The sequence below is a fragment of the Prionailurus viverrinus genome, chromosome A1 (genome assembly GCF_022837055.1).
Source record: "Prionailurus viverrinus isolate Anna chromosome A1, UM_Priviv_1.0, whole genome shotgun sequence".
Classification (NCBI taxonomy): Eukaryota; Metazoa; Chordata; class Mammalia; order Carnivora; family Felidae; genus Prionailurus; species Prionailurus viverrinus.
The window spans coordinates 34,545,582-34,617,670 of record NC_062561.1 but is presented as its reverse complement, the minus strand read 5'-3'; positions in this window follow the sequence as shown (position 1 = coordinate 34,617,670).

Here is a 72,089-nt window from a genome sequence, read left to right as displayed (position 1 = left end):
GCAGGATAAAGATCAATGTACTGATAATATTAGAAATCATTGTGAAGCTTAACCTCGTCTATTTCCAAATAAACTAAAATGATTGATATATTTTCTTCAAGATGTATCATAGCGGTACATTGAAATATAATATTTAATTCTCTAGTCTTTGACATACATTTAAAGAATTTTTTTTTCAACGTTTATTTATTTTTGGGACAGAGAGAGACAGAGCATGAACGGGGGAGGGGCAGAGAGAGAGGGAGACACAGAATCGGAAACAGGCTCCAGGCTCTGAGCCATCAGCCCAGAGCCTGACGCGGGGCTTGAACTCACAGACTGCAAGATCGTGACCTGGCTGAAGTCGGACGCTTAACTGACTGTACCACCCAGGCGCCCCTTTGACATACATTTAAAAGAATCATCCAATGGGATAACTGGGTGTCTCAGTCAGTTAAGCATTGAATTCTTGCTTTTGGTTCAGGTCATGATCTCATTAGGCATGAGACTGAGCCCATATCAGGCTCTGCCCTGGGTGTGGAGCCTCCTTAGGTTTCTCTCTCTCTCTCTCTCTCTCTCTCTCTGCCTCTATCAAAAAAAAGAAAAAAGAAATCCGAGGAAAATTCACATTTTCTTTTTCTAGGAAAACATTTCTGAGACCAACAAACTATATCAAGAGTTATTCTAAATATTTATATTGTTTTCACATTATGCTATTTGCGTGAGGTCATCACACACATTCTAATTTTAGATATATAAAAATATATATCTTAACAGTTACATCTTGCTGAAATTTCCTTTATTTAGCCAGCATTTCCTTTATTTATTCCGTAATTTAGCATTTCATGGGCATTTCATTTTAGTTTTCTGTTGAGACATCTTGAACAAATCAGTTATCCCTGAATAAAAATTTTATGAAAAGGCTTTTCTGAATCCCCTGCTGCATTTTTTTTAATTTAGCATTCTTCCTCTTTGTCTTTCACACTAATACCATGATTCTAGTCATATGAATCAGAGTAAAATTTGGATTAGAATTTCAGATCTAAAGTGATGCATGTTCTACAAAGAAAGCAGAAATTACATGTAAAGTTAGCCTTGCTTGTTATGTGTGGGGTTTCAGAATCTCACCAGAGAATTCCAGGTCTGCATGCAGATGATGAGTGACAGTGGGAAGGAAGCAGACAGAAGATACTGCATTGGGAGGTATGGGACAGAGCTACTGTGAATCTGTCCCTGTCTACTTTTCAGCTTTGTGCAACTCACATTTTAGTGTAAAACTACAAGCTTATACATAATGATCATTATCATTGTAATATCCTATGTGTATTGTTGCTTGAAAATTCTATTTTGGCAAGTACCCCTTACATTCTTTATTGTCTTTGTACTTCTTATAATTTATTTTACTTAAGAAAGAAAAAAAAAAAAAAACTACAGTGTTGCTTTAGGTTTCCAGCACAATATAATCATTTCTCAAAGAAACTTCAATGATTTCTATTTTGCCGCTGCACAAAATTAGCTTTTTCTAAATTAGAGAGACAAATATTTTGGATGATTCTGAACTATTTGTAGAAATATTAGCACGCACTCACAAAAATGCAATCATAGATGTTACCAAGACTGTTGATTCTATGCGTGGTTGTCAGCTGTGTAATGGAATTACCATTGATTGGGTACAATTTCAACAGATTACATGATATTCTTCACTATAGACAAGTTTTCCAGTAAACAGGGCAATACAAAAACGTTTAAGATGAATTATTCACTTTTTAGTATCTCTTTGTACTCACTGTGAAGCAATGTGAGTTACACAGTAGGTAGCGCTTGCCAATAACACGTTCTGTCAGAGAGAGACACTAAGAATAAGACAAATAGGTATTTTGAGTAATTGGTTTAAATGTTAAAACCAGTTCTTTTAGTACCTAAAGAATATGTTGAAAATAACATAGGGGGGGCGCCTGGGTGGCTTGGTCGGTTAAGCGTCCGACTTCGGCTCAGGTCATGATCTCAGTCTGTGAGTTCGAGCCCCGCATCGGGCTCTGTGCTGACAGCTCAGAGCCTGGAGCCTGTTTCAGATTCTGTGTCTCCCTCTCTCTCTGCCCCTCCCCCATTCATGATCTGTCTATCTTTGTCTCAAAAATACATAAACGTTAAAAAAAAAAGAAAATAACATAGGAACTTTCTGGACAGAGCTGGGTATATTTAAACAATGTCAAAATAATCTAAGGGTTAAGTTGCTACTTTTCAATAAAATGGAGATGACTTCAGAGGCATAGTCTAGTAGTAAAATGAGGTGTTTGAGATAACATGTATTTACCTTTGTGGGAAATTTGCATCGTTTCCCACATTTCTCCCTCATTTTGGTTGCCTTTTTAATAAATCTCTTTTAGCAGTCCCTCCAGGAACAGGGAAGTCTACAGCAAAACAATTAAAGAATATGTAAGATATGGTTCACATTAGTGCAACTCTTTCCTGTAAACAGTTCAAAAGAAAATGTAATCTAGTGCCACTGGGGTAAGCTGGTGGATAACGTCCAGTGAGCCATTATTTGACCTTTCTGCAGAAAAGAAAGTTTATCACATAGAGCATCAGACTTGCTGGATAACACTGGTAACTTAAAGCAATAAAGTTGGAAATGAATGCATTCGAGAGATGAGTGTAAGTCAGGTATATTGATAATGCAGATAAATAGATGGCAATACATGTAAAATGGCCGGTTACCTTCAATGTATATTGGAGTGCTTTTTATATGATAAAAATAGTCCTGTCCTTGATACCATCTTGACCCTTTCCCGGATTAGAGTTCCTTGTTTGCAATAGCACTTCATCTTCTTTGTCAATTTCATTCACCTGAGCCATCTTGCATTCCTCAGGTAAGTGAAGGGGGTGAAAAAATAGAACCCAGACGTGTGTTTCCAGATGGAATACTTGTGAGAAGCTGTGATCGGTTTCAGTATACAATCTGTTTCTCTTCAGTGATAGACATTTGTGTGTATATGTTCTCTTTTCAAGTTCCTTGCCCTCAGAGACTGCCCACAGTCTCAGAAACACCTAACACCTAACAGGTGCTCAGAAGCACCCTAACAAAAACAGTGACTCCTCTTTTTTTCCTAAAAATATTTTGTGATTAATAAACTATACTTACTTTTTTTTTTAATCTTTTTTTTTTTCAACGTTTATTTATTTTTGGGACAGAGAGAGACAGAGCATGAACGGGGGAGGGGCAGAGAGAGAGGGAGACACAGAATCGGAAACAGGCTCCAGGCTCTGAGCCATCAGCCCAGAGCCCGACGCGGGGCTCAAACTCCCGGACCGCGAGATCGTGACCTGGCTGAAGTCGGACACTTAACTGACTGTGCCACCCAGACGCCCCAAACTATACTTACTTTTAAAATAATTATATTTTATAGTGTATGTTATAGGCATCTGATCTATATTATGCCTCAAATATAAGTAATGTATGTATCTCTCTCACCCACCTTCACTTATACACATTACATATTAGTTTTGTGCACAAGGATATTAAGTTGTTGAGATTAAGAAATGCCACTAGAAATATGAAATATATAAGATGCAAAATTATTAAAAATAAGTTTTAGAGTCTTATATAAATAAAATATTTTGTACTACAATTCACATACTAAAAATGTCTTTATATTAGATGTGTACAAAGGGTGTTTCAAATAAGAAAAGCTCAAATTAAGGGATGTCCAACATGATTTTGAGCAATTGTTTGAAAAGTTAATAGTGCAGTCAACATGTTGCTTGGTTTAGTTGATAAAAAAAAAATAGGTTGACACTTTTTGTTTGTTCAATTGACTGAATCAACTCATTGTTTACATCATATTGATGAAACAATGAGTCACATTGATGCCATTAATCATATTCAACCATGAAACAATGGATTCTCTATTCACAGTGACTCTGGGAATGGAGTGATCATCAACTCACTAGATCAATTTCATGTCAAATGAATATGACAAGACTGCTGAACGTATTAGATGGCTTATGCCATCCTCAATTATTCCAGCTTTATAGATAATGTTAGAAGGAAAAATCATGGCAGGAAAAAATGATGGGGCTAATTCTCATGTTAAAACACTAAAAACAATTGTAATAGTTTACTTCACACATATAATTAGTTACGTAAACTAGAAATGGTGACAGCTTAATATTGGGGTTTTTTTGTTTTTGTTTTTGTTTTTTTTTACAAATACACAGAAGTGAAGTGGATGGAATGAGATTTATTTAAGCAGGAAATCGTGTATGATGCTGAACCTAATGACTATGTGGATTTGGATAACTAATTTCACCTCTTTAGCCTTACTTTCTCTGTGTAAGAAAAAATGTAATAGAACAAGAAACTTGCCTCCCATAGCTATTTTGGCGATTCAGTGAATTAAAGTATAGGAAATCACGTTATTAATTGTAAAGCAGAGTATAAATGTGATGATTATGATTATGTCTGGTTAAAATGATACAGATGTAGCTCCACAGTCTTACTGAAAACAATGAGTACTTAATATTCTTAGAGATTTGTTAAAATTGCAGAAATCTACTGAGATGGATAAAATGAGAAAAGCTTGGCAACCTGTGTTAGAAGATTGTTGTGTATTTGAAACAATGTTGGAACAACTGCTCAACAATAAAAATGCTGTAGTCTATTCAGTAAATTAGCCCCGTGGAGGATTCAGATATTATTAAATTAGTGGGATTTAGGAAAATTAAGAATTCAGACTGCTGAAAAATCTTAGCATCCATAAACATGACTTCTTTATGGTTGCTACATGTGAAACAATGAAGAAATGAAAAGTTTCATTTGTTAATATATATATATATAATATATTATATATTATATATATATAGGCAGTCTTCTTTGTTTTAATGTTCATTTATTTGAGAGACAGAGAGAGAGTGAGAGAGAGTGAGAGAGAGAGAGTGGGGGAGGGGCGGGGGGGTGGATAGAGGATACTAAGCAGGCTCTGCACTGGCAGCAGTGAGCCAGATGCGGGACTTGAACTCATGAATCAAACTGTGAAATCATGACCTGAGCTGAAGTCAGATGCTCAGCTAACTGAGCCACCCAGGAGGCCCTGTGCAGTCTTCTTTTAATGTGGAGTATATTTGAATTTATCAATAGAAATGTGTAGTCTTGTTTCTTCTGGCCTTTATATATATTTTTTATAAATTCTTCTTTTACTTTTCTTTGGCTATCTATTCAGATAAATGCCAATTGCATTTCACCTCCTTCCAAATGAAAGGCATAATTTTGATATCAGAACATACTGTCCTTTTATTTTTATTATTTATTAATCATCTTCATCGCAAAATAGAACCATGTCTTTAGATATTTTATTTTATATGTAGTGCATCTGTCCATTGATATGTGTGAACCCTGTCACTTAAGACCTTTAGACAAAACAGGTGAATGAGACAAAAGAAAGCATTACTTAAAAAAAGCAGAGAAACCTGAAGGATGATAGAGTTGTCAAGGTCATGTCCTTTGAAAGCCATAGTTCTTTCTTTCATTGAATTTAAGCATAGAGTGGGAGATACACACATAATTTTATTCTTCATTTGAGTAAAAAACTTTAAGTGTATTTAGAGTCCGAGATTCTTTTCTATTTTTTAAAGGGTATTTATTTTGAGGGGGAGGGAGAGAGTGAGAGAGAGAGAGCTTGCTCAGGAGGGGAAGAGAGAGAAAGAAAGAAATTCTCAAGTAGGCTCCACACTGTCAGCACAGAGCCAGATACCCCCTGAACTGGGAAATTGTGACCTGAGCCGAAATCAAGAGATGGGACACTTAATGGACTGAGCCACCCAGGCACGCGAGTCAAGAGATTCTAAATATATGAAATTAACATCATATGATCCGTTAGCTGAAATATGAAAATCATATGTATCTTGGTGATGATAAGGAAAAGTGGGTTCTCTCACAGATTAAACATAGAAATTTAAAATCATTCAGGAAGCTAACATTTCAGGGGGGCAATTTGGCACTGTCTTCCAGAAATCTTTAAAAACATTTTCCTTTGATTCAGCTGTGTACTTTTAGGAATTTATCCTAAAGAAATTTTCAAGAAAACATATAAAAGAAAAAAAAAAGCATAAAGATTTTATAGATAAGTAGATAGATACACAGAGAGACAGGTGTTATTTGAAGCTGTATATCTGGGCAAAAATATTGGAAACAACAAAAATGTCCAATAATAGGGACTAGTTCAATAAATTATTGTATCCATTAGTGGAATGAAACCATGCAGCACTGCATCCTTATGTATATGTGGTGGGTGTGAGAGGTAGAGAGAGAGTAAGAGAGGGGCAAATATTCATGGCATTTTTCAAGTGAAGAAAACAAATTAAAAGTACATATTATAATTAATTTTTATTTTATAAATCATCATTCATAATGATCTGAGTTTCCTGTCTACAGTAAGCTTTTTAAAAGTTGGTGCTTGCTAATTTATTACATTAAAATATTTATTAGCTATTGAAAATTTAGTGTTTAAAAATCAGCCATAATTCTGTCATTGTGAGGTGTATGAAAATATATAGGTAATATCCAATCTATTCACATTTTTGCTGCTGCTACATTACATTAAAAGTGAATCTGTTTTCAGATACCAACATAATTCGATGTGAATATCAGACTTTAAATACAAACAGAAATGCAAATGTCAGGATCCCTGTACTTTAAAAGCAGGTGGTGTTTATTACCTCATGCTTTTTAAACGTCTTTCTATCTTTACTAACAACAAGGTGGGTGGAACTGCACGTTGCTATATATTTAACACTACTCTTTAACTTTAAAGAGCTTATAATATGTATTTTTTTTCATGACTAATCCCTAAGGTGATTCATTCTCGACTGCTTAGAAACATTCAGTCTTATTTTGAAGAGAAAAAAAAAGCTGCTAGTTTAATCAAGATTATATTGCTGGCAGAGAACCAAAAACAGATTTTTGTTTTATTTTCCAAAGAAGACACTGGCAGGATGACAATTTAACATGTATGCAGCTCTAGGTATAGTGACACCACCTTTAAAGCCATGTCTCCATAGAGCAATTGATTTAACTAGTTTGATTCAAACCACTTAGATTAGGGAAGCAGCTATATTCTATATGCAGATATTATTTAATTTATTATTACATATATATAATTATACATAATTATGTATAATACATGTATGTATGTATACATGTAATAATACATGCATTATACATAATTATGTATAGTAATTATATATTTATAAATAATTTATTATTTATATATAAATTATATAATTTATAATAAATATAACTATATATTAATTTATTTATACATAAATTATATATTTATTTATTATATATTATTATGTATAATTGTATATTTATTTATAATTATTATTTATTTATATTTATTTGTAATTATATATTTTCATACAGTAATTAAATAATTATATAAATAAATATTTATTATTTATAATAATTATACAATTATATATATTATAATTATTATTATAAATTATTAATATTATTTAAATTATTGTTTGTAGGTTTATATTAATAATAATAGCTGTTAGATGCTATGTAATTTACATAATCAGCTATATTTAGACATTTACCTTTCAACATATTTTCTCAACAGTAGCACTATGGGCATATTGGGCCAGATACTTTGCTTTTGGGAGAAGGGCCTGTCCTGTGCATTGTAAAATATTTATCAGCATTTTTGGCTTCTACCTTGATCACCCCAGTTATGATAATAAAAAATGTCTCCTAATATTGCCAAATCCCCCTTTAGGGGGCAAAATCAACCTTAGTTGAGAACCATTGCCTTAGAATATATCATGAAATTCTCTTTCTATCTTTCTATAGGGCTATCAAACAAGAAGGAATCAAGGTCTTTTCTATATTTATGAAAGAGATGTCATCTCCATATTATTTGGGAGGAAGATATGGTACTAGACCTTAGACCTGCCTATCTAGCAAAAAAAAAAAAAGAAAGAAAAATCTTTGCCAGGTCACAAAGACAAAGGTTCTCTGTTGATGTTTTGTCTAACCTCCAAGCTCTCTCCCAAATATGTCTCTCCTCTCTGCCTTGATAGTAGTTACCCTTGGGACAGTCGGTCTTTTGGATGTGACCTGGATATGTAGAATCCTCAGAACTGATAAGTAACAGCAACTCAAATTAACATGACTACTAATAACATATGATTTTACTAAATGTCCGCATAAAATTCAGGTGATTCATTAGCTTCTTTGTGAAAAATCGTTCTGTTTTTTTCCATTTGTAATCTCTTTTGTCTATATTTTCTCAAAATATCAACTTCACTTTTACCTGCATGTCACATTTAAAAAAAAATTTTTTTTAACATTCATTTTTGAGAGAGAGAGAGAGAGAGAGAGAGAGAGAGAGAGAGAGAGAGAGATACAGATTCCAAAGCAGGCTCCAGGCTCTGAGGGGTCATCACAGTGCCCGATTCAGGGTCAAACTCACGAACTGTGAGATCCTGACCTGAGCCAAAGTCAGACCCTTAACTGACTGAGCCACCCAGGCACCCCCTGCGTGTCACATTTTCTGCACTTTTGGTGTCTTCATGAAAAGCACCTTTAAGCCAGCTACTGAAAATAAATTGAAAATACATTTGTTGGAAATAAAAAATATCCAATAATTTATCCCACTGCACTAAATAAGTACTCTTTATACATTGGTTGTTTTGTGTAGGTAAGATGATTTTCATCACTCATTTGCTTGATAAATATGTTCACTGACACCTATTATTTGCCAACCACAGTCATAAGCACAAAATGCTGAACACTACCTTCTCTGTGCTTGAGAACCTGCGATGAGAAAGAGAAAATGAAAAAGAAAATAATTCATAAACAACCATAGGATGTTATATGTGAGCACTTGAAAGGCATAATTCATACAGTACTGAAAATTTCTTGTATGAATAAACTTTTCCTTTCTCTATAACACTGTATTCAAATTTGAATTCTCAGACATAAAAACAACAAATTAATTATTTCCTTGATTCTTGACTTCATATACATTATAAAAAAGACAACTCACAACTCTTTCTCAGAAAAGTTTTTCTTGCAGGTTAAATGCCCCGTTTCCTGTTTTTTTTTTTGTTTGTTTGTTTTTGTTCTTCATTTTTGTTTTTAAGTGGTTGATATTGTGAGTGTAATTTCCAAGGGATATTTTAGCAAATATATTTTCTTCCCAGGAAATAGTGCATCTCTATCGGAATAGTCAGTGTTGCATTATCATTAGCCTTTTATGATATCCATTTTAAGGTTCTTCTGTGAAAACTATTTCCTGGGCAATTTTAATAGTATTTTTCTATTCAGTCAGGTTTCTTGTCTGGGATTTTTCCAAAACCATGGTGCCTGGTCCAAGAACAGCACTAACTCTACACAAATTTGTTAGAATTGTAGACAATCAGATTGAAAAAAAGTATGTAGGAAAGACATGTATGTAATATGAATTCTCTAGATCAAAGAAGAAATCTTTTTCAATTTTTGCTACTGTATATCATCTAATTTTTAACTAATGAAGCTAAAGATTACAGTTGTTAAAGTGTGTCAGAAAAATTGAGTATCTGTACTGGGTGTCTCAAATCTGCCTCAAGAGTACGATACGAATTCTCTTTTCTATCTTAGAATGCATTGCAGTACATTTAGGGATGAGAGCATAACTCTCATTTTGTTGTATTGGATTCACGTGATCTTGGTTTTTTTGTTTGGTCGGTGTTCTTTTGTACATGATTGCTGAATATTACTGTGGATGATTTAGAGCTTTATTCTGGCACCAAGCTAGTAAGAATACCTAGTCCCAGGGAGAGATAACAAATTTGGATTGTTGGGTGCTACACATATTAGTATACACAAGATCTATAAAAATAAAAATAATATTATGAGATGAACCCTCAGAGGAAAAACATCAAAAGGGCCTTGAAACAACCTATAGAATGATGTCATTTGTTATACATATGCCTAGATAGTGAGAAGATGTGAATTCATTTCAATAAAAATGTATTTATAAAATCTTTGTAGAAAGCTTTTTCTTGGAAGCTAGACTTCAGGTTTTACTTTGGGGAATTAGAGCTTGAGTCTTAGGAGAAGTGGAATCTAACAGATTTTTCAAATCAGACTGGATTTTGTGTTGACTGTCTTACCCCTAAGACTCCTAGAAAGCCTTTACTTCTGGAAGCTGGAAGTCTTTTTATAGGTTTTTCTCAGCAAAGAAATTTCCTTATTATAAGTCTGATAAGACATTCTATTTGATTTGATGTTCTGATAATACACAGCCATATTTTTACTTTTTTCAAGTCTGCTAGTTTGGCTTCCACGTGATAACTCATCACTTGATAATGATTAGGAGACAAGAAATATTCTTACAAGTGGAAGAGTAAATTTAAGAGAGACTATGCAAAAACTGCGAAAAACATGCAAACACATAATACTTTAAAAATTAGACTCGGGGCGCCTGGGTGGCTTGGTCGGTTAAGCGTCCGACTTCGGCTCAGGTCATGATCTCACGGTCCGTGAGTTCGAGCCCCGCATCGGGCTCTGTGCTGACAGCTCAGAGCCTGGAGCCTGATTCTGATTCTGTGTCTCCCTCTCTCTCTGACCCTCCCCTGTTCATGCTCTGTCTCTCTCTGTCTCAAAAATAAATAAACGTTAAAAAAAATTAAAAAAAAAATTAGACTCATTGTCTTTGAATAGACCAATTCTCCTTCAGATGTTCTTTCAGTTTTTAAAGAGAATTGCAAAATAATCCATAACTAGCTTGAGGGTGTCTGAGGAGTCATGGAAAATGGGAGAGATGCCAGAAAGTTGCAACTGATCAGATATGAAGGTGCATTTCAGAATCAATTGCCATAAATGTGTTTATGACAAAACACAATGATTCATTTATTAAGGAAAAAGAGTCCACCCCCCTCCTTTTATGATCTTGCTGAACCAGAGCTGAGGGAAAATCTGGTGAACATATTCTTTGTAGATCTGAGCAATGCTTTAACAGAGTGCTACATGATATTCTTTTGAAGGTGAAGATAATGTGATTATGTGAGATAAGCTTGTAAATGATAGTGCATCTTGCACTATGAATTACTGTCATCTGGGAGGGCTGGTTTATTACCATGTCATAGTGTCATGCTTAGATTTGTCTCAAGAACTTCATTTATAGCTTGGATGAATATATACAATGTGCGATTATCAAATATGCAAGTAACATGATTTTGTTAAGGAAAGGGAATACATTCGGATGTAAGTCAAAAAAGGTCTCAATAACCTTGTAAAAATACATGTAAAAGAGTAATGAAGTACTTTAGGTGTATACAAAAAAGCAATTGTATCAATTCAGGATCATTGCTGTGGTGGGTTTAAAATTATCAGCACAAATTCTTTCATCAAAGTAGGGCTTAATCCTCCTCCTCTTGAGTGTTGGCTGGACTTGATGGCTTGCCTCAAATGAATACAATAGAGAATTTTAAAAGGATTGTAGCTTTTGTCTTGGGTGTTGGTTCTATCTTGAATCACGTGCTGGCAGCCCTGTGGAAAGGCCCACATAACAGGGAATTAAAGCCACTGGCCAATAGTCAGGGGGAAATCGTTGCTTCAGCCCAAAGCATACCACAGCCTCCTGAGAGGCCCTGACATAAAATCATTCAGATTAGCCACTACTGGATACCTGACCTTCAGAAACTGTACGATATAATAAATATTTTGTCATTTTGTAATGTCATTTATAGTGTATGCTGTTGGTTTTTCCTGCTTAGTTTTGAGGGTAATTCAATATGCAGTGATAGATAACTAATATAGTAGCTATGTTACTTAGCAGCAGAATGTATGGATTATAAAATAGGGCTGTAGGCACCTTAAAAGTAATATTTCCTTGGACTAATTTAGGAGACAAAGGATACATAGAATGACAGTCGTACCTTACTCAGTGTTCAGTCCTGAGGGCCAAACTGACAAAGGAAAAGGACTACCTGGGTAAGAGAAACTAGAAGGAGTTTGGGATGCTTAGCCTTGTGAAAAAAAGTCTGGTAGGCAGAACAGAACTGTTAATTGTGTTAAATATTTGCAAGACCAACTTGTGAAAAAGCAATATTTTTTTTTCCTAACTGCCATAGTTATTTAGAGAGTAGGCCGTATCAGAGTTGCTTGAGCATATGCTGAATGAGTCTGTGTTACAGAGTTATCTGGATTCCATAGCTCACAAAATCACTTTCAGAACTTAGATTCTATGATATCATCATGTATACCCAGGGATTTCTTAAACCAGGGTTGTATATTGGCAATATCTATGGAGGGAAAAAAATACAAGTGCCCAGGTTTGACTTACTGAGGCAAACTATCTGGTGATAGGGCCCGGTTGAATGTATTTTTTTTTTAATTCCCTTTTAACTCTACTTTGTAGTTGGGGTTAAAAACAATTAATATATTCATTTTTTGGTTTTGTAATTTACAGATGTAATATTTTATACATCTCATCATGGAAACAGCAGACTTTCCCTATCAAATGTAGCCATACATATTTGGCCAACAGAAGCTAATTGAAAAGCTGCCTAGTTTGAATAAAGTTGTCAGTGTAAGTGTTATATTAGGTAGCCATCAAATTCATTAAGAAATGACTATCCAGGCAAAGGAATGATTTTTAACAGTTTATTTGTTAGCCAGTTAGAAAATAAATTCAGGAACTAATCCAGGATAATAATAATAATAAAAATGATAGCAAATTTTTATTGAGCAGTTATCATGTGATCAACAATGTACTAAGGATTGAATGTATAATTACTTATCTACTTGTACAATAAGCCTATGAGTTAGATATTCTTGTAAGGTTCATTATACTAGTCATTATATGACATATATTGATATATACATATATGCATATATCACTATATTCACTATATTTATTGCATTTATGTTTTATTCACCCATTTTATTCAAATACTAAATTCATTTATAACATATAACCTATGTGTTTATATATACATATTCAAACAGATGTATCTATTTGTAAAGAAATCATATTACGACATTTGTGTGTTGGCATTCAAATAGTAATTGGGCAAGCGGCTGTTTGAATCCAGACATTCCAGGCCTCAGAGCTCTCACTCTTGGTGGCCATTATATTGGAGTTATTCATGAGTGACAGGGCAATATCATTCATGTAAAAATTGCCCGCCTTTTTCTTCATCCCATCTGCCAAAGACAAGTCTGTATTTGTCCAGTAATTTTCTCTACACTTTTATTTCCTTAAGGAGGTCTACTCATTTCTAAGAGAGCAGCTGGGTCAATTTAAAGAACAAAGAATGGAAAGCATGGGGGAACAAAGACAGAGGACAAGGAGTCCGTGTCTGGAAATTGAGTGCCCCTGAGTAGTTTCGGGTGTAAAGATCTCGAGAAGATAGGGAAGAGCTGTTACAGAGTGTTCCAGGAAGTTATACATGAGGTTCTCTTTGAGGGAAAGAATTCAAGTATACTGTGTTTCCAAGTGGTTTTACATTGCTCTCTCTCCCTCCTCACAGTAAGCTTCTTGACAATGTCTTGTTCATCTTTCACTCTGCCAAAGACTCAGAGAATGTATGGGAGATGAGGTCTTGACTCAGGTTGCCAATGTGTTTAGAACAATACAGTAATCACGGGATCACTGAATCTTTAAAAGGTTTTAGGACTACTGCCTAGACAAGATGCAGAGAAAAGTAAAGAATATCATATACATATACACGTGAGTTAGAGGAAACAAGGAAAGAAAGATTCTCATTTAGCATATCATTATCATATTAATGCCATTTTCAGCAGCAGTTAAGTCCGCAATTTCAAAGTGTGAAAATTCAATTTTTAATGGATTGCACTTCAGTATAGAAACTAATTTTTAGTTTTGCCCTTTCTTACATGAGGGAAAGTAAAAAAAGAAAAAAAAAACAACTCTACACCTAATTTTAAAACTTAGGTTTGAAGTCAGTTTTTTCATAGTAGCTCATTATTCATTAACTTGTGAACACAGCATTGTTACTTGATTATTGAACATTTATATACCAGACTTTATTCATAGACTAAATTAGCACATGTTTTACAAGTATTTATTAGCTATCCTGAGGATTGAATGAGTCACTTTAAGTTGCAAAGAATAAACCAGAAGTTATTATTGCTATTGTATCATTGGATGGTAGTGCTATTCTTATTATTATGAATAGTAATGATTCATAGAGCATTACACATACTTCTACCTCAAAATAAGAGCTTATAATCATGTGTAATTATCAAGACATAGTCAATGCCTCTTCATAAACAGTTTTAGAAATAGCAGGGTCTGGAAGATTCATTTGTGGCTTAGTGACTGGCAGAATTCTTGAAATACAAGCCACATTACTTGTAGGGATTTGTGACAGGCTCCCACGAACTGAATACACAGAATCTGATGGTCAATTCCAATTCTACTTAGGTTGTATAGATATGGATGTAAAGCGATGTTAGGTCATTGTGGCTGACATGAAGCATAAAAAGCAGAGTCTTCAAGGAGTTAGTCTCAATTGGAAGTGACATACAATAATAAAACAATTCTAGGCAAAACAAAGAGTAGCAACAAGAAACATGAAAGAGGAGAAAAGAGGAAAAGGAAAGAATAATGATTGAGAGACAGATAGTCTTATGCTGAGGGTCGGGGCAAGTTGGAAAAGTCTGCTAAAATTACCAACAAGATATGAATCTATCCAGTTCTAGATTATCCTGATAAGTATTTTAGCAATTACAACCTGAATGCATATAAATTATCAATATGTTTGTAAATTCATCATAGTCATTAGAAATACATGAAAATGAAAACAATACTTAAGACATACACATTTTGTAAGACACTAAGAATTAGTTAAGATGTGAATATAGAACTTATGCAGGCATGCAAATAGATGAACTTTTTCTCCAGAAAGTCTTAGGTTCATGAAACCATGCCCATACATTTAGCTTTAAAATTTAGGTCCTTTAGTTTCATCTGGATCTGAGAAAGGATATTTATGTTTCATCTGGATCTGAGAAGCAGTGTCTAGGAGATATTTACAAACTGGAGCACAAGGATTCCTAGGATATTTTATAGTTTTTCAGATATGGCACTATTATTAAAAACCAGAGCTATTTTGTTTTAATCTAGGATTTTAGGACACTTTAGTTAACAGGCACAGTGTCCCTACAGGTCAGACTCTGTTAAGTTGATGCCAAGTTGCTAATGCTCTACTGCCTCTAAGAGTTTCTCAAAAAGTCTTCTAGATCAGAAACATACCTAGATATGACAAATTGTCCTGAGAACTTGATAATGCTTGTCCTACTGTTCAGCTTCCCTCAGCATTTCTGAAGTTCAAACATGCACGTGATGTTGTGTCTTTGTTTTTCCAGACTGCTCTTTGCTTAAGATTTCTAGCAAGGGATGGTTAGGGGTGAGTCATAATTCCAGGCTTATAAAGCGTCTTTGTTTGAGAGAGTACACCATTGGTTTAATTGTAACACAGCTTTTCTAAGAGAAAAACAAAATTTTAGCAACACTGTTTTACTATTAAATACTGATTAACTAAAACTGGCCATAATGGCTTTTTACTCAGTTGAACCTACCAATGTAACATGTGAAAAATTTGTCTCATTATAATACCCCATCCAGTTTTGTTTGTGGTTGTTTAATCTACCAGGAAAGCACAATTTTTTGGCTCGTAGCCATTTTTTAAATGAAGTTGTTAATTTTCATTCCAGTATAGTTAACATACGGTGTGATGTTAGTTTCAGGTGTATACCATTTGTATTTATTTTATTTTCTTCTGATCCTGTTTCTGTGTGAGTAGTCTCTCACCTTTCCTCCAACCTGTATGACTCCTCTCAGGAAATCTCTGAACCCACAACTTCTCTCTGTGGCAGTATCCTCTTCAGCCTGTTTTAGCCACTATCCTATTTTTTTTAATACCTTCAGAGAAATAGCTAAAATAGTGTTTGACCAAATATCAGGGTGCCATGATCTAGGCAATCTGACACATAAAATTAACTGTCATGGCTTTATTTCCAGCCATTTTGATAATTATGTCCATTTGAGTAACTGTGAGTTGAAGAATATTATTGAGAGATGATGGGAAAACTAAACAAATGCCAAAAAAAATTGTCTGAAGCATCACCTAAAATTCATTTCTTCTTTTTTTTTAATGTTTATTCATTTTTGAGAGATGGAGAGAGACAGAGCACAAGTAGGGGAGAGGCAGAGAGAGGGAGACACAGAATCTGAAGCAGGTTCCAGGCTCCAAGCTGTCAGCACAGAGCCCAGCACAGGTCTCAAACTCATGAACCGTGAGATCATGATCTGAGCCTAAGTCAGATGCCCAACTGACTGAGCCACCCAGGTGCTCCCCTAAAATCCATCTCAATGCAGAATTTTTTCAGTGTTAAAATAAAGTAGGAATATTGTGTAGAGAAGTTAAAAAGCATGTTTCAAACCATGAGCATGAGATAAGCATGGTAATAAAAGGTGAAAACAAGAAAAACACTAACACTAAAGTTGACATTATTCTCAGCTTTAAAAAGAATGGGGTAAATTGAGACAGTCTCAAATTCTTCCCTTTACTCTCAAGTCTTTGTTCAAATATAGTTTAATCTTTCCTTCCCTGACTTCCTATTTAAAATGTGAACTCATCCTTCCTCCCCCATAGCATTCCTTATTCTCTCCTCCTTGCCATGCTTTTTCCTTCCTCCCTTGCACTTGTTATCCCTTGACATACTGTGTAATTCTTTATCTGCATATTTTTACTGCCTCTTCCCCCCATTATGAAGGAAATCCAAAGAGGACAGGTCTCATTGTACATTTTCTTCTCTGATATATCCCTTGAGTCTAGGACACTGTCCGGTACATCAAAGATGGCCGAGAAATATTTGTTGAATACAGGACTGTATACATTCCCCACACATCAGCCAACCAATCGTATCATGTCACTTTTTACATTCCCAGTTGCAAAAATGGAAATCAATTTCCCTTCATGACTTACAAAGACATACACGAGTCACTTCCACCTTCCTCAAGTGTTTCACTTCACACTGCTCTTTCCTCCCCAACGAGGCTGTCTTTCGTTCTGTTTTTCACATATGCCGAATTTGCTCATTAGCTGGCCCCACTGCCTGGATCCCTTTCCAACTGATCTTTGCCAACATGGCTGTGTTATTTAGATCTTGGCAGAAATGTCATCTTTTTAGCAAAACCTTCTCTGGCTACCCAATCTAAAAGAGCCACCCTGTTACTTGACATACCTACATCCTATTTTAATTATTGACAGAGTATTTATCAGTAAGTGATTTTTTTTCAGTTTGTCTTTGTTTTATTTGCCGTCTCTCTTGCATTAGCATACCAGCCTGTCAGGCACAAGGATCTAATCAGTTGGTTTTTTTTTGTTTTTTTTTTGTTTTTTTTTCCCCCTCTTTTGTGTCACCAGTGCTTTGAAGAGTGTCTGGCACATAATAGGTGCTCAATAAATATTTTTAAATACATTAATAGGTCTGACATTTAAGTCTTTAACACATTGACCCTGTCGATATATTTTCACTTTTTAATTAATGAGATTAATTAGGTAAATTTACACAGAATTTTAAGTGACAGCTCTTTCTAAGAATTATGGGAATATAAATAAATCTACCTGACATATGACTGGAAGCAGAAACTCCTAAATTCTGGCCACCCTGATCTGCTCAGAGATATTATTGTACAATCCAATAAACAAAAAAGATAAAATAATTTATCGGGGCCTGATTTTTAATGTGAAAGCAAAAGGAATATATAAACCATTTTAACATGACAACAGATTTCAGAAGTGGATATGCAGGTTTTATGTTTCCAGCTTCCCTCCCCACCCATTTTCCCTCCTTATCAGAATTTACCTCCTGATGTGAACCAGGGTTTTCACACTTGCCTATGTCTAGCTATCTAAAATTAAGTATCAGAATTTTCAATCCCCCTTTTTGTATTGTTCAGACTCCCTCCCAGTCCAGGACCCATTATTTTTCAGGTAGGAAGGTTTTAAAGAGCAGTTACACAATGCTCCAGTAATCTTACAGATCCAAAGGGCTAAACGGAGGCATGGAATGCTTTTCATACAGGGCAAGAGTTTGAGAGGACCAAGAAGCTAGCTGTACGACACGTGTGGATAGTTAAATAAATATCATAAATAAATACTTCAAATAGAAAAAGAAAATCATAGAACAGTGTGAAATAGCACCAACAAAATTGTTATAGTCTTTTTTTGCATGGGCAGAACACAGGTCATGGTGTTTAGTAAGTTATTCTTAAAACAGGTACAATCTCAATTAGTTTTAGAAAATGGGTAAAATTTGTAACAATTCCTGTGGTGCCGTCAATAATAAATATTTTCTGAGTGCAGTGAAATTAGAAAGAAACTATATTAAGTTGATTTTGCATGACAGTTTAAGGAATTTGAATATTTGACATATTCAACGAATGACAACGGAATACTTTTGGAAAAAGGAAGTAACACGACATTGAATTCACCAGAGTTGTGAAAGTTATTTGCTGTATAACAGCTGAAATTTGAAAATGCATTCATTAATTATACATTGAATATAAACTTGCTTGGGATAAACTATGTCCCTAAAGAGATGCTGGCTTTTATAGAACAACAAAAAAAGAAGAAAAAAAATAAAAAGATATTGCGGAAGATAAAAGACTGAAAAGAGCACTCCATACAATTCTAACTGACTAGAGACAAGTCTTAGATAGCTAGGTATCTAGGCAAATGAAGCAAACACCCATAACAGTAAACAAACCTCATGATCTTCAACAAATGTGATCTTTTTCTCAATGTTTTTTTTTTTTCCAAACAATACAACTGATAATATTAATGCTCATTTTCCTAAACTGGACTGTGCTTTCCATCTCTTGTACTAGAAAATTAACTTCTAATAATTAGAGCTACTAACCCATCCTGACTCTTACTGGAGCAAACAAGCAATCAAAATACCTGTTTTAGTGTTACCACCAAGAATTTCATTCTCTCATAATTTTAAAAAAAACTTTACCATACAACCTTGAGTATGTTTTAATAAAGGATGGCCTAACAACTTATCAAAGATTATACCAAAGTTAGAGACTGTGATTAACATAAGTAATTGATCTCTGGAATTACAGGCACAGTTCATTTTGCTACTTTGCATCCAAACATGTTTCTTTGTTTTCTTTACTCAACAAAAGTAAGTGTGAACATCTTAAATTTAACTGCTATGAATGAATATAGAAACATGCCAGATCCACAGAAATGTAAAAATAAATGGTAGAAATGTGCATAGCGTTCATAAGAGTTATTTAAAAGATGAACAACCCTTCACTGCTTCTTGATTAAGAGGCTACCCAGAAAAGCAGGCACAAAGGGATTTCATGGCTCTACTTTATTTGGAATTCTAAGAAATAAGACTGGGTCTGAGAATAAGGCTGAGTGTGGCAAAGCTGTAGAGAATGAGGAAGATCTACTTGGGAATTAAAGATGATTGAAACACTTGTTTTATAAGAGGCAAGGACCCCTAACTAGATTGAAACGTCTCGAAGTGAGCTGGCTGACCACACAATGCTGGTATCATATTCAAGAGAGATTTCTGATACAATTTTTGAAGGACAAAGACTTGTTTAGATTGCCTGTCAATTCATCTATCAGAGGAAAGAGACAGCTAGATGACTCAGCTGTTCATTTTTATACCCATCTTTGTCCATTCATTCATTCAATAAATATTTATTCAAAGCCTTTGAATTTGCTTAACAAAATATAAAGCATTAACACCCTTATGAGTGGGATAGAAAGTGAACATGATAAGTAGAATATGGTAGATTACCTTGTCATAAGCATTAAAAAATTAAAGCAGGAAGGGAAATATAAAATGTAAAGGGTATAAGGAAATTTGAAATTTTAAGTCGGTGACCAGGGAAGCCTCAACTGAAGGGGAAATTTCTGTTTTCACTTGAAGAAGTGAAGGGACAGCTAGCCATGATCTTTCAAAAAACATAAGAACCATCTGCCTCCCTGGACATGTCTACTGACTATATGTATACACAAGCTGAATCCACTGTTCACAAACTACACTTGATTCTTTAATTCATTTGTGTGTGTTGACATGCTATTACCTGGAATAACTTCCTGGCATTTCACACGTACATCTTTCAAAATCTACCAGTTTTTGATTGTCATAAGGTAACTATATAGGTGTCCCTTTTGGATTTTACACTTCTTGAGGTCATAGTTTATTGACTTCACCAATGACAGCATGTTGGCCCGAGATTTATACACAAGTATTTGCATATAAACTATTTAAACATTCATGTAGTGTCAACCCTAGACTTCATGCGATATAGAAAATCAGCTAATAACCTTGAAGGTAATTGGAAAAAAATCTGAGAAGGAAGGAAAACAGAAAACAAAACAAAAACAGATTGTTATGGTTTGCCTGGAGCCTGTAAGATCAAATACACATCAGTATGGTATACGTATTAATAATATTGCTCGAGCACCTGCTAGACACTAAGTACTGTGAGTTCTAGACATCGAAGTGGAAAAGATAAAGTTCTTACACGTGCTAAACTCATGGTATGATATAAATAAAAGACACACACAACCAGAATAGATCAAGCAATACAAGGTTAAATGCTGAAATTATGTGCTGAGTAAGGAAAGTTGTGGATTCCTTTGGCCATATGTGGCTCTCCAGAGCTATTTCCTTTTCAAGGCAGGTAAGAGTTCTTTCTTTGGCTATATAATTTCTTAGCCTAGATATTACATTATATCCCTCTCCTCTGTTATGATTTATTAATAACTAAAACCTATCCTTCAGGAAACTTTGACACCTGCAAAAACAACTAGACTCTGCTTCATATTTATAGAAGCAAGCTTGAAAGTTTAGGTATAGCACTACGTGAACTGGTTATTTTATCTTTTCAGTTAAGTTAATTATATGTATCCTTACCTTTCAAAATATTATTTATTGGCTTCCTCAGGTACAATAGTGTTCCAGAAGTCAATATATCAAATAGTTGTGTATCCTCTAACTATTCTTCTCTGATTTAGTTAGAGGTTGCCACATATTGTAATGCTACTTCAGGGTAACAGGATGCAGTTCTCCTCCGTTAGAAACAAAAGCAATTACTCAAAGAGAGGCACAGTGTCTCCATTCTGCCTCTGTTCCCTTATCCAAATTAGAGTTACACCTTTATGAGAAACTGCTGGTCTCAAAATTGCTGGCTTATTGCAGTTGCCCAGTGATTCACCTCATTTCTGAAGTTAAACCTATTTGATTATGCCATAATTGTAATTTATGTACTTTTATGAATTTCAATTATTTCAAGACTGTAAGAATATGGTTCATATGTTTTGAAGGAGGAATCAAGCTGTTTATTCTCTGGTGAACTCTAAGAGTTAGAAAAATCCCCTACTCTTTGCCTCCAGCGCTACTTCTCCCACTTAATCTTGGTTGTCAAATATTATATTTTTAGACCTTTGTTTTCAACCACGCATCCCTGTTCTTAGAGTGCTGCCATATTGAAGATTCAGCCTTTCGTTCAGAACCTGAATAACATTGTACTTCCCTGATCCCCTGAGCAGTGCTGTGCCCTTGTTATATGTACTTTGCCACTGGAGACTTATAAAATGCAACTGATCACTTTTGAAATTATTTCTTTCATGTCTTTCTCTGACAATGACTCCTTGAAGGAAGTGACCATTCCTTTGCCCTTACTCTGTACAATGGGGTGAATGAATGAAGCTTTTTGGTCATATTTCAGCACTACTTTATTGCTTTTCACTGTCACTGTCTTGACAATTCCTTTTGCTTCTTCCAACTGATGCCACTAGTCCCTCTATTCCACAGCTCTTCCAAAGCCATCAGTCTCACAAAAGCATGGTCAGAACAGGAGTTGGCTTTGCTCATACTTTCTTTTTTCCTTTGCACGAATAAAAGCAAAATCTACTCTTTGATAAAAAATAAAAATAATGAAGAATATGAAGATTGTCTTTGGAATGTCATATATCACATTTATCCATCCTTCTACCCTTTTCATATGTTGAAGATGTTGAAAATCTTTTAACATGACTCTGTTTTACCCTGCCATTCCTGCTTTTTTCCCCATCTAATTTTCCATTTTTCTCTATTCTGTTTCTTTTACTTTCACTTTCTTTCTCTATTAATATGCTGACCTGAACCTGCATGTTTATAGGCTCTTAGAGCTTGTACATATGGATAAATGTAACCATGTGAAGATAGCTCAGCCCTCTGATACTTATGTATGAACTATGGGGCAGGCTATTCTACAGTCCCTCATGTTGGCTAAATCAAGTAATTAAAATACTCTCTTGCTTTCAGAATATATTTCAGGTCCATTGTTGGGATTTTTGCCTGGGACATAGAACTTCCATATTATATCACAGGCATTGGCATCAGTCATGCTCTAAAACGGAAGGATCAGCAAGAACCATTGCAGTGATACTCAAATAACTGTTGACATAACCTTCAAATTCTTGCTATAGTATCCTATCTGCCAGCTGTTATGGCCTTGAATATCAACACCAGTCTGGGTTCTGGAGATTTAGGCAAACTGGTGACACGCCTTGGAAGCAATCTGTGAAGTACAATAGAAGCCCATTTTCAGCTCCCTCCACTTACCTGTAGACTCTGCTGAGTCCTGTTACCATATCCCAGGGGCCCTCTCACATGGTAATAACATATAGTAATTGCAGATAGTTTTAAGTTTTATGTTAATTTCAATAACAATAATCTACTTGATCAAAGTAGGAATGAAAAGGAGCAATGAGTCTCTTGCTTTTACAGGAGCTAAATGGAGGGAGAGAGGAATGAGGGAGTTAGTAGAGTCAGATTCACAACACAGAATTAGGAAATGTCCTTATTAGGATGTACTATATCCTGGCCAAGAGAAACAGAGAAGTCTATTAATTCAAAGTTTCTGTCATTTACTGTATGCAGTGATGGTAAAAACTTCTTTTCCAATAGTGATGCATATTCTTCATGTTAGAGGTGTAAATGAGAAGAGAGAAAAAAACAAAAAGTCAGTTTGATATTGTAAATCAATTTTTTTTGCAAACTGTTTACTCATATGAGACATGACAATGGAGTAAAATGATGCAGTAAATAGTATAAATTAATTTTATTGTAAATTTTATTGAAGAGCAATGGTAAACACCATAACTGCATGCTCGGGCTTCTAGTTTATACAGTAACATGGATATATGCTCGTATTAATATATTAGAAATATCACTGCTTCTGGATCATTTATCAGGCTGTGTATTATAACTATAATGTCATCTCTACATCACCTTTCCAAATGTTTTTCTTACTTCGCTCTTCTTACCTTTTAAAAAGTAACAGGTAAAATTATAAAAGATCTAGTCAATAACTGGGCCCACATCTGGTTTATTCATCCTGCTACTACATGAAGAGGTAATTGCATTACCGTATTCTAAAAATTGTATTAAAGTGACATGGTGAGCTTGAATAAAGCACCACTGAAGTGAGGGGGTAATTGCTTCTTCATATCTACTTTATTCACAGACATTTAAGGAGAACAAGTAACAAATATGGAGAAAAGGATGTTTGATAGAATTCACATAGAAATTTCCTCACTGAGGTTTTAAAACCTCCCCAAACTTATGATAAAAGTACTGGCACCATTCAGCTCTTTGTTAACTAATCCTAACGAGACATTCTCTGAATGTTGCCATTTAAAGCTGTTGACTTTTAGAATTTGCTGTCACATAGGAAAAATGTTATATGTTGTAGCTGGAGATTGGAGTAAGAAATTCCTACAAGAGGTAATACTTGGATGAATTTTCAAAAAAGAAAAAAAGGATGTATCGAGGAGAATAAAAGGTCCTAATATTCCCTGCTAAATGCTCAGAGGCAGAGATGTGCAGGTATTTCAGTTAAGCACTAGAGTTAAAATGAGAAATGAGACTAAGCAAGTAGCCAGGGCTAGATTATAAAAACTTTAGAACGCTAGTCAAGGAGATTAGACTTGATATTATCTTAAAGATTACCCCGTAGTGGTTTAGCCTAAAATTTATTGAAGTACTTTAAGGGGGGGGGGGGGAGACATGCATTTATTTATTTATTTATTTATTTATTTAGAGGGGGGAGAGAGAGAGAGAGAGAGAGAGAGAAGGGGAGGGAGAGAGGGAGAGAGAGAGCACGCGCGCCTTAGGTAGTCTCCATGCATAGTGTGGAGCCCGACGTGGGGCTCGATCCCATGACCCTGGCTGGGATCAAGACCTGAGCCGAAATCAAGACACTCAATCGACTGAGCCTCCCAGGCACTCCGATGAGCTTATATTTTGTTTTAGGCAGGACATCTGTCAGGATGATGGAGGATGGCATAGACCGAGAGGATAATTAGGTGTCTACTACCTCAGTGTTGTATGTGGAAGGGGACTGGTGTGGTTCCAAACCTGAGCGGTGGCAATGGAAATGGTGAGAGATATCTAAAGTATGGGATGGGGGGACCCTGGATGAAAACAAAGGACTTGTGGAGGATATTTCTGAGAAGATGAAGGCGATAGCCAGTTTTCTAGTTGTCATGCACTGAGCCAGAGAAAACAGGAATACATGGGTTTGGAGAGAAAAAGAGGTATTCTGAATTCAGCTCTGGAGAATTCAGGTTTCCTAACTATAATTCTGTAACTGCAATTTAATTCTCCCCTTAAACATTAATTATACAAATACCATATGTTTACAAAATGCTTCCTGCAGCTGCCTCTTAATGTTTGGGGAATACTGTATTTCTCTGCTGGTCTGCTGAAAGGCTGCCTTTTTAGTCTTTAGCAGAAAGAGAACAGCATCTAGACAAACTACTCCCCCAGAGGATCTCCATTACTGCTCACAAAAGCTTGCTTATGTTGTCATATTCTGTTTTGCTACAACATAGTAGGTAAAAGCACAGGTCCCGTATCGAGTTTGACTCGGTTCGTAATCCCAATTTTCAGAACTAGAAGCTTTGTGGCGTACGCCAAATCTCCCATATTCTTTACTTCAGTGTGCTCATTCACTAAAATAAATAAAATGAAAAAAAAATAGTAATAGTTCCTACCACATAGAATTGGCTTAATGTGTATAGTGAGTTCTCAACAAATGTTAGTTATTGTAAATGTCAATACCTGTGGTTAAAAGCGTGCACTCCTTCTCTTCCTTAGATTTTGAAATTTATCTTTTTAGTGTAGCTTTACACTCATAGTGTAACTTTACACTTATGGATAAATTAAGAGCTTCTCACTGGCTTGCTAAATTGTAAGATCATGTGAAATCAATTGTAAATTTTTTAGCATGAAACCTCAGGCATGATTCCGGAGTAAATATGAGGAGACTCAAACAATAATGGATGAATGTTGAATAAGTGAATCTCTGTTACCCATGGGGATGTTGACAAGTTTAAGATTTTAAACTTCTAGAAATTCTGCTTAGGTGAATATAGGGAATAAATTAGTAGATGAAGATCTGTCTACAAATTTCACAGATGGTTGTTTGCTGCTGGGAAACTACTGTACATCAACCCCAGAGGTAAGATCATTGTTTCCAAATCAATAATTCTCAACCATGCCCCCACATCAGAATCTGACTCTGATTTCACTGGTCTGAGGTATGACCTGGACATTGTGATTTTTAAATATCCTTGGGGTGCCTGGGTGGCGCAGTCGGTTAAGCGTCCGACTTCAGCCAGGTCATGATCTCGCGGTCCGTGAGTTCGAGCCCCGCGTCAGGCTCTGGGCTGATGGCTCAGAGCCTGGAGCCTGTTTACGATTCTGTGTCTCCCTCTCTCTCTGCCCCTCCCCCATTCATGCTCTGTCTCTCTCTATCCCAAAAATAAATAAACGTTGAAAAAAAAATTAAAAAAAAATATCCTCAGGGATTCTAATGCAGCCATCTTTGAGAACAATTGCTTTAGAGTGATTATTTCACATTCTCCCCTTCTGAATTCCTGTTAGAGAGTTTTACAGCCAATTACAAAGAGAATATAGGACTTCACTCATTTATTTGTATTGTTTATATTATACTTTTTCCAAATAACAGCAGCTAATGTGTATCCTGAGTCATGGGATAAGTTTATTGTGCTTTACTCAGATTGGTACTGAGTTGGAAAGCAACAGAAAAGATCCAAGGTATTCTAATCCTGCTATTTTAATTAAAACAATTTTTTAAATCATTGACATAAATTCCAAATACTAAATAAAATTAGCACTTTTATTATATGCTACACACTAATGTTAAGTTTATGTTTTACGCATTCTTCCTGGAGAATTAATTTTCCTTGAACAGCTGTCTTAGCTCTCTTGTTTGCGCAGAGATTCTAGGGTTGTGGTTTTTGTATAGGTATGAATCTTTAAATGATGATTGTTAGAACAGATTAACACCACATAAAGTGTTTACCCTGAGTGGCTCTGAAAATTATATTAAACATAAAAAGAAAAAAAAGTCTTAAACATAGAAGAATATTATATGGCATATTGTTGAAGCATTTTATTATTTATTTATTTATTTGTTAATGTTTATTTATTTTTGAGAGACAGACACACAGTGTGAGCAAGGGAGGGCCAGAGACAGAGAGAGATACAGAACCCGAAGCAAGCTCCAGGCTCTGAGCTGTCAGCACAGAGCCTGACATGGGGCTTGAACTCACGAACGGTGAGATCATGACTTGAGCAGTAGTCAAACGCTTAACTAACTAAGCCACCCAGGCGCCCCTGTTGAAGCATCTTAAATGACTGGAGTTGATAATATGTAATGTAGTTTGTGAGTATGCACCTGTGGAATCATGGAGATATAATAATGTAGGTTTGGATTATTTAACAAGGGTTTTTTTTAGGGCTTATTTATTTATTTGTTTTTAAAGTTTTATTTATTTATTTATTTTGAGAGAGAGTGCAAGTGGGGGAAGGGCAGAGAGAGAGGTGGGCAAAGGATCCCAAGCAGGCTCTGCAATGCCAGCGGCCAGCCCAATGTGGGGTTCACACTCACGAACCTGAGATCATGACCTGAGCCAAAGTCAGATGTTCAACCAACTGAGTCACCCAGGCCCCCTATTTAACATGTTTTTACTGAGTATCAACTGTACGTAAGAATCTCTTTCAGGCACTGAGGAACACAGAATAAGTTAGGATATCCTGCTTATTCACTTATAATCTATAAACAAGATTAATTATGTGCCCCAAAGACATTGCAGTTACTTTTCTTGTTTTGTACATTTTTATGTCATACCTTAGTCCAAAACAGTTTACGATATCTGTTGTAGGCAGATAAATGCCACCCCTGCCCCCTGCCCCAAGATGTCCACATTCTTAACCCCAGGATCTGAATATGTTGTGTTATGAGGAAAGGGCACTTAAACTGCATATGGAATTAAGGTCAGTAATCAGTTGACCTTGAAATGGGGAGTATGTAGAATTGGATTATCCAATAGATCTAATGTAATCACAGGTGTACTTATAAAGTGAATGAGGGAGGCAGGAGAGTCAGAATCAGAGTGAGAAGTGCTATTGCTGGCCATTGCTGGTTCTGAAAATGGAAGGGACGAAAGCTTGCCCAGGAATGAGGGTAGGGGCAGCCTTTTGAAGCCGCCAGAGCCTTCAGAAAGGAATGCTACATGGCTGGCACCTTGTGATTAGTCCAGTGAGACCCTTTTCAGGCTGCTGACCTCTGGAACGGTAAGATAATAAATTTGTGTTGTTTGAAGCCACCAAGTTTGTGCTAATGAGTTACAGCAGCAATAGGAAATTAATACAGATGCTTACAGTAATTTAAGAAATGTACCTAGCTAAAAAACAAACCAAACAAACAAACAAACAAACAAAAAAACATTGGAAATATGGAGCAAATAAGATGTAGAGGGAAATAAAAGTAGAACAGTAATATGGTGCCAGGAATATGGTACACAGCAACAGTAACTTCAAAATCCTAGAAATCAATGCAAACGAGAGCTACAAAATTTAAATGCCTATGTGGGAAAAACAAAAGCACAATTCAGACCATAAATATATGTTGTAAAATTGTCATAGACAAGTGTTTTCCTGCAACATATTTGGTGGAATGCTGGTTCCATCAGATACTTTGTCCAATGTGCGTTTCATGATCAATGCTCCATTGTATCTAACACTGCTTGAAGGATTTTTGATAAGAACTGATAAGAACTTTTTTCAATATATTTCTACCAGGGTTTCTAAAAGTTATTAGATATTTGTTATTAACACTTATTATCTCATATAATTAGTGTTGTATCATGAACTATATTGTAGCAGTATGGGAATAATATATTTTAGGCATATAGGAATCACACAGGAAATGTGGTAGAGATAATTAGTGCTATGTTACTCGGAAGAAGGAAAGACTATTTCCTGGTGCCATCAAGAGAAGTGTTCATTTCAGATACATCTGTGCTGAGGCCTGATTAGATGTGGGGCAAGGATGGAGCACACAGGATGGCATTTTTAAAAATGCATCAGCGTGAGCAGGAACATCAACATGGAAAAAGGCAAAGTGTGTTTTAGGGCTACTAAGTCAACTTGATTCATAGAATCAAGAGAGATATAGAAGTACATGAGTTGGAAAGAAAGTGTGAAACCTTATCTCGAGGAAATCTGAATACAAAGATAAGGAGTCTGAAAATAATTCTATTGATACAGGGGTTGAGAAATTGACAATGTTCAAGCAGAGAAGTAAATTGCCCAAAGCCTTGCCTTAGAAGGACTAGCCGGCATCTTTATGCAGGTTAATGGGCCTAGAATTGAGAGAACCTGGAGGTGGGAAAACTTCTAAACAATCTTTTCAAGGTATGAAATAATAATAACTGGGGTAGAGGCAGAGGACATAAGTAGCAAATTTGAAAGATATTATAAAAGAAGAAAAATAATCCAGACATTTTTAATTAATTGGAGGAAAAGCAACTATTAGGATTTGACACAAAACTGTATGTGCAAAGATACCCTACTACTGGGAAATACATTTATGCAACACTTCTCAGGTCCACAAAATGCTCCATATTTTTTCATTATTTCATCCAATCAGTATACTTATTCACTAATTTATTCATGTAACAAGAATCTCTTGAATTGACTGTGTCCCACATACTATGACGAGCCTGGAGATACAATAAGGGACATGATTAAATATGTATTTATTTTCTTGAGAAAAGGAACTTGCCAGTTATTCATCTCACAATATATTTCAGTCTAAAAAGGCAGTAATTTTGTAGGGGGCAGGGCAAAGGTTGCAATAGCTACAACTGTCTGTAGCTTTCTTTGCCTCAACATTTTTGGCTTTAATCAGTTCATTTCTCTTTTACAAATTTTTTTTTACATTTATTTATTTTTGAGAGACAGAGAGAGATAGAGCACAAGCAGGGGAGGGGCAGAGAGAGAAGGGGAGACACAGAATCCGAAGCAGGCTCCAGGCTCCAAGCTGTCAGGACAGAGCCCTATGTGGGGCTTGAACTCACAAACCGTGAGATCATGACCTGAGCCAAAGTCAGACACTCAATGACTGAGCCATCCAGGCGCCCCTAATCAGTTCATTTCTTTAGGTAATAACTCTTGAGTACTTGCTACTTGCCATGAATGTGTGGATTAGCCTAGTGCATCATGTGCACGTATGCATGTGTGTGTGTGTGTGTGTGTGTTGTGCATGTGCATGTTGCACGTGCTTCTGTGATGCATGCATACAGTTTGTGAGAGGAGTATGTGTGAGAATGAGTGTGGACTTGTGTGTGCATGACCTGGAGATGGAGGTCTGTATTGTTCAGCTGATATGCTTGTTTTGAGCCCCCAAGACTCCGCTAATGCCGTGGATCAGTGAAGCAGATCCTTTTTGTTTGTTTGTTTGCAAATTACTAGTTGTCATATGGTTCCTCTTCCTCTACAAAGATTGTTTTCCCAAGTAAATGCATAGTAATGAAAAGGAGAATATTCAGCACTTAATAAATCATCTGTATAGCAGAAATTTTGTGGCCTTTGTGTTCTCCACTCCTGAGGAATAGAAATACGATTAACATTTCCAGCTGAACCGGCATGCAGTGTAAGGACTGTTTTGATTACTAGCCTCTGAAAGATCTTGTAGAGAACACACTGAGAGACATTAAAATACCTATTTTCCATGATTTTTTAAAAAAAGTGTTTAAAGTTTCTTTATTTTTGAGAGACAGAGACAGAATGTGAGCAGGGGAGGGGCAGAGAGAGAGGGAGACACAGAAACCAAAACATGCTCCAGGCTCTGAGGTGTCAGCACAGAGCCCCATGTGGGGCTTGAACCCACAAGCTGTGATATCATGACCTGAGCTGAAGTCGGATGCTTAACCAACTGAGCCACCCAGGCACTCCTTTTCCATGATATTTTTTGCATCACTAATAAAATATACAATAATTTAAATGTCACTGATGAAAAATTATAATGTTCATTGTAATATATTTTCTAAGCACTCATAATTATTTTTTTTTATTTTTTATTTTAAATACTATTTTTATCACAGTTTTGGATTCAGAGCAAAATTGTGAAGATTCAGAGATTTCCTGTATACTCTCTGACTCCACACATGCTTAGCCTCCCTGCTATCAACGTCTACCAGAGTACTACATTTTTTAGAACTGATGACCTTACATTGACACATCATGATCACCCAAAGTCCACAGTTCATATTAGGGTTTGCTCTTGGTGTTACACATCAATTTTATGAGTTTGGACAAATGTATAATGATATACATCCACCATTATCGTATCATACAGGGTATTTTCACTACCCCAAAAATCCTCTGTGCTTGGCCTACTGATTCCTCCCTCTGACCTCAGTTCTTGGCAACCACTGATCTTCTTTCTGTCTCCATGGTTTTACCTTTCAGGGAATGTCATATAGTTGGAATCATACAATATGTAACCTTTTCAGATTAGCTAATTTTACTTGGTAATATGCATTTAAGTTTCTACCATGTCTTTACCTGGCTGGATAGCTCCTTTCTTTTTAGTACTGAATAGTATTCTATTGTCTGAATGGTAGCATACTTACATTGTTCCTTCATTTGTTTGCGTGCTTTTAACCCATTCACCTACTGAAGGACTTCGTGGATGCTTCCAAGTTGTGGCAATTATGAATAATGCTACTATAAATATCCAAATGCAGATTTTTTGAGTGAACATAAGTTTCAACTCTTTTGGGTAGACACCAAGGTGCGAGATTACTGAATCATATGGTAAGCGTATGTTTAGTTTTATAAGAATTGTCTTCTGAACTGTCGTCCGAAGTTCCTGTATCATTTTGCATTCGTACCAGCAATGTATGAGAGTTCCTGTGGCTCCATATCTTCTCCAACATTTGTGGATGAGAGTGTTCCAAATATGAGCCATTCTGATAGATGTATGAGGTATCTGTTAAGCACTTTGGCTCATTTTTAAATCCCATTGTTTTCCGATTGTTGAGTTTTAACTGTTTTGTCTATTTTGGATAACAACACTGTATGAAATGTGTCTTTCACAAATATTTTCTCTCAGTCTGTGGCTTGTCTTTTCATTATCTTAACATTGACTTTTGCAGTGCAGAAGTTTCTAATTTTAGTGAAGTCCAGGTGATCATTTTTTTCTTTAATGGATCTTGCCTTTGGTGTTGAAGCTATGCCACAACCATACCCGAGGCCGTACAGGTTTTTTCCTCTGTTATCTTCTAGGAGATTTATAGTTTAGCATTTTACAGCTACATGTGCAATGAACAATCGACTTTAACTTAATTTTCGTGAAAAGTATAAAGTCTGTGTCCAGATTCATTTTTTTGCATGTCCATGTTCAGTTGTTCCAGCACCATTTGTTGAAAAGACTGTCTTTTCTCAATTGTCTTGCCTTTGTCCCTTTGTCAAAGATCAAGTGACTATATTTAAGTATGGTTCTATTTCTGCTCTCTTTTCTGTACCTTTAATCTGTCTATTGTTTCACTGATACCCCTCTTTCTTGAATGCTGTGGGCTTATTAATTTTTAAATATTATTTTCACCCCAAGATTAGCACATGGCCTCCTATCAAATGTTTCCTACAGGCTGGTAAAGGAGGAATAACACATAACGTCACCGAGAGAGTAGTGAAAATACTACAAATAGTAATGCAATGAACCACCTCTTTAACTTCAAGATCTCGGTTACCCACTGTATATAAAGAGATTTCTCAGGTGCTGTCTGGGAAGTCATGGTTAGTGGATATATGTGTTCATGTGTGTGAGTAGAGTACAATATATCATTTCAGTTTACTGAAGTATTCTGTTCATTTTTGTCAAGGATACATACATCCACACTACTTGATCAAATTTAGCATGCCTTACCTTTGTGATGGAGTGCTTCAATTTTGGATCATTAAAATTAAGAGAGGCATTGTTTCTCTGTTTAAAATTAGATTGAGTGCTCTATGTGTATATAACATGTTAAAATAGAGGTCATTTGTGGAAATTTATTTTGAGTGTTTCTCCACCTAAAGTATGGATGAATATTACACCATCTACAAATCTGTTTTAATTACTATTGACTACTTATTCAAATTCAAGATTATTATGACTTTTTTCTTTACCATTTAATATTTCTTCACTCATTATATCAATATTCTTGTTAGTAGTGAAAAACTATTTTACAAGGGTTATGGATTGATTTTCCATGCCTGTCGTGGCTGGTTCACTTTCTACTTTCCACATGACCATCCCTTCAATCTAGGAAATATTCACCTTGTCTCAGACCCGGGATAGAGCTATGGCAACAGTGTTTTGAGAAGAACTTCCAAAGAAACACCATCGATTCTTCCTTTTGCTAAGTTGGGAAGCTAATGTGAATTGTTACTTTTTATCCATAATCAACTCCAGAATGCAAAGGAAAAGTTAAATGTTTAAGAATAAATTTATTGTGGTTGTTCCATATTGCAGTACCCCCATTGCTTCACACCCTCCCCGAGACTTGGTGTTGTCAGTCTTAATTTCTTTACTTTAGCCATTATAATGGGTGCGAAATATTATCTCATTTTTATTGTCAAATCTTGATGACTAAAGATATTGATTGTCTTCATGTGCATATTAGCCATTTGTACATCTTCTTTTGTGAATATCAATTCAAGGTTTTACCTGGATTCTTTTTCCCTCGAGTTGATTTATGTCTGTCCTTAGGCCAGTACCACACTGTTTTGATTAGTGAAGCTTTGTAATCATTCATGAAAGCAGGTGTAAATCTTTAGCTATTCCATTGCAAACAAGTTTTAAAGAGAGTATTCCCCATGTTTTTGTTGTCCTATCATTAGAAGTTCTCAATGTTAATATGTGCATAAATTTTCTACTTTTAGCATCTGTGATCACTTCTGATACTGAATTGTAGAGAATAATATCCATAGTGATTGCTAATAATAGTAAAAATAATTATTATTTCAAATATATATATCAAGCACTTAGCATTTTAAACATACTAAACAGGGGTGCCTGGCTAGCTCAGTCGGTTAAGCCTCTGACTTCTGCTCAGGTCATGATCTCGCAGTTTGTGGGTTAGAGTGCCGGGTTGGGCTCTGTGCTGACAGCTCAGAGCCTGGAGCCTGCTTCTGATTCTGTGTCTCCCTCTCCCTCTGTTCCTCTCCCGCTCTGTCTCCACTCTGTCCCTCTTTCTCTCTCAAAAATAAATAAAGATTAAAAAAATTTAAAAAGAAATAAACACACTAAACAATTTCATCCTTACACAAGCCTTACCGGCTGGGTGCTATTAATATTCCCATACCACAGGTGAGATAATTGAGGCAGAAAAAGATTAAGTAACTTATTCAAGGTTATAGATCAAATAAGTGGTGACGACAGGAATGAAAGCCTAAGCACTGTGATTACAACATCCAACTCTTGCAGCAACTAATAACTAAAGTTATAGCTTTAAAATTCTGGTTGGCTGCATCAGTCCAATTTGTTAGAGAGAAACATAAGAGTTAGAATAATTGAACACATTACATGTGTAATGAGGTCAGTCTTTAATGTGTATACTTTTTATAGTGTCCTTCAGAGTCATTTAAGAAGCTCCAGTTTTTGACTGAAGCTCCATTCACAGCCTGGTTAATGAGAACCATTTATTTATCTACATACACAACCACCAAATTTATGAAGACATTTATGAGTTAGGTGAAAAAGAAACAGGTATGTTCCCTCTGCTGCAATTAAATGGTTAAAATGCAGACTGTAACTATGAATGATTTGAGAATAAAGTTTACTGAAAGTTTAGGGTAAATAGTTACCTACTGTGATTTGTAACTTTTGAATATATTTATACACTGTGATTTTAAGGAATGCAAAATATAAAACAGGATTTCAAATCGTAAGTGGAGGAAACGCTTCATTCCAAAGAGGATCTTAAGACTAGCAAAACCCAATTCTCAAGTTGCATTGACTAGTGTCTGCAAGTTCTCCATGCTGCCAACGCCGCTTTTCTCGTCCACGAAAGGACACATCCCACTTACTGAAGTCAAGCCTTCTAGACTTCATGAACATAACAATATCATGTTTTAAAATATGTCCATGGCATTCGCATCTGCATGCAGACCATACTAAATCTCATAAATTATTTACTTAAGTGTGAACAGATGACAAACTTGTTCAAATATTTGTTCAAGGATATTGTTTAACTTCCTTAAAAATGCCATATTGGCAGCTTCTTCACAGTTATGCTATGTTAATATTCAACAATGTGGTCTTATCTAATGCCCTGAATAAGAATGGAAAGAAATGAAAATAAGAATTAATAATATAAGAAATAAATGTCAGTGAGTTGATGTGAAAATCACAAGAAGTTTTCAGTGTGTTTGCATAACTGCTGACTGCATTATATAAACAAATGTATATACGTATGTATATCTGGATATATATGCATATAGGTACATACATTTAAATATCTGTATATATGTTGTTTATGTGTGTGTATTGGTAGATATATGATGGGAAATTCATACTTGCATATGGTTATATGATTCGAAACATTTGATCAAAGTTCAACAAATCCCTCTACTGAAGAAATTCTTTTCGCTTGTTGTATGCCAGTTGAGTTGTGAAATTTAGATTTTAAGATCTCCAACTTGTTTTAAGGTTGTATTTTCCCCAGTATTTATCTTTATATGTGGTTCATAACCTAAGCAAAACTGAAAATTCAGTATAATTAAATAAAACAGCTACTTTCTTGCGGTGCACTGGAAAGGATTTCATAAACTGTAAACTTTGAAAGGAAGGCATCTCAGGGAACAATCAAATCCCCTTATTTAACTGCTGAGGTCACTGAGCATCAAGATACAATAAGAATTGCCCAACTCACACAGTGACAGAAGAACCAAAGCTGCAAGTAATTTTATAACCTGAGTCATTTTATAACATGAACTGGTAAGTTCTATATTCAATGTGTTAGTGCTGTTCTGTTAATCATCTTTTACAGTTTTGCTTCCTAATCATGTATATTAATCATCTGCCTATAACTTGACCAAATGTTCCCAGATGCAGAAATGGAGCCTTCCACTTCCTGTGTGTTCCTCTGGGATGGAGTTAATCCCGGGCCCGGAAAAAGCACTCAATAAAAACTCGCACATTGATTGTTGGACGCATGTCAGAACAAGCTGAGCAGAGAGCATCTGAGCAACAACTTTCAGTGTCCAGTTTAGTGGCAGCAGGTGAGGCAGCAGGACCCAGAGCAGAGGACTCTCGCCGGAAGTCCCACTACCAGCCTGTCTGATTCCCTGGCGGAGGCGGCTTCACTGGGGTCACGATTGTGTCATGTGCTCCATTCTCTCATGCTCTTGTTTAGCCACAACTTTACTTCCATTCTAAGAGTGGAATTCCTTCTGCCAATATTTGAAATCCGTTCTCAGCCATTCCTCCTTCAAAGTGCACTCAGCTATTGACTCAGGGATTTCCAGTAGCTTGGTGGGACCGTGCCTTCTTCTGGTTACCCAAAGAAAACCTCATCAAGAGAAGAGTAAATGAATGCAAAGTTGTATCTATTGTAATATCCTCCGATGATCTATTGGACTGTGAACTGCAGGTAGAAACGCTGTAAGACTTATTTGAAGAGGAAACACCCTGCATTCCAATTATTTGTGTTTGCCTTCGGTGTAATATTTAATTTTCTCCCTTGCATTTGCCATTGTCTTTGACGTCTTCATCACCTTTATCATTCCCAGCCCAGATTCTGACAGTAGACGTTGGTAAGGTACCTAAAAGAGGAGCTTATTTTTATTTTACTCACATTTTTTATTATGTGTGCATTTATGGCTTATATTTATTTTAAATTATTATTTCAATTGCTGAAAGTCTCCAAGCTTCACCAGCCTGTGGGTACAAATGAGGTCAATTTAATAAGATGTCACTTTCCATAAACCCCCACCTGTGGAAGGACAGTATCTCGGATTCATATTCAAGGTTCCTTTTCTGCCTGAAATGTGTGTGTGTGTGTCCCAGCATATGGCCAATCCACTTTCTCCCAACACTTCTGGTCACTGATGCTACCGACTCCTGTTGATTACTCTAGGCTTTCTCTTGCTTCTTGCTCTGCCTGGGCTGCACTGCCACACTGATGCCACGCTGCCAAGCTCTCCTCCAAACTTCACAGGAGCTGTCTCTGTAGCTATGTCTAGCACTGTCACTGAAGCCCTGGGTAGGATGGCTGCCGAAGCCTCCTCTGCCACCAGTGCTCAGCACACACCATCGTTTGTATGCATGCCACTTCTGTAATCCCTGTAGCGCATGATGGAATCATCTTTTCCCCTCCACCACGAGGTGAAGACAAAGACTCTCTCCTTCAGTGAGGCTGCCCTGAGCCCTTGTCTCAACTAGGCTTCATCCTTGGATGTTGGTGTCTGACCTTGCAGTCTGGATTTAGAAAGAATCCAACCAAATCAGTTTAGGGAGAACACTCCCACCCCCATAGTTACCTGGTCAAATTCCTCCCCTCTTTTCCCCTCCCCATTGTCCTGTTGATACCGGTCACTCTAGCCTGCCTTCAGCAAGAATCCCGTTTGGTCAGTTTAGCAAGAATCTCCCTACCCGTGATGTCTCCCCTTAGTAATTTTCTATCCATTTATAAATCCTCATTTTTCCTTTTTTGTATTCAAAGCTGAGCTCAATTTCTGTCTTGTTGTGATAGACTTGACACCTATCACAGTAGTCCTGAATAAAGTCTTCCTTACCATTTTAACATGTGTCAGAATTTTTTCTTTAACAGCAGCACTTTCTGGTAGGTTTACTATGGTGATGGGGTGGTAGCTTTTTTAAGCACAGACCTTTCCTGAACAGGGCATCCCAGTTAAATTCCATGGTCTAAAAAGGAACCAGAAAGTGACCCAGAAAACTCACCAGATCATGAGTATACTCTGAATAAATCGTGTAGCAATGGTAGTTCTCCTGATACGGATTTCTTAACAGCCTTATAATAGGTTATATTTATCAATACAGATCTCTGCTTCTGGCACTAGGCATCTACAAATTTCCAGAAATAATTTCCTTCCAGATTAGATTCCAATCTCAAAGATGAATCTCTAAAATTCTCAGAGAGAATAGTGACAAGTATATTACACCTGCAGTATTGAAGCAAACTTCTTCCTTACCAATAAATGTATACACACACACACACACACACACGAATATAGATAATAGATGATAGATAACTAGATAGATAAATTGATAGATGATAGATAGATCTGATTCTATACAACTAAAGTTCTATTGCATGAACACACATTTAAATATATGTGTGCATAAATTTATGTATGATTTATGCATGTTTGCATGTACAGGCAATAGCCTGCAGTCTTTCTTGTACATGTATGTGGTACTTGCTTCCTTTACTGTATTCAATTTCATTTCAGGAAGGGTCTTCCAGATAAACATTATTCAAAGCAGTAAAGCATTTAAAATTACATTAAGGCAGAATCAGGTATTTTTGCAGTCATAATAGAGCAGGAAAGCAGCATGAAGTGAACAAAGGGCTGCACAGCAGGAAATTTATGCTAGTGAGGAAGCAATTCACACCTGTTAACTACTGTGAATAGACTGAGACACAACACTAGGCTCTCCATCCAAACACAATGTTAGTTGTCTGGATTTTCTTTCTTTTTCTTTTCCTTTTTTTTTTTTTAAATTTTTGACATCTTAAACTTTTTTTTGCAAAAATTATTCACAAATTAAATGATGCAGTCTGTAGAATAATAAAAAATTATGCCTAAAGAAGAAAAATGTGGCAAGAAGAAATGCAAAGTCATGGAATAGTGCACAAAATATACCATTAAATTCCAACAAGAAAGGAAAGAAAAAAAATAATGTGTGAAATGGTCTAGGAAAAAACAAACAAATGTGTAGAACCATATATTCTGTTGCCTTATTGTAATGAGATTTGGTAATACTGAGCTAAGGGTGAGATAAGATAGACCCAGTCCTCAGAATCCAGAAAAGCGCATAGCTAAAAATAAGACTCTCTGTGCTTATTTAACCAGTGACAAAAGTCTTGGAACTCAATGAGGAAAATGTTTGTCCTAATGATATTTTCTCTGCAGTGTTGAACCAGAGCTCCTTCTGAATGGATGCACCATGAAGCTGTAAGAGAGAGAACTGAAAGCTTTGAACTCTGAGCATTATCCATCTTATGTGCCTCTTTTTACTTTCACTCGGCTGTTTCATGTGCTTTGAAGTATTACTCAGTCCAGCTCTTTGCATGAATGTTTAAAACTGAGAATAGTCATTGTTCAGACTAAAGAATGAAGAGTTACAAGAGAATGGAAGTATATAAACATGAGGTGAGACCAAGAGCTCAGGAACACACTTAACCAGGTTCAGAGTTTTCTTTAAAACACAGTATATAGTTAGCACTATTCTCCCTGTAATTATTTATGAAACACTGTATTGTGCAATGTATTTCCTAATTAGGTATTCATAGCCCCTTGCTCAGGAGGTGTCAACATAAGAAAAACACCTATCACGGGGAAGACATAGAGGTGAGAAGTTTCTCCTCTTCTGACAAACTTTTTCAAGCTCCAAGGACAAGTGATTCCTTCTCTCTTTGTTTCAAAGCAAGCCAGGACTATAGGAGCCAAATTTCTGTATAAGAGTTTTCTATATGATTCTCCTCTCTTTGGGAAATCCATACATACTAGGGTAATTTGCTCTTTGGAAAAGTCCATTTTCATCACCTTATAAACCTCCCTTCTTTCTTGCATCTGAGAAAATCTGAATCCTCAACTGAGCATTCAAGGCTGCCATCAGCAAAGAACACTACTATTCTACTGTACCTACATAATTCCCTTCTCAGAGTTTCCCTCCCACGTTCCTCTTCACACTGTGCCAGCATGTCCTTCTTTCTTTCCCCACCCTGTGCAGTGACTTTGCACATTTCCACCCTGAAAAAACTCCTTTCCCAGAGGAAATATGTTTTATTTTCCTAATCAGATGCCTACTTTTGCTAAGAGACCTTAAGTGTAACCACTATGTAACTCTAGGTATTGATAAGCCTCATTACTATGACAGGAATGAAGGAAAACAAAGTCACGGTGAAGATATGTCTCTTGAGCAATATGTGTTTTCAGCGTTAAAGTATTGTGTGATTTTGAATCTCTACGGGGAATTTCCTTGCTTCTCTTCTAGCCTCTAGGTTTCTGAATGTTCAGAATATATAATAAAGACAAAGGGCAGCTGAGCAACCTGGTTTGCCTGGGACTTAGGACTTTTCCAGAATGAGAGACTCAGAGCCAAAACCGGGAAAGACAGAGGCAAATTGGAACAAGTTGTTCACCATACAGAGATGTTATGTATAAAATAGCGATATGTAATATATAGTTTATAAAAGAGGATTGCAATATAAAATCAGCCCATATTTCGTATCTGTAAACATACATTTAGGCATTCTGCGAAACCTTTCTAGAACAGAAGGTAATTATTACTCCCATATTTCAATGGCTTTAAAGTATGAATGTATAGCATTTTAATTTTAAGATTAAATTATTTGATTAATGCTAGTAACTTTGGGATAAGTTTTTAGGGGGTTGATAGAAGGGATTTAATAAAACCCTTACAAACCATGTGTAAGACTCAATTATGAGGTGAAATGGAAGTAATATTGACATTTACTGGTATATCAAAAATGTTATTAGGGTTTAATTAATAACACTTTTGTGGTGTCGGTGACAGCATAATGGTAAGGAGCAGACACTTGTTAGAGAGCTTATAACTATTGACCTTGCCATTCAAAATCTCTGCTTTCATTTTTTTTGAATTTTTTCCAGCTTTATTGAGGTATAATTGACAAATAAAAATTGTATATATTTAAGATGTACATTATTCTGATTTGATATATGTATACAGTGTGAAATGATTACCATAACCAAGCAAATTAACATATCCATCACCTCACATAGTTGACTATTTGTGTGTTTGTATGGTGATAACACTTAAGATCTACTCCCTTAGCAAATTTCAAGTATACGATACAGTATAATTAACCACAATCATCATGCTGTACAGTAGATCTCCAGAATATATTCATCTCATAACTGAAAGTTTGTATCCTTTGACCAACATGTCCCCATTTCCCCCACCCCCAGCCCCTGGCAAGTACTATTTCTGCTTTGATGAGTTCAACTTTCTGATTCCACATATAAGTGAGACCATGCAGTATTGCCTTTCTGTGTCTGGCTTATTTCACAAAACGTTACATCCTCTAGGCTCTTCCATGTTGTCACGAATGGCAGGATTTCCTTTTTCCTGGCTGAATAATATTCTGTATTTCCATATCTTGGTTTTGTGAATAATGCTGCGATTCACACAGGAGTGCAGCTACCTCTTCAAGATACTGATTTCATTTCCTGTGGATAGTGTATCCAGAAGTGGGATTGTTGGATCAGATGGTACATATATGTTCACTTTTTGAGGAAAGTCCGTATTGTTTTGTATTATCACTGTATCAATTTACATTCCCACCAACAAAGTACAAGTGTTCCCTTTTCTCTATACCCTCTCCAGCACTTGTTATCTCTTGTCTTTTTTTTTTATTATTTATTTATTTTTGAGAGAGAGAGAGAAACAGAGAACAAGTGGGCGAAGGGCAGAGAGAGAGGGAGACACTGAATCCGAAGCAGGCTCGGGGCTCCAAGCTGTCAACACAGAGCCCGACGCGAGGCTGAAACTTAGAAAAGGTGAGATAATGACCTGAGCTGAAGTTGGACACTTAACTGACAGAGCCACCCAGGCGCCCCTCTTGTCTTTTTAAATGACAGCCATTCTGACAGGAGTGTGATGATATCTCATTGTGGTTTTGGTTTGCATTTTTCTGATGATTAACGATGTTCTCTGTACCTTCTAGTATATCTCTCGTCTTTGGAAAAGTATCTATTCAAGTCCTTCATCTCCTTTTTTTTTTTTTTTTAGTTGGTTTTTGTTTGTGTGTTTGTTGGTTTGTGTTTTGTTTGTTTGCTATTGAATTGTATGAGTTCCTTATATATTTGGGGTATAAACTCCTTATCAGAGATTTGTTTTGTAAATATGTAGGGCTAATGAGTGTTCTAGTTTTAAGTGAAAAATATCTGTAAATGGATAGGAAAGAGGGTAGGAAAGTGTCTGACACATAGGAAACTGACACAGATGTTCATGACTGTCATGGTGGTGCCCACAAACATTGTTAACTGGCTGATTTGGACTATTGCTTTAATTAAGAGCCGAAGAATGCTTATAAGCCAACTAACTCATCATGAATACGTTGAAATATGGATTAGAGACTAAATGATGCTTATTTGGATACAGTAAAGGAGAATATTAAAATAAAGATCACCAAATAATAGTCTGAATGTAGACAATCGATAATTGCAACAAGTTATGTCTGGCTAAATTTGGTAGCTTTATACACACATGTGTGTACTTTGTGTCACACCTCCCATAATATGAAGTAAAATAGCAGAAAAGGAATAGAAAAGTATAAACCTGGAAAGACAACTGGAATAGGAAGGCAGACAAGAGTGGATAAGAGATATCAACAAAATCATGAAAAGTAAACTAGCTATATAAGAAGTTATGTTTGAGGGGAAAAAATAAAAAGCAAGAGAAAGCTATAGGAAGTTACAGGTGTTGTAACCTTTACCCTGTTACCCAATCAACTGATGAATCTGAGACATTTCCTCCTGAAGGTGGAATTGAAAAGTAGAACTCAAGACAGAAAACTATTTTTAAAATTCTTTTTTAACATTTACTTATTTTTGAAAGACAGAAAGAGACAGAGTGCCAGCAGGGAAGGGGAAGAGACAGAAGGAGACACAGAATCTGAAGCAGACTCCAGGCTCTAAGCTGTTAGCACAGAGCCCGATATGGGGATTGAACTCATGAACCGTGAGATCATGACCTGAGCTGAAGTCGAATACTTAACCGACGGAGCCACCCACGTGCCCCAAGACAGAAAACTATTTTAACTATCTTTCTAGCGAACCTGGATCATCCACCCTGTCACCTTTATAGCTGAAGTACTGGGTTTATCCTGGGAAGGTAAATGAAGCACTGATCATCTTTTTTTTTTTTTTTTAAATTTTTTTTTTTTTCAACGTTTATTTATTTTTGGGACAGAGAGAGACAGAGCATGAACGGGGGAGGGGCAGAGAGAGAGGGAGACACAGAATCGGAAACAGTCTCCAGGCCCCGAGCCATCAGCCCAGAGCCCGACGCGGGGCTCAAACTCACGGACCGCGAGATCGTGACCTGGCTGAAGTCGGACGCTTAACCGACTGCGCCACCCAGGCGCCCCAGAAGCACTGATCATCTTAAGAAGACTGAGAGTGATGTGAAAAGGCTCTAGATTGGGGAATACATAAGAGCAAAGTAATTAAACAAGGACACTCCACTTCTTTAACTCCTTGACTTGCAGAACACTTCTGGTCACAAATGTATAACCTGTGGAAAAGAGATATTTCTGTTTATGGTAACTGATTTAGACATTAGTGCTGGGGAGGTGGGGAGAATGGGTGTCCCTCAATGAAACATTTTACTGTGGACCCACTAGTGAATGTGCCCTAACATGACCATGCAGATTCCAAGAGATTGGGGAGGGGGGAGACCCTATAGAGAAAACATATACTGAAGCAAACAAAAAGAAAAGGAAAAGAATTTAAAATGAAGGAAACAGATAATGTCAAGGGAAGCAACCTTTAGAAAGAAAAGTAATCAAAATACTGACAGAAGACCCACTTCTGAGTGAAATATAGAGAAGTATGAGAAAACATTGTCTCCACTCTACAAACAAACAGATGAACAATTCAGGAAGTTCACAACATCACATCTTTTCTCAGGCCCAACTGAGAGCTGAGGTTGGTTGCAAGATAACTGAGTGCAATACATTTTAAAGAGTGACAAATCCTTCAGAAAGAGATGGGAAACATTTCGCCTTTGTCAGAGTATGGGTGAAAGTGGTGATTTCCATTAAAAGAGGGTAAGGAGAAGTCAGCTATAATTTTGACAGTTTTCTAATGACTGGGGCTCATGTGACAGATAAACTGGGAACCTCAGATACAAGAGGGTGTTGCACTCACTTGCAAGCTTTTATCCAAGAGCTAGGGGTTCACCAGACAGAGTGGGAGCTAGGCTACAGAGAGAGCTATACCACAATGAGGGCTTTTAGAAATGGTCAGCTGCTATTGGGTCAGGGCATAAAATGCATTTCCCCAGACCTTTCCTCCTAAGTAGCAAGACCCTGCAAGTGCTGGGGTCCTGGCAGGAATTCTTCCCATCTGAAGGCAGGCAACACAGGCAAAATTCCACTGCTTCTGGACGAGGAGGAGGAAGAGGTGGGGGCAAAGGGCCTCCACCCTGAGGAAGAGATAAAAGATCTTCTTGTTCAAGGATAGCACAGTAGAACAAACAAGTAAACTGCAGCTGTGTGTAAAGGGGGGAGGAGAGTTTGGGCCGAGTTTGGCCCCCACGGTGGAGGGAACAGGTTGCTGGTAAGACCATACCTTTGTTGGCCAAACTCACTGGGTTTCATGATGACTGTAATCCTGCAATCGGTAATTAAAAGACCCCCAGCACTTCCAAGTAACAAGAATAGCAATGCTGAACAACAGGCAGGACCTGGAGAGAGACCCCTTAAACTTGGGGAGACTGCTAAACTGTGATCAGTCTCCCTCTTCCTGAGCTTTGGAGACTACAGAAACTCAATTACCTCATTCGTTTCCTTTCCTCAGGGATCTCTGCCCTGTACTACCTGTTGTTGAATATTTGAAAACATCTTTCCTTATATTTTGTCTACTTATTGTTTATGGTGAGGGGTAAATACATCCCAGTAATTTCATTATGACCAGAAGTGGAAATCACATTAATGTTGTTTTTCCGTGTAATTGCTTTTTTGGAGGTGGGGTGCGGGGAGGCACTCAACTTGGTACCGAACTGCGATGGGAAACATCTTTAGATAGTACATCATTTTGCTTCAGTGTTGGAGCGCTGATTCCCATGACTGACTCGCTGTCAAAAATGGTCGGTTAAACAAATATTCTAACTGAACTGAGTGCAATATTTCCCAGGACTGGTCATGCTAAAATTTGGTGGTAAACTTTGTCGAACTTCACTGGAATACAACCGCCCGTACTACAAAACAGATGTTGTTAATTTATGTTTTAAAGTCAGGCTTTTCCATTTGCACAGACTAAAAAAAAAAAAAAAATGTTAATTGCACAATTTATGTGGAAACTTTTATTGCCACTGTCCATTAGATGCAGGGATGTTGACAGTAGACAAGTATCAATCTGGGGCTTGTTATAGGATGAATACAAACAGAGACTAAATGTAATTTAATCACACCATGAAGATTCTCCACTAAAGCTAAAGAAGATAGATGGCTAAGTATAAATATCTGGAATGGTAGCCAATTGAGATGAATGGAAAACTGTTTTTCTCTAGTAGCAGAAATTAAATTCTATTTTGTGTGTACACATTCTTTTCAAGTAATTTTTTTTCTCTTCCTCATTCTCTTTGTTTCATGATTTTCAATTTTCTCCCCTGACATAGGTCTCTTTTCTTCTATCTCAAGATGAATTTTCTTTTCAATAGAATTACACAAGAGTAATTAAGTATATTTCATAATTGAAGATGATTTTTTAGGAACCTGTACCAAATCTATGTATGTCTTTCTCTAATGGGAGGGTAAGGGAGACATTTACAATGCAGTATCCAGATCATCTTCACATTTTAAAAATATTATTTAATCATTCCAAGAACCCAATCCTAAACAATGTTCTATATAATTCAACTAAATATTTGTGTTGTTTGGAAAGTTGAATACTGTACTTTCGTATACCACCACTATGCCTATTGAAACACATGTCTGAAGATGTATCTGATGCTTTTTTTTTTTCTGGCATCAACTGATAATTTGCTTATTTTGTTTATTAGCTGCTATCTACTGAGTGCTCAGTATATCACTATATAGATTATATATACATGGTTCATTGTGATGTAGGTATTATCAACAATTTAGAAATGAATAAATTAAACCTTGGGGAGATGGCCTTACATTTACATACAGGAGAACTTTAAGCAACTCTTTAACTTTGCAGAGTTAGCAATGGCAAAATAAAGACTAGAACTGAGGTCTGCCTAACTTCAAGCCCTGCCTTTTCTACTGTATTATGAAAGAAGTAAAGATTGTTGATCCACAGTGAGATAATTGGAAGGCTACTGAACTGAAGCCTCAAAGTTAATCAGATATAATATTTGAAGTCAATGGAAGAGAGTCATGAGTATGCATCATAGAAAGTTCATGCAAAGTACTTCTAAATATAATATCTCTTTCTATGAAAGTATTTACAATTGAATATACGTGGTATTTAAGAAATATTTGTTGGGAAATCTATCATCTGTCTATATCTATCATCTGTCTATCTATTTTCTATCTATCAATCATCTAGATATAATTGCCATAGATGTATATCCTCATATTAATGATATAGTTTAAACAGCGTAGCACAATCTGATCTTCTCTGATAGCCATGATTAACTAATTTGGGTATTTCTCAAACAATTCTAGGAATTCTAGATAAAATCTGAGGTCATACTGTAACATAGTTGTTAAAATACCATCCTCTTGGACTGGACAGTCTATTCAAACTCTCTCATCATTTTCAAGTTATTTGAGCAAGTAACTTTATCTCTCTAAGGCCAGGTTTTCTTATCTGAAAAATGTGTTTTCTAATCATGACTACCTCTTAGGATTTTTGTAAGAATAAAAGTGATCTAATACATGTAAAAAGCATTGTCTTGGACATAAGATACGGTCAACATATGTTAGATATTATAATCAAAACAGGCTTCAAATCCCTAAAATTTCTAGTCATATTCTGTAAAGCTTAAGACAGTTTAACCAAAAAGGAGTTGGAATATATTCCAATATATTACTCAGTGTTTCTAATCACCTGAAACAGTCATAATATATATAATTGAGTCACAAAAGTACATATATAGAAATTAAATGGAAAAGTGGAATGTCTAGATATTCTTTATAGTTAAATCATTCAGCTTGAGTAAGAGTAGATTGTGAAAGTAAGAGAATATGGAAGATGAATTTATCTTTTTTGTAGTAGTGAAAAGCCTGATTATATGTAGGTCTCCTAGGACTAATGTAATTTATGTGCATTTTTCTATATGTCCTCTTCTCTGCCAAGGACATTCTCAGATTCCATGTATTGGTGTAGAAGTTAGACTTCCATATCAGTTAAGCATAACATTCTTAAGTTATATGGCTTATTTATATGATATTCTGAATATCTTCTGCAAAGCTACTAAAATATAGCATTTTAATAGAGTCTCTGTTTGGTTCCTTGTTCATTTTAAAGTCCCTAACAATTCTTTGATATCAGCTTCCTTTCTTAAAAAAAAAAAAAGAAGAAAGAAAGAAAAAAAAAGATTTTTTAAAAGAAAAAATGAATTATTCATAGAATAATTGTTTTTTTTTACTTTAATTACTTGTAATACTGAAAGTGTATTATAATGTGTAATTATATTTTTCCAACATAATTACTAAGTATAATGACAATGTATAATTCTTTATGAGACTACATGAAGAAAATTGCATTGCTCATGCATAATATTATAATAGTTAAACTTAGTTATTCCAAAGAATTATTACAATTTGTTGTTTTAAATAGATCATCTGATCATTTCACAGACCAAAAAATGAAATAAAATGCTTTTCTGTTTAGAGTGAGTGAGATAGCACTTTGAAAAGGAAAAACTTCAGAAATTCCAAGATCATTATGTACTTCATGCTCATGGGTTTTATTGACACCACAGTGTGATTTATACCCAGCAAAATTTTGTTTGCTTTGAAAGATATGATATGAAATGCTTTGCTGAAGTAAAACTTTCCTATACAAATAAACTATGCTAAATGGAAATAAAATAACATATCAAGTTATATTTTTTCAAGACCAAACTACATGTTGATGTTATGTAAGGACTTTGAAGAAGCAGTATCTCCTATTTTGGGTCACCAAATCTCCTTCACTAAATGATTGTTCTTGTGATTCAACTATATCAAATTAAGTAGCACCCTCCAGTCCTATCTTACGGGTAGTTAACAAAACTAGGAAATCTGAGTCATTCTAATATTGATGAGGTTCGTAATTAAGAAACAGTTATTCTCCCTCTAAATTTCAAAAGACCATTGTATCAGTAGCTCTTTTGAGCTATTCTAAATTCAAATTTTCCATATAACAGTTCCAAAACTAAACAAAAAATTGGGGGGGAAGAAATGTTCCAATTATATTTATTCAACAGCAAAACTTTCATATTCATGGTTCAACTATTTCTAAAGATAAATTGTATTAAACTGTTTCGTGTCACTTTTTTCTATGTAATAAAAGTAAAAATTCAAATTTACTTCAGAAAATAACTTTGACTTAGTAAACATCTTAAGAATGTCAATTTTTGGGGGCGCCTGGATGGCTCAGTCGGTTAAGCGTCCAGCTTCGGCTCAGGGCATGATCTCGCAGTCCATGGGTTCGAGCCCCGCATCGGGCTCTGTGCTGACAGCTCAGAGCCTGCAGTCTGTTTCAGATTCTGTGTCTCCCTCTCTCTCTGACCCTCCCCTGTTCATGCTCTCTCTCTGTCTCAAAAATAAATAAATGTTAAAAAAAAAATTTAAAAAAAGAATGTCAATTTTTGGGGGTGCCTGGGTGGCTCAGTCGGTTAAGTGTCTGACTTCAGCTCAGGTCATGATCTCATAGTTCATGAGTTCCAGCCCTGCGTCAGGCTCTGTGCTGACAGCACAGAGCCTGGAGCCTGCCTTGGATTCTGTGTCTCCCTCTCTCTCTGCCCCTCCCACCACTCATGCTGTTTCTATCTCTCATAAATAAATAAATTTAAAAAATAAAATAAAATAACAGTACACAGAAGTATGTTTGTGTAAATGGCTTGGAAGGAATCTAAGTCACATCATGCATGGAAAGCACAGAACACAGAAATAATGTCCAAACATTCATTTTCTTCGGTTTTAGGCAGATGTATCCCTAGATTTATCTGAATTGCAAAGCTGAATATGTATGGCTATTAGCATAGTTGTATTTGGAGCCTTTGATTTTGGGTTCAGTCCTTTTTGTTAGCATTTGATGACAAAATGCCTCAATGTGATGGATATTGTTTTGTGAAGAACACAGTAACAGTACAACTGAAATTTCTCTTCAGACTTGGCTTTTACTTGTGCTTTTGCTTTATTTGAAATAATATACAAACACCGTTGCAAAACTGAAAGAGAAAATCCATGAAGGACTGGTTGGAGATTGTACCATAGAATTCAGTAATGGGCACTGAGTTAATTCAGAAAGTGGTTAAATTTTCATATAAAAAATCAAAAGCTGCCATTAGAGCAAAGTATTTTCATAGGTAAATGAATAAAATAACTGTTCTAAATTTGAGGTGAAATTAACGTCAATTACTGAAAAAAAAAATACTGTGATTACATTGATCAGCACTGAAAAAGAAGTAAGAAAACTCTGACACAGTCAATCTTTTTCTGGAAAAAGTAGATACGCAGACAGTTTGTTAAACAAAGAAAATAACATTTCATCGGGTTTATACCTCAAGAATATTTTTTTGTTTTAAAATATGATCATTTGAAAATTTAAAGCTGAATATAACATCACAAAATATTATAATTTGATAATGCTGTGGCTGACATGTATAGATAACTAAACAAGTTAATTTGCATTAAATATATGTCCATAAACTTGAATTACGCAGGTGCACTGGCTACCCTGATGAAAATAATCGAGTAAATACAAAGTCGAGATTTTGTTTAGCCTGTAAAATGTGATTAAGTGTCACATTAGACATTTAAGAAGTGTGCCAGTGAAAGAACTCCCTGGAAGTATGCCTGGTGACAGATTAGAAGGGATCAAGGTTAATGGAGTAGTTGGAAATGATACTTACATATGATGCAGGCTGCAAATGAAAGGTGTTATATAAGAGAAAGATTATGTTAAGAAGTAGATGGGGGAAAAAGGCCTCACACAGGCACCAGAGGCTAAAATTTCTATGTAAGAAGCAGGGAATAGCATATCGAATAATATACCTATAGAATTAAAGGGATTGTTTCCTCTTGGTACACTGAGATGTCGTTAGTGCTTTCCAAAGTAGGAACGTAAAGCTAAGTGTTTGGGAATTAATAGAATTGGTTTTTAAAATCACGTTTCATAATAAGTTGTATTTCAAAAATTCGATTTGCTCTGCCCTGAATAAATTTCAGTTTGCCTCTGCTCATACACATTACTTCTGACTCCTCCTTGTATACCTTCTATCACTCCACATGTTATAACATAGCAGAGGATTTTTCAGTGGGCTATTTGCGATCTAACATATTTGGGGATGCGTTGATAATCGTTTGCCTGAATATCCGTTAAGTTTATAAAGACTTTTTAATTAAAATACAATTGAAAAAATGCGATACATTATTTGAAGCAGAACTATGAATTTCAGGTACTGAGAATTGAGAATATGGCAAAAATTAGGAATAAAATTGTATTCGCAATAAGTACTGCAATAGGTATTTTGAAATTGCTTATCTCTGTTAACTCCACAGCATACGGATTAAAGTTTGAAAGCGAGTGACATTTTAGAACGGTCTTTAATGAATTTTTCATCCAAATGACATTGGTGAGCCTTGAGGAATATCTGACTCTATTATAATTAAAGTTTAGTAAGAGTAAGAAAAGGGACCATTGAAAATGATAAAATTATGTGTTCCTATGTCTTCAAGATATTTGGCTCTTTTAAGATACTATACTCTGTTGCTAGAGTTTTATTCAATATGATTTTTTACTACCAACAAATTTTTTTCTGAAAATATAAAACAACATAGACATGAGTAATGGACTTCTAGTTGGTGGAAAAATATACTTTAATCATTTCATATCCCAAATTGAATTTCATTACGGACAACTAATACAGACGTTGACTAATCGAGAGGCAAAAGCCTTTGAAGCAGAATTAAGAAGAAACACCCTCTTGGGGCACCTGGGTGGCTCGGTTGGTTAAATGTCCAACTTCACCTCAGGTCATGATCTCACAGTTTATGAGTTCAAGCCCTGCATCAGGCTCTGTGCTGACAGCTTGGAGCCTGGAGCCTGCTTCAGAATTCTTTCTCCTTCTCTCTCTGCCCCTCCCCCACTCACATTCTGCCTCTCCCTCAAATAAACATTAAAAAAAGAAAAGAAAAGAAAAAAGAAAGAAAAAGAAGAAACACTCTCAATCTTTATAGAAATTTTCTTATTATTTTCAAAATATAACTTGGTATACATGTGGAGTACATATACATGCTATTGACATTGATATCCACAAGGGAATATTATTGAATTACAAACAGAGATTCTTAGTGAACAAAATAACAACAAAAAATGGATAGAAAATTGAAGTTTCTTAGAACTGCAAGTTGATTAATGGTGGCCTTTTTTAATACAGTTTTTTTTAAATGTTTATTTGTTTTTGAGAGAGAGAGAGAGACAGAGAGACAAAGCACAAGTGGGGGGAGAGGCAGAGAGAGAGGGAGACACAGAATCTGAAGCAGGCTCCAGGCTCTGAGCTGTGAGCACAGAGCCCGATGCAGGGCTCAAACCCATGGACTGGACTGAGAGATCATGACCTGAGCCAAAGTTGAAGGCTCAACCAACTGAACCACCCAGCTGCCCTGATTAATGGTGGCCTTTTTAAAGTGAGGTTATCCAAGGAATGCACCACTATTTCTGAGTATGACTTGGATGGCTGAGAGATTATTTTTCACTTTAAAACTGGAAGTTAATGATTTAATAAAACTAAAGAAAACAAAACCTTATTGTAGTTCTAGAACATGGAGAAAATGATATGTTCTTTTTCTTTTTGGTTTTAATTACAATTGAATCACTTCATGCTTGCTTTTGAATCTTCCTTTGTTTCTGGGAAGAACTATTTTATACATTACAATAAAGTTTGCAATGGAAAGCTTGTCCTGTACACCCACATGTTCGCAGAGCCCCTGAAACACTAGGGCAGTACCCACTTCCATGCTTCCTGCTTCTCCTGTTCCTAAAGATCTTCCAAAAATGTCACACTTTAACTCAATTCTTGAGCCAAGCTGATGTAGCAAAGTAAAAGCTCTCACAGATCAGAAACCCGGACATAATGATTTTATAGCGAGGGTGGCTCCAGGAAGGATTTACTCCCTGGTGCCCGTGAGTACTAAGTTGGAGCTTCTTTACTCAATATACATCCTGTCTCCTGACTGATTCTTGGTCAGGTCTGCTATTCAACCGAAACACTGCCTTCCTACGAAGGCAGCCTGACCAGCTTTACTCTGACTGGTTGAGCATTTAATTTCTTGATTACCAGACCTGCAGAGTCTGCCTGGATTTCTAGTGTTTCTGATTTTTATTCTATTTCCCCACTGTTAGGATAGCCAAGAACTAAACTTCAGACCATTTGAGTGAAGACATGTTTTCATTGCCATGTTTCTTCCAAGTCCTTTTCCTCAAAGCCAGGATTAATTTCTAAATAATATTAATGACCTTAGGTACTTTTTACCTAGAAGGTAGACATACCCATAAAGAATAAAATGAAAACTACATAAACTTTGTGGTCTTCATAATGGTGGTGATGCATTTTTGTGAATCTCACAGAAATGAATGGATTATATTTTTCCAGGAAGAGAAGACAAGACCATTATAATACAGTAGCACACGCGTTACTGCATATGGGCCAGTTACAAGAAAAAGAACAACTTTAATTGCATGTTGCACTGTTGAGATTTTTTGATGCAAGAGCAGTGTTTATAAACTAAAAACATTATGAAATGATATTCCTAGTTTTCATTTTTTTAGCTCTATATTTAGGAAGAGAATAAAAGAAGTTCCATGATTGTTCATATCTTCTTAATACCTTTAAGAGCCTGTAATTAACATCGTTTTTGTTCGGAAAGAAGTCAGGGATTTTACTGTTAGTTTCTGTCTGAGTTTTAAATTAAAATACGCTAAGTATTTCATTAAGTAGAATAATGCTGGAAAAGTAATAAGTGTGAGGGAGCAAACATTTCTTTTGAGAGTTTCTGGACGTTTTATGTCACTGACTGCTGAGGCTCTTTCCTTCACCTGTTCTGTCGGCCCCCCTGCCTCTCCACCATTTACCATAACAGATCTCTCCAGACTGCTGTTACATTGAGGAAATCAACAACAGTAGAGTAGGTAGGGGAGGAAATGGGAAAACATAGAATAAATAAAGCCTTTTGGGCTACAATTAGGTGAAATGTATTGGGAAACAAGTTTTTAAGAAAGAGATATGAAAGAAAAAGGTGTGGCAAGTGCATTAGGCAGTTTTACTCTGAACCATATGTCCCCTCCACAATCTATGCTGTTAAAATAGTGCAAAGGAATTTTAACATTTCTCATATTGTTGAAGTATGTTTTGACAAAACACCACTCTGAGGTTGGATTATATGAATTACAGCTTTAAAATGTTTAAATGGTCCTTCGGTACGCAAAGGTTATATTAACGTGCACATGTATTTCTTCTGTCTCTCAAAATCTCATTTAATGGCATTAAGTGAATTTCTAAAATGTTATTAATCTATAGGGATGACGTGAATGGAAGAGGAGAAACAGACAACAGAGCATACTGCAGGACAAAAAGATTCTGGGAACCAATTTATGGAGGATTATGGTGAGTTGGGTTTTGTTACATTCTCTATTAATTATTAATGTATTTCTTAATACCCAGCTGTGTCCAAAGAAAATTTTCAGAGTGAGTAAAGTGAGGTAATTTATGTTTTAAAATTAGACAGAAGGCGCCCGGGTGGCTCAGTCGGTTAAGCATCCGACTTCGGCCCAGGTCGTGATCTCATGGTTCGTAAGTTCGAGCCCCACATCAGGCTCTGTGCTGAAAGCTTGGAGCCTGGAGCCTGCTTCAGATTCTGTGTCTCCTTCTCTCTCTGCCCCTCCCCAGCTCATGCTTGCACTCTGTCTCTGTCAAAAATAAATAAACCTTAAAAAAAGTAAAAAATAAATAAAATTAGACAGTAATAGTTTAATGGTGAGCTCAAAGTGATGTAAATTTTTAAAAATCAGCATAAAAAATTTAAAAAATTAGTATGTAGAGTTTCGTACACTAAGTATACAAAAATATGTTTTTCAGAATTCCAGCATTGCTAAGGTCAAGACTTGTTTAGAGAAACAAAAAATTGAAAATTTAAAAATAATAGAAAATATAAAGAAAGAAAAAATATTTTCCAGATAGGGAGAACTTTTTTTTTCTTTACTACAGTATATATTATAGCAAATTCTCTAATAATTTTTTAACCCACTAATATAATTTATTTCCTTAACACTTGCTTTACCTTATGGATGTGGAAATTCTTTACCTTTTTACTATGAAGAACATAAATCACGACCAGTTTTGTTTATTTTATATATTTCTGCAGGTAGCACTGTCATATTTTATTATTCTTGGTCATTTCATGTTACCATATGGGAAAAAATTCATAACAATTAGAGACATCAGTAGATTTTAAATTGCTTAACAATATTTTAATTTTGAGGGGGGCACCTGGGTGGCTCAGCGGGTGAGTGTCCAATGACTTTGGCTCAGCTCATGAGCCGTTCAACTCATTTGTGAGTTTGAGCCCCACATTGGATCTCGGCTGTCAGTGCAAGCCCACTTCAGATCCTCTGCCCCCCTCTCTCTCTGCTCCTCACCTGCTAACGCTCTCTCTCTGTCAAAAATGAACAAAAACATTTAGTAATATTTTTTTTTTACAATGCAGAGCGTAAGTACGACTAGATGACTAGATCGAACAACTAGATACAAAAGGCTTTAATTGTTATTAAAGGCTCCTACCAAATCACCCAGGAGCTTTAAGCAAAACCTTAAAATGCTGGTGGGCTCTTGAGAGAAAGTAGGTAGCTATCTTGTAAAAGATTATTTACTACAATGGTAATTTCATTTTAAAGGAATTATTGCTTACTTGTTTAAAGAAAATTTAATTCCTACACTGTTCAAGTGATGAAGAGAACTAGAAAAAAGAATGTTTAAAATCATCCAAGCTCTAACTGTCTAGAAGTAAGCACTATCGAAAAGGAAAACTAGCTTCTAACAACTTCTATGTATTCATTCACACAAAGCACACTTTAGACCATACTTAAAGCGCTATCCTAAGAAGTAATTTTACTTTAACAAGAAAAAGTAAATGAGACTTACTTGTTATTTTGTTATTTTTTTCAAAATGATATTCATTCCTAAATTATACTTCTAAGTTTAAGAAGTATTATTTTAAAAAGAAACCACAAAGAATTTGGAATACTATACTGTTAACCTTTTTTTAATATATAGTTTATTTATTTATTTTGAGAGAGACAGAGCGTGGGTGGAGGAGGGGCAGAGAGAGAGGAGAAGTAGAAACCCAAGCAGGCTACGCAGAGCCCTAAGCAGGGCTTAAACCCATGAAACCACAAGATCATGACCTGAGCCAAAATCAAGAGTCAGACCCTTCACCGACTGAGCAACCCAGGCTCCCCAACGTTTCAACCTTTTAAGAATACCAGTAGGGTGTGTATTTACCTCTATTTTCTTTTTCCCTACATCTTCTATATTCCGTAAGTTTATTTTTGCTTTTATAGCTTTCAGTTTCCTTTTGTGATTTCCTCTGGCCTCTCCACTAAATCTTTAAAATGTTTTCAGGATTATTTATTCTATTCTGTAAATCCCTTGGCTAATGTGTTTCCAGTCCTGATTATTTATTCTACGGAATGAAATAAACATTTCTGTAACATACAGATATTTTTATTTGTATTTACCCTTCTTTCCTGAGGTTAGCCTCCCTTTAAGTGTCCTTTATTTCTATCTAATCCTTGAAACCACGTATCTCTTTTTTTTGTGCTTTTTAAAAAGCAAGACTGTGTTGGTTGTAATTTACTTGGTAGTATGGAGGATTATTTATCTGAGACCTAGGATAGAGGCTTGACCAGTAAGCTGGAGGCCTCAACCTCTCTAAATTCCGTCTGTTGTCTCTCCATATCCCTGGGTGTGAATGTATCTATATACGCCTGTAGCTGTCGCCTTAGTTTTCCAAACAACCTCTGTCCCTCCTTGGTCATTGACCTTCCAGTTAGGATCTGAAAGTCACTGTATTCCTTTCCTTCTACCCACTTGGCTGTGTCCCAGAGCACAGAGGCTATATCACAGAATGAGGGCAATTTACCTGAGATCTGGAGAAATACTTGCAGCCCTTAGAAAGTCTCCCTCACTTGGTACAGGCCTCACAGATTTAGAAGATATGTTTATAATTTTGATGATAGCTATTTGAAATTAAAATTAATTTTTCACTAATTTTTAATTTTTTTAAGAATGAGAGTGGATTTGGGGTGCCTGGGTGGCTCAGTCGGTTAAGGGTCCGACTTCAGCTCAGGTCATGATCTCAAGGTTTGGGGGCTCTGTGCTGACAGCTTAGAGCCTGGAGCTTACTTCAGATTCTGTGTCTCCCTCTCTCTCTGCCTAGCCCCCACTTACAATCTGTCTCTCTCTCTCTCTGTCAAAAATAAATAAACATTAAAAAAATTTTAAAAAAAGAATGAGAGTGGATTTAAAATGCCTGTCCTAGAAGATTCCCCAGCAATTAAATTAATTCAGAAAGTTATAGACTTTTAAAATCAGGCATGTAGAAATCACACACTATTAAAACAATCCTCTCTATGAAGAGAATTAACAGGGATATTAATAGTCAGTGCATAATGCAAAAATCTTATTGCTCTTAATATTCTTTTAGCCTACCTAGAATAATTTCCTTCTTTTATTAGGTAAATAGTAATTGAGCATCTCTACTGACCACATACTAAACTAGCTACTGTGTAAGTCATAAAAATGAATGCGGCAGAGGCCCTGAACTCTAGGGGCTTAAAATATCACTGTAGTGAAATTATTGGTATGCATATGTCTATAGCTAGAAAATGTTATTGTTTGGGCTTAAGAAGAAGGAAAGAATTTTTATCACAAATGGTTTTGATTATGGCATTAGCTTAAGGAAAAGAGAAAATTTATATTGACAAATGGTGTCGAGTAAATCAGGATAGAATGGTAACTTCAGAAAACTGTAAAGGCGTAACAAGATATTTATATGTTACTAGGAATGTGGCCAGTGTACTCAGACCCAGTACCCATTGAGAAGGTGTTGTGTATGAAATTAGACAAAAAGGACCACAGTGACACATAATGACAGGGTGTATGGAGATATGGTGGGATCTCCAAAACAATGACATTGCAAACTAAGTAAAATTAAGAACACTTTTTAGTGACTAGAAGAAATAGACATGTATCACAGTTTACGCAATCAAAAAAAAAAAACCCCACAAATACCATATTATTTCACTCATATGTGAAATCTAAAATGCAAATGAATGAAGAAACAGAAAAGAATCAGAGCCATAAATACAGAGAACAAATTGATGGTTGCCAGAGAAGAAGGGGCTGGAGGGGTGGGAAAAATGGGTGAAGGGGAGTGGGAGACACAAGTTTCCAGTTATGCAATGAATATGCCACGAAAATAAAGGCACAGTATAGGGAATATAGTCAGTGATACTGCACTGGCGTTGTATGGTGACAAACAGTAGGTACACTTGTGGTGAGCACAGCAGAACATCTGGAAAAGTTGAATCACTATGTTGTACACCCATAGCTAATGTAATATTGTGGTCAACTGTACTCAAATAAAAAAAAAATTAAAACAAAACAAAATGTGTGTAACCCATGTAAAACCAGAAAGAAAGAAAGAGAAAGAAAGTAAAACAGAAACCTCTCAAAAAATAAAAAAGGAAATAAATACAAGAAAGGAATTTGATTTGTCGACTACTGCAACATTTTCTAAAACTCTCCCTCCCACTCCCTCAGAGATTCATAGGACACACACCCTTCTTAGTCTCTCCTGAAGTCCCAGATCTTCCTGCAGATTTCCAAGACCTGTGGGTTTTATCTCCCACTCTTTATTCCTTGCCCTCACATAACTATTTTTTTCTGCTGTGGGTGGCTCTCTGCAATGAAAACGGAAGTCTTTCCAGGAACCGTGGTACATGGTTTAGTTCATTACCTTTTTCAGCAAAGTAAACTTCAGGACAGATTCCAACATTAAAAACCTCTTAACAGCTGAGAGAAAAAAGTATTTTGGCGCTATTGGTCCTGTTGCTTAAGTAAGCAGTATTTCTTTTCTTTTCTTTTTTTTTTTTTAATTGTTTTTCAGTGTTTATTTTTGAGAGAGAGACAGGGCAGGGTGCAAGCAGAAAGGAGGGAAGGGGCAGAGAGGGAGGTAGACTCAAAATCGGAAGCAGGCTCCAGTCTCTGAGCTGTCAGCACAGAGCCCTATGCGGGGCTCAAACTCACGAACGGTGAGGTCATGATCATGACCTGAGCAGAAGTCCGATGCAGAAGTTGGACACTTAACTGACGGAGCCACCCAGGCACCCCAAGTAAACAGTATTTCTGAAACTGGTTTCATGAAACCTAAATTTTGAGTGACGCTTTTTTATTCTGACCAAAATTTTAATATGTGCACATTCTGAATTATTTGATTATCTGATAACCAAATATTGCTCTGTAGTTTGATCTAATATTTGCATTTGTGTTGATTGTTCGTGATTAATTTTCATACCGTAATGAGAAAAGAAGGAAAGTGAGCTTAAAGTATACATGCCACTTTCTTGCCACACAGAAGTTAAATGATGCCTCAACAGGGCCCTCAAATTATTCGAGACTGAGAAATATTAGTGGAGCTAGGTTTCACTACTCATGATTGCTTTTAGAAGTTAATAATGATTAGACATTGATTTTATTTTTGAATATTATAGATAACTAGGGCCAGAGTCACTTGCGTATTTTCCTGTAAAATGGGAACATAAGGAGAAGAATTAAGACAGTGTATGTGTGGATGCATGTATAACTACAAATATCTATGTGTATTAACATTGCTTAAACTTTCATTCAACCTGTTATAGCAAATCTTCCGATAATTTGAACTCTCACCTTTTCTGTGCTCCTCCTTCCCCATTCTTATTTAAGTGATCTTTTTGTTTTACTTAAGATTGGTCTACTTACTATTCAGTAGCCTTTGCTCCACTTTTTCCTTCCTCTTATCAATGTTTTCTATTTGCCTAAGGCAAAATTCCCCACTCCTCTCCACCAAAACAAAACAAGTAAAAATTGCAATTATATCTGACTCCAATACAGATACACTTTATTAAAATTTTCTCTTCTTCCTTCATTAGCATTCAGTCTCTTTGGAAGCTTCCCTCCCCTCTCCCCTCCTCCCCCCCATGGAAGCTTTATTTTGCTTTCCCCCCCACCCCCTACGGAAGCTTTTGAATGGCATCTGATTTGGATCACAATCACAAATATATAAGAGAGTAGAGCATGGCTTCTTAGCTTATCAAGTATTTATCCTAAAGTTCACTCACTTTAATTGATCTCACTCAAACAGGAGACTACTGACTCAGAACTGTATGCATAGTTAAGTTTATTGATTTAACAAGATTTGTTGTCTGGTTTGTTGCACCTGACAGCAGATTAGAAGAAGCATCCCTGATAGTTTAACACATTGAGCTATGACAAAGAAGTAGGAGATAAGAGAGGTGAATCAACAATTAGAAATCAGTCTGCACACTGCAAATACTCTTTAATATCTTACAAGCACTGTATAGACCCTAACACCAAAATTAATGATTGATGTTAATAATGATAATCAAGAGTTATGTAAGGTATTTACATTCTCGATATCTTATCTGCAAGTACGTAAAAGACATCATAAAAAACAGAATTTTAAAATCATGTACACTTTGCGGGTAGATCATAATATAGCTCTGAGCAGCAATTTCTTCTTTATCATTTCTGATGTCTTACTCTTTCTTGAACACTTCACAAGTCAGTTTATTCCATTGTTGGACAGGTCCACATTAAGGAAATTATTCTTCCTACTATATTGAACCTTGCCTGTCCCTAACAAAATAATTTATCTTAGTTCTTTTTTTGAAAACAACTGTGAAGATATGTGTTTACTTTTCTAAATAACAGCATTTTACAACCTTTAAAAGAGTTAAATCTGCTTTAAGAAATATATTTCTTTAATAGAATTCTGTAGTTTCCAAAATAATTATCCCATGTGCTTTCAATTGTTCCTATTACATAATTTCCAGATTCACTTATCATCCTAGTTACCTTCTCCTGCATAAATTCTAGTGTGTTAGGATTCTTTTCTAAAATGTGACTCAAAATGATCTCAGTATTCCAGATCTGGTTTGAAATGGCAGATAAGTACCCCTTTGTCTGATTAATGCATCATATAAATGTAAGCCTTATCTGGACTCACTTGGTTCTACTCACGTAATTTTATACAATAGCATCTTTTTACTTTTCAATACAATTATGTTTTATATATTTATATCTTTAATAAGATCAGCTTTCATTACAGAAACTATGTTTTACTAATTTTTGAAGAACTTGTCATATAGTAGGCACTTGAAAATGTTGTTTGGGGAATGTGTGACTAAATAAACCATCTAAGAATATGTTCTCTTATTTTACTAGTTTGATTCCATTGTTTTTTTTTTTATCTTGTCCATGACATTTTTAATGTACTTTCAAATGTTTTGGACTTAATTATGTTATCATAGATCCTGATTTTGTGAACTTTATTTTTAACCAAAATATAAGTCTACATTTATTCTTAATTAAAACTTGTGAGATTTCAAAACTATTGAGATTATCTGAAACCTTGATTTTTGCCATCAATTTTATAAAGAGGCCTTATCAGCTAGTATCTTTCGTAGAATACAATACTGTATTAATTTATCAAACCAAAGTTGAATATAACTGTTTCCCACATGTATGAGTTGTCTTCCTAACTAGATTGAAGAACCATAAACGTTGGGAATGAGTTCTCCCTCACATATATCTTAATCACTCCACAAACATTTGCCACACAAGTTGAATTAAATTCAGTTGTATGATTTGCATATTGTGTATTTTTTTCGAGAAAGATTAATTACTTTCCATATATCATAATCTAAGAGTAAATAATTTATTCTTTCAAATAAGATGGAGTATTTCAAGTAAGAAGAGATATAAAGTATACTTATTTATCCACTAATAGTTTTAACTGTGGAGTTAAGATTATATTTACTGAATTAGTCTATGAAGTTTCTATTCAGCTTCCTTTCTCAGAGTCTGAAAAAGAAAAAAAAAGCTAAAAATTGTGAGCAATTATTACTACATATTTCCTGTTAAATCAGTGTGGATCTGATAGACATTTTGGTCTAATTTTGAAAATATGATGTGGGAAAATGAATATATTTCTATTAACTGGTGAGTAAAATTCTGTATTCCATTTTAATAAACATTTCTTACCATGTGAAAGATTGCTCTACACTCAGCTTGATCCTACAATGATAAGGTGTAAATTGGCTATGCTTCTATTAATGCCTTCCTTCTTAACCGAATCTACATACTTATCTCTGGTGGAATGTTATTAATGCAATGCTTTGAGATTACTAACTAACGTCTTAATACCTAATGCTTAATGAAACTTTACTTTGAGAGACTGTTGTAAATGTTGGTTCAGGCTTCAGACATAGAGAAAATAGACTTCAAATTGTCTTTTAAAATACTCCACAGAAAAGTGTTCCCTGAAATCAGAAGACATGAAAGGTTTCCTGGGAGACTTAAATAGGCTCCATACTGATTTGTCCAGGTTGTCTGTTATCCAATGACCTCTCCTTAATTGGGGGAGGAGCCAAGAACAAAGGGTGAAGGGAGAGAACAGCTGGACCAGATAAGAGAGAACTGGAAAAGACAAAGCCATTGAAAACAGAATTGGAAACCCTTGAACCAGACCTTATCTATTTTCAGGCTAATCTTCATATTCTGTAGAAGGCCTTTCTGTGTCTAACCTAGAAAAAAAACACAAAATTTACACCTCCATGCTCAATCTTTTTTCTTCTATACACTGTTAGAGAATAGCAGTCATAACAGCTTTTATTCTCTGATCCATCCACAGCCTCCCTTCAGTGTTTTTGATGTTGTGATCTTACAGAGTATCATTATTCTGACAAAGAAATGGCCACCCATCCACACAAGCATGAATTACCTGCCATCTGCCAGTGTTCTAAGATACTAGATACCTATATCTGCATTTATAATTTGACTTTTCAAAAATAACGCATTTGGAAATCAAGGTTCATTTGACTAAACAAATGAAAAATATAAACATCAAAATACATATGACAGTGATTATGTGACGTCCTTAATGTCTAAAACTGGTATTGAAAACTTTTTATCCACCTTGACCAAATGCAACTAATAATCACTTGACTTAACTATGGGCCTCAATCTGTATTAACTGTTATTTTGAAATTCTCTATTCTATCATTTAGATTTTCCCCAACATTTCATAAGCAAAAGATGAAAAGCTTTTGTTGTAAAAATCATAATTTTCCTGTAGTTTTTGGCTACATTTTGAAAAAAAAAAATCATGAAATTTGAGATATGTCAATGTTAATATTTCCTACTTGGTGAGATGTTTTTTTATGTTGCTAGTGTTTTCTTTATACCTCAAAAAATATATATATTGAACACCTACAACACATTGAACATTGTGCTTGACTGTAGAGAGGATTAGAAAGAAGAGTATGATCCAGTTTCTCTCCTCACAGATCTTAAAATATAGTACAAGGAGCGTTAACAAGTGCCAAACTGACAAAGACACAATTCAGGTTATACATTTTAGAAGGCATATAACATTTTCTATGGGATTTTCATATTGAAACAGAAAATGCTTCTAATGGAATATATACCTAAGCCAAGTGTTAGGGTTCAGGTATAATTTCAATTAGTAGAGATTGGGAATAAAAAGAGAACACCAATTATAATCCACTTTTACCAGAAATCGTGGTTACATGTAATGAACAATTATAAAATGAGACTAGGAAGGTTGGATTGTAATCACATTATAGTATTTAAATTCCAGGTGGAGGAGTTTGCAGTTAATTCTGTAGGATGTGTGCAAATGTAATAAAGAACATTTCTAAGGAAAATCCCCATAATACAGGGACCTGTTGTCACACAGAAAAAAACCACGTAAGGATTCCACTTCAGGTTGAGGAGTGTCAGGGTATTATGATTATGATTGTGGATTATATGTGGGATGACATAGGTGGTTTGATAATAAAGATGGAAAGTTTGGTATGCTAGTTAGAAAATAGAGGAAATGAAATACAGAGAAAGTTTACTAAGCCATATAAAATGGCAGCAGAGAGGTAGGGGTGACTGGGTGGCTCAGTCAGTTAAGTATCTGACTCTTGATTTTGGCTCAGGTCATGATCTCATAGTGAGATTGAGCCCTGCCTCAGTGATTCTGTCTCCCTCTCTCTCTGCCCTGTCCCTGCACAAGTGCAGGCTCTTCTCTCTCTCAAAAAAAAAAAAAAAAAAAAGGCATCAGAGAGGCAATTTGGCTAAAGCATCTTAAAGTTACTGTGCAAATTAGAGATTTAAAAAAGAACCCAGAGGTTAATAATATGTAGAACTAATAAGTAACAGCACAAAAGTTGTCTTCAGTACAACTGAAAAGTAGAGAAGAAAGTCCTGAGGAAGATGAGGATAATTGATTCCCCTCTTACTACCTTCTACCCCCCAACCTTTTTGTGTTAGGAATTCGGGGGAGCAAGGGAGAGAGAGAGACAGTGCACACTAAAACCGCAGTGTCAAAGTTGCCAAATAAAACAGCAAGCCCAAAGTGAAATTCATCACTTACTGTGATGGTATAAGCAAGAGGCTAAACCAAAGAAAAGGCCATTTTCCCCCATGGAGATGCTCACAGATGGAGGGGCAGGTAGAAATTTGCACAAGTGGGAGCCCTCTCACTGTTGAGGGAACCTAGAACAAAAAACTCTGGCAGTTCTATGACTCCTGAGGTGGGAGCAGATAGGAGAATTAGGAGTGGTAAATTGCTAGGTACTGAGTCAGAATGTGGGAATGGGGAAAAGTGTCCTCAAGTTTTGCCCCTCCACCCCTCTGATAGAGAGGCCTCAGCAGAGGAGTCTGAAGAGGGCCTCTGCGAAGCCCTCAGACAAAATGACCTAGATATGAAGGTGCTAGGGCTGAAACTGTAAATAGGGGAAGACCATGACCAGTCAGAAGGCCTGAGTCCTTGACCGCAATGCCTTCAGAGACTGCAGTGCAATGACTGTGCACCACGTGGGGTGTAGGAGGGCAGGTTTCCTGAGGAAGGCCTGTCAGGCAAAGCATATGGTGGGGCCTGACAAATCACATAGAAGTTGTTTTTCTTTTTTAAAATTATTATTATTATTATTATTATTATTATTATTTTAGTATAGTCAACACACAATGTTACATTAGTTTCAAGTGTAGAGCGTCATGATTCAACATCTCTATACCTTAATGCTCAGGACAAGTGTAGTTACCATACAGTACTATACAGGTAGGTGATAGACTTCTTGCTACATCACATAATGAGAGAAAATACTTTGACCAAGTTACCCAAAGTTAAGGCACTTACATGGACTTTAACTTTTCACTTAAAGACCTGCTGTCTACTCTTCTAATGACCCAGTCTAGTTACTCAATGGCTTGTTTTCTTCTTTAAAGGAACACACACACACACACACATACACACACACGCACGCACACCACCGCCACCGCCACCACCAACACGCACCACCTCACATTCTTCTTGCTCTTTTCCTTCCTCCCAGTTTTCAAAGTACATTGGAAAGAACCTTAATTAGACCATTTATGAGGGAAACATAAGCCTATTTTTAAGATATTATTTAGTCAAGATTCTCTTCTTGGTTAATGTTTTCTTAAGGAAATATAAGGACCCTACTTAGTTTGCCAGATTCCCTTTTAAAACTGATAGCGTCGCCACCACCAAATTTTTGTATTAGAATAGCAGAGAAGAGGCTTTACCTTCCTGAATGAAAATTTGTTGATATATTTTTGAAAAGATTGAGATACAGAGATGGTTGAAGCACATAGCAATTCAAAGGCTATGTCAGTGGTATAAAGGTATGTAAAGAGGATTTGAAGTTGGATTGCTTCAGTTGAAAGGAAAAAGACAAGACATATAAGAAGATTACATCTAAGATACCTACAATAGTATTACATACCAGCTGAATATGGAGGGGTGAAGAAAAAAAGATGCTTATACAAGGGAGAGAAATGTTGTCCCAAATAACTAGGAAAAATTACACCACCGACAGGAAGAGAAACAAAGGGAGGTGTTTATTTGGGAAAGAGACATTTTTAAGTTGTGATATTTGCAAAATATCAATGTGATATCCAGTATGTTGCTAGAAATTTTGGAAATGTCGGCTGATAATAAAGTCGGTCCTATAGAAATCATTTACATAAACATCATAATTGAAGCTATGAAGCTAGTGCAAATTGGAGAGCCATATTTTTAAAAAAATGGAATTTGTAGATCAAATGACCCAAAGGAGTTAAAAATCTCCATTACCCCAAAATTAATCTTTAGATTTTATGCAATTCCTATCAAAGTTTAACAAAGACAATGACAAGTTTATCATAAATTGTATATGGTAGGACAAAAAATATAACACGATTTTGATAAAGAGGAATGAATCCCAATGTTCAGGCTTACTGTATATCTAAAATAACAGACTGTATTGTTTTAGTGGAGGAGTAGGACATAGACCTAAAGATATGTTAGAGAAATGTAATTAAAACCACAATGAGATAGGGGCGCCTGGGTGGCTCAGTTGGTTAAGCGTCTGACTTCAGCTTAAGTCATGATCTCGCAGTTTGTGAGTTCAAGCTCGGAGTCAGGCTCTGTGCTGACAGCTCAGAGCCCGGAGGCTGCTCCGGATTCTATCTCCCTTTCTCTCTTACCCTCCCCCACTCACACTCTGTCTCTGTCTCTCTCAAAAAAAAATAAACATAAAAAAAAACCCCACACTGAGATAGCACTATGTACCTATCAGAAAGGCTAAACTCAAATTAAAAAACTGTGTTAGCACCAAATGCTGTTGAACATGTTGAGAAACTGGATTATGCAAAGTCTACTGGCAAGAACATAAAATGACATGCCTGCTCTGGAAAATAATTTAGCAGTTTTTTTTTTACAAAACCAAGTATCTAATTACCATACAATCCAGCAATCACACTCTTGGTCATTTATCCCAGGTAATCAAAGTTTATATAAAAAAATATGTGTATCAGTTTTTGGAGTAATTGTATTCACAGTGGCCCAAAACTAGAAAAAAACAAAATGTCTTTCAATGAGTGAATGGTAAATCAAAGAGTGCTACATTCGTACCATGGAATATTAATCAGCAATCAAAAGGGATGAACAGTTGATATATACAACAATGTGGATGGATCTCAGGGGAGTTATATTGAATTGAAAAAAAGAGTCTATCTCAAATAGTTATGTACTTTGTGATATCTTTTATATGACATTCTTGAAATGACAAAGTTATAGAGACAGAGAGCAGATTAATGCTTAGTAAGGGTTCGAAGACAGGGACAGGGAGATATGTAGCTGTGACTTTAAAAGGGTCCCATGAGGAATCATGATCAAAGTGTTTTGTATCTTGATGGTGACAATGATCATATGAATCTTCACATGTGACAAAATTTCGTAAGATTGTGCATATACAAACACTCACACATACATACGCAGTTACATTAAATGATACAGGAGAAGGGGCCCCTGAGTGGCTCAGTTAAGAGTTTAACTCTTGATTTCAGCTCAGATCATGATTTTGTGGTTTGTGGGATTGAGTGCCATGTCTGTGCTGACAACTTGGGGCCTGCTTGGGATTCTCTCTCTCTCTCTCTCTCTCTCTCTCTCTCTCTCTCTCTCTCCCTCTCTCTCTGACTCTTCCCTGCTCATGTTCTCTCACTCTCTCTCAAAATAAATAAACTTTAAAAAAAATAGAGGAGAGGTGAAGAGTGTTGATATAATTGATGTTTTTACTGTGTACTGATACCTTTTATTTGAGTTTTATTAAACAATTGGTAATTGAAAATTTATTTCTAAGATTTTATACTTATCAAATTTTTTATGTATTCAGACTTGAAATTATTTGAAAAGTAATACTCTATTATTAAAAAAGTCAAATCATATCAAAGAGAAATAAATGTAAAAGTAAGTCTTTATTTCCCATCACTACTAGCAGCCCTATTTCCTGAAACTGGCTATTTTAACTATTTCTGGTTGTATTTATTCTGTAATTATCATCACACTTTTAAATAATGTGCTTATGTCTTATTATCAGTTTGTTAAAATTATTTCCCTCCCCACTGAAAGATAAGGAATTTTGTTCACTTAACTTGCTATTTACTTCCCTTTTTCTCTCTTTTCTGGAATGTCAGTTATGTCATTATTTAAATTTATCATTATTTAAGTTTATCTATTGACTACTTCCATAATTAAAAAAATATATATATACTTAATTAGCTATGTTGGGATTCAGAAATATCCAATTGTGTTTTCCCAGTAATCAACATGAAAGGAAGAGTGGCTATTCATATTGCTTCTCTATCCCCCAACATCCATTAGTTAAATAATTACCGTCAACATATTTTAATTATAAAAAAATTTAGAGTGACATCAGCAAGATGGAGGAATGGAGAGCTCCAGGTACTCCTTCATCTCCTGGAGACACCCATTCAACAATACATAAACCAATTCCCTTTGTAAGAAATATATAAACCAGTTAAGAAGCTCCTGCACCCCCAAGCAAGCAGGAAACCAGCCACATCAAAGCTGATAGGAAAATTGGTAGTATTATCTCACCATAGTTTCTTCACATGACCCAGCTTGTGACTTGGAGGAAACTCCCAACTCTCAGCTTTTCCCTGGTAAGGGAAAGAGGAGATTTTAATAAAAGTCCAATGTTCTGATTTTCTTGGGGCAGCTCAAGATATTAGCTTCCACCTCACCTGTGTCAGAGTGCTGACAGGATATGGCGCATTCTAGATGCCTGAGGACCATGGAGAACATAGAAGAGCTGGGCAGTATGCGGTTGCTCAAGGAGACCATGGTACAACAAAATTGAATAGGACTCAGAGGGCTCTCAGAAGAGTGAAGTGAAAAGGAATAAAACTAGAAATCAGTAGCAGAAGAAAAATGGAAAAATTTACATAAATTTGGAAATTAAATAACACACTACTGGAAAACCAAGGGCTAAAAGAAGTGATCTAAAAGGGATATTGAAAAATATCATAAGACGAAGGAAAATGAAAACACCAAAATTTATGGGATGTGGCAAAAGTAGTGCTGAGGCTAAAGATTTTAGTGATGAATGCCTATATTAAAAAAAGAAGGCTCGAGGCACCTTGGTGGTTCAGTTAGGGGTCTGACTCTTGATTTTGGCTCAGGTCATGAATTCATAGTTAGTGAGATAGAGCCCCATGGAGGGCTCTGTGCTGATGGTATGGAGCCTGCTTCGGATTCTCTCTCTCCCTCTCTCTCTGCCCCTCCCCTGCTCATGTGCACATGTGTGCACTCTCTCACTCTCTCTCTCTCAAAATTAATATACAATAAAAAAAGAAAGATCTTAAATAAGCAATTTAATTCTAGACATCAAGAAACTAGGAAAGGTGAAACAAATTGTGGGATTGCAACCTGGTGCATCCACACTGGAAAACAGTATGGAGGTTCCTCATAAAGTTAAAAATAGAACTAAGATCCAGCAATTGCACTACTAGGTATTTACCCAAAGGATACAAAAATGCTAATTCAAAGGAATACATATACCCAATGTTTATAGTAGCATTATCTATAATAGCCAAATTATGGAAACAGCCAAAGTGTCCATTGACTGATGAATGGATAAGGAAAATGTGCTATATGTTAGTCATAAAAAAGAATGAAATCTTGCCATTTGCAGTGACATGGATGGAGCTAGAGTGTATTATGCTAAGTGAAATAAGCCAATCAGAAAAAGACAAATACAGTATGATTTCACATATATGTGAAATTTAAGAAACAAAATAAATGAGCAAAGGGGGAAGAGAGAGGGAAAGAGAAAGAGAGAGAGAGAGAGAGAGAGGCAAACCAAGAAACAGGCTCTTAACTGTAGAGAACTGATGGTTACCAGAAGGGAGAGGGGATGGGTAAATAGGTGATGGGGATTAAGGAGGGCACTACCTATGGTGAGCACTCAAGTTGAATGGAAGTATTGAGTCACTAGATTGTCCATCTGAAACTAATATTACACTGTATGTTAACTAACTGGAATTTGAATAAAAATTAAAAAAAAATATTTTAATAGCCAATAAAATAAAATACTGATATATATAGATATTTTTAACGACAGGATTATAAATAAAAGGCTTTTGACAAAATTCAAAACTCTTCTATGATAACAGCACTTAAACTATAAATAGAAGGAAATTACCTCAATATGGTAGAGGTCACATGTGAAATTCCCATAGCTAACATCATACTCAATGTCAAAAGGTGAAAGCTCTTCCTCTAAGATAATGGACACATACAATGGAATGTTATTCAACCATAAAAAATGAAATCCTATCATCTGCTATTGCATGGCTAAAGCTTAAGGGCATGCTATGTAGAATAATCAAGTCATAGAAGCACAAATTCCACCAATATGAGGTATCTAAAGCAGAAAAACTCACTGGAGTAGAAAGACTTACCAGGGGTTAAGTCTAGGAGGAAAAAGGAATCACTATTAAATGAGTTGCAGTCATCAATATGAAAAAGCTCTAGAGATTTACTGCACAATATTGAGCTTATAGTTAACAATACTACTACGCTCTACACTCTTTGTTGTTGTTGAGAGTAGATCTCGTGGGTATTTTTTCTACAATAAAAAAGGAAATTGAAAAATTCTTAGATACAGAAAAGTAAACATAGACCACAAAAGACATCATTTTACCACTGACCAGATTAACCAAATATTGTTTTTATTCTTTACTTCTGATGATTTTAAAGAAAGACATTGTGATTGTTACTGTATATGTTATTATACCTAACACTGGCCCCACTGGTAATTTTGAACAGCTAAGCAATTCCACCTACTGTTTTCTGTCCCATGGAAGCCCATGGAAATCAGAGAGCTCAATTCCACAGCATCATTTCCCACCTTCATCCCAGTCTAAAGAAAATAGCCACCTCAAATTTTTTCAAGGATTCTTCTGCTCCTTAATCAAGACATTAATATTTATTTTCAAGGAGGTTCTGGCATCTCAGATTCATTAACTGGAGGGCCACATTTTTTTTTTAAGACTAGTTTGGAGCACTATATAAGCAATATAAAAGGAAGTACAGAGGATTTCCCATATACTCCCTGCATCTGCATCTGCATCTGCATAACCTCCCCCATTATTAACAACCTTTACCAGAGGGGTATATGTGTTACAATTGTGGAACCTGCATTGACACATCCTTCTCATTCACGTCTCTAGTTTACATTAGGGTTCACTCTTAGTGTTGTATATGCTATGTGGATAGACAAATGGCATGTATCCACCATTATAGAGAATATTTTCACTGTCCTAAAAATCTTCCATGCTCCACCTATTCATTCCTCCCTCCCCCAAACCTCTGGCAACTTTTTTTTTTCCATACTTTTGCATTTTCCAGAATGTTGGATAAGGAATCACAAAATATGTAGTATGCAACTTTTAAGATTGGCTTCTCTCACTTAGTAAAATGCATTTAAGTTTCCTCTGTGTCTTTTTATGACTTGATAGCTCTTTTTTTTTAGTTGTTAATTTGTTTTAGTGATGAATAGTATTCCATGGTCTGAATGTACCACAGTTTATTCACCTAGCGAAGGGCGTCTTGATTGCTTCCAAGTTTTGGCAATTATGAATAGGGCTGATATGAACACCCATGTTGAGGTGTTTGTGTGGACATACTTTTTTCCCCTTTGGTATTACCAAGGGAGTGTGATTGTTTGTATAGTAAGAGTATATTTAGTTTAGGAAAGATGCTGAACTGTCTTCCAAAGTGACTATACCATTTTGCATTCCCACCAGAATGAGTGAGACTTCCTTTCACTCCACATGCTCTAGAGAGCCACTTCTGAATCTAGGCTTCAATTAAATATCCGAGCAATGTTAGAGTTAGTCTCATTTGCTTACACATTAAATCCCAAGTCCCAGTTGAACGTCTGACCTAGTCTTATATTTAATCTTCTTGTTTCTTCTAATGGCTATGAAACCCATTTCCAAACTAGAATCCTGTTGAAATGATCTATCAAGATCCTACAATTCTTGGAATACTCTACTTCCTCCTAGAGCTGACATTGCAGTTTTCCCTCTGTGCCATGCTGAGATTAACTTTCATAGGAATCTTGAGGGGTGGTGAGACATAGATCTTGAATGGAATGGGCAAACACTGTGAATCAGAGTCACCTGCTCCTAATGAAGTCTTTGAAAGCACTTCATGTCAGAGAAGGCTGGTTTCTATAGAAAAAGGAACAGAGATTGTTTCCACATGCATGGAATTTTCAAGACGAGTTGTGAATTAAGTCTGTGTCAAAAATGTCCCAATTGTAAGTCTCAGGTCCTAATTCTTCAAGATTGTTACCTTAACGTTAGCATATAAACTTCAGTAAGATATATACTTCAGTAAGATAATGTTTTTAACTGGCATTGACACTTTGCTACACTCAAAATCAGATTTGGGACTTTAGCCGTTTGTACCCACCTATTTCTAGAAGACAAGAGATTTTCTTTTTTAATGCTCCCATGGAAGCTTTCTACTTCTCTATCCTTGTCTTGAGTTGGCAGTTCATGACTTTGAAATTATTATTTCTTTTACTATGATTTCCAATAGTCATAAAGAGTTAGCACACCCTCTAGTCTTTGTAGCATCTTTGATATTATAGCAAATAAACGCCACTTGACCACCCAATGCTTGGCCTTTAGATTTGACCCTATTTCTCCCCACCACTGATGATAACTTGAGTAATTGTGATTCTGTATGTCAAAGATTACTAATGAGCCACTTATTCTCTAGCAAGGAGGTTACCTTGGGTTCATAAATATGATAAATAACTGAGCAATCCAGGGTCAGGATTATAAGCAATGTAGAGTCATAGCTTTTTTTTTCTTCCTTTTGTTTTTTCTATATTCTATATTCTTTGGAGTCCCTATGTGCAGATTGTACCTTAAGACTGAAGTGTCATGTTTTTCCTCCTTGAGGATGGAATAGCAACATAAAATGCATGGAAGATTTATCCCTTCTCTCTTATTTCTTAATTTATTTAAAGCTTAATGTATATCAGTATGGACTCATGGATATATATTTTGTATTTTATGTTATAATCCAATACTATTTTATTTGGTTGCTCAAAATTTTCAGCTTTGACCATTATTAACTATTTCAATTGGCTCCTGTGCTCATTCACCATCCCCTCATCAATGGATTTGTTTTGTTGTTAAATTTGTTTTGTTGAGCACTTTCTTACCTTCTGGCACTACAAACTGCTTCATATTATTATTTTTTTGTATTCTTTAACAAAATAATATGTTTATTATAGACCATGTAAAAAGCACTGATATCCAAAAAGGAGAACATAA